Here is a 67494-nt window from a genome sequence, read left to right as displayed (position 1 = left end):
TGGTCCTGCAGGGCACGTGAGTGGACATCTTCAAGCCCTGGGACCCAGGGCAACTCCCCCTCTCCCTGGCAACCTGTCCCCTGCAACACCTCCCAGACGTACTAGCCTCCCCAGCTCACCCTCCGCCCCAGGCCTCCATTTCAGGGGGACACTAGTCTGCCGACATCGGGGCTTTCTTCTTCTCCCGAGAGCCACTGCCTCCGCGTCTGAGCCACTGTGTCAAAAAGCAGGTGGGCAGGTAGATGTCATCCCGTCTACACGTGCTGTCCGCTACTTCTAGCAGCTCCTGGAACCCCCACAGCGTGACCTCCGGCCACAATAAGCCCCAGGCTCAACCTTTCCTCCAGGAGCCCAGCACCGAGCCCTTGGCCCTACCATTGTGCCCACCTCACCACGGACTCGTCAGTCTGTGGCAGCTCCTTTCTCACACCTGTAGGTCCCCCACCTCCTGCTACCCTTGGATCAGCCCTCTCTCTCAGCTCCCCAGGCGGCTCTGCACAGGCGGCAGGGCAACCCTGGAAGTGGCACCAGGATCCAACTCCTGCTTGATGTGCAACAAAGCCTCCATCGCCCCCGAGCCCTTCCCTCAAGGCCTTTCCTCTGTCTCTCAGCTACAAACATCCTGGCCCGCTCACACCTCGTCCCCTCTCCAGGTCGGCCCTTCCTGCTCCACCCAGGACAGTCTTTCAGGACACACTAGCCCACGGTGGCTGTGGGTGACACGCCGTGGCCCCTGCACTTGCTGAAGACGGAGCCATCATTCTCTACAGGCCCGCAGGCCCCTCAGCGGCATGGGGACCCCCGGGCCTTCCCCATCACGTGCCCCCACAATGTGTCCACTGCAGGGCCCCCACCTCCCAAGTCCGACCACAGCCCCCCTCTGGTCGAGGACATTTCGTGCCTGAGACGCCACCTCCCTGGCGTGCCCCTCCCTGTGTTCACACAGCAGCCAAAGAAACCCGTGGACAGCGGTCAGAATAAAGGGCCAGCTCCTTAGTCTCCTTAGTCTGTAGCCAAATCCTCCTCTTGGCCTCTCTTTCCTCACCAGATATAAGAAGCATCGAGGTTCCCTGACGGGGCCCAGTTCACTCTCACAAACAGCAAGTCTCCTTCCCCAAGTGTGAAAGCCCTTTCACACCCCATCCCACCCCCTTTACCAGCATACCGGCCATTGGTCTGGGACACAAAGGCAAAATGAAAGTGACCCCCATCATCCCAGACAGAGGAAATGAAAATGGCCAGAGCCCCGGGACACAGTCGTCCACTAACCTCGGGGCTCCAGAACCGTGGGGTGATGGAAAAGTTTTGGAAATAGATACTGGTGATGGTGATGGTCATACAACATTGTGAATGTAATTAATGCCACCGAATTGTACACTTGAAAATGGTTAAAATGGCAAATTTTATCTTATATATATTTTACCTCAATAAAAGAAATAATAGTAGTAATTATAATCTGAAATCTCCCTAAAAAAATTGTTTTAGGTTCCTCTGCTATCTGAAAATTAAATGTCAATGAAAAAACAAATTTCTATGGGGAAAAAATGGTCAAAAAAGGAATTAGGAGACGCAACAACAGAAGCGAGAGGTTGGAGTGATGTGAGGAAGGGGGTCACGAGCCAAGGAAGGCAGGCGGCCTCCACAGGTGGAAAAGGCGACGAAACAGATTCTCCCCTAGACCCTCAGAAGGAACCCGCGGTGGTAACACCTTGATATTAGCCCATGAAGTTGATTTCACATTCCGGCCTCCAGAATCGTAAGAGTAAATTTGTGTTGTTTTAAGCCACCACTTGGTGGTAATTTGTTACAGCAGTCACAGGAAAATAGTACGTTCCCTGCACAGCTCACATATCCTGAAACGCAGAAAGTCATTCTTCAGAGTCGGGTGGGCACTTGTTCCCTCCGGGGATTTGCAGCCCTGGTGTCACCGGCTTTCCACATAGATTGGCGCTCCTGTCACCAGCACTGAGGCCCAGAAGAATCCCGTTTGCAGACAGGCTAGTGGGGAAGCTGCCTCTCCTCGTATGCACTGACCCTGTGGGTTAGTCCGTGGTCAGGCGCCTGTGCTATGGCCTGGCTGGGCCCCTCCCCACCCAAACCTCAGTCTCTGTGTCCTACCCTGGAGCCCATGGAATCATTTCTGGGTGTGCTAGATACACACCTGTAAAGAAGTCCCCAACCCGCCCCAGGGTTACCATGAGGTACGGAGTAGAGGAGCGGGTGCCATGTGAGCGGAGTGTATCTGTACCAGCGGGTCAGTGTCACAGGCCAGGACCACCAGGCAGCCTCTGAAAGCCGGAAAGCCCATCCCAGTGACCATTGTGCACATGCCTTCAAAGACACCTGGCCGAGCACCAGGGACGCATTTCAGGCAGACGCTGTGCACGCAGGACACGGGGAGAGACTCCTGGTCCAGGCTGAGCCTCCACCAGCACCAGAAGCAGCCGGGTGGGGAGGGAGGCTGCAGGAGGAGCTGGGTGGGCCTCTTCTGAGCCCCAGCTGCAGCGCCCACTTGTGGAGAAGCCCTTTCTGTGCAGGGCGTGTGGGAAGGAAAGGCCTCCAGACAGATCTGACTCTTCAGCAGATCTGACTCCCCCGGTGGGGAGAAGCCATAGGGGCCCTAAGTGTGTGGTGGCTGGGAGCTGACCCGCTCTGGCCAAGGGGACCCGCAGAGCGTCTGCTGGCAGCTCAGGGGACGCTGCCCTGCTTCATGGGCATGGTTAGTTCTCCATGTGGCACCCGTAATGTCCTCGGGACCGCTCCCTCCCTTACCTTGGACTGTTCTGTCGACTGAAATAGAGTCTAGGTGATATTAGTGAGGGAGTTTATTCAGTAATCAGCATGAGGAGTTTGATCCCCGGGAAACAGTTCAGCAGATGCTCTGAGGAACTACTCCAAGGATGTGAGGTTAAGTGCAGCTTATGTCTCTGTCACAAAACAGTGCACGTGCAGGGAAGAGGAAGAGAAAAGAAACTTAAAACTAGATTTTTAAAAAAGCAATAGAAGACATCTGGGCTTTCTTCTAGATTCAACATTGAAGGTGACATAAACAAGAATTCCTTGGTAGGACATCAGACAAGTTCAGAGATGCTGACGTTATCTGTGAGTGGAAGGAGGCAAGGACCAGGACTGTTCATTAGTCCTGCAGTCTCTAAGAAATGCAGCTGGGAAATGTGAGAGTGAGTACCGTTTATCTCTTCCTGTTGCTGATGTCTCCAGCTGGCGTCTTCAGTCGTGAGACGAGGGGTTGCAAGGTCATTTGACACAGGCTGAAGATTTCCTGCAAGGCTGCTTCACACGACAGCAGGGATTTTATTGTACCGACTTAAAGCCTATGCGGTTTGCTTGCTAGATCTGCCTGTTAGACCAGGCAGAGGGGTCCCAAAAATCTGTCCACAGTTCCAGACTGTGTGACGATAAAGGCCAGGTTGATTACATCACCTTTGAGCTAGGAGTGTGACTGGGGAGGAAGGGAACAGAAATGGGTCATTGCCAGCGTGCAGAGGGGTAGGGTTCTCGGTGGTGACAGCAATGCCTGCCTCTGAGGACGCAGCAGGAGGGCAGGGGCAGCACTCTGTCCTGTTGTGGTCTAACAGGCATTGCTGCCTCAAGGCCTCCAGGGCCAGACTGAGGGCTCCATGGAAAGAACCTGTGGCCTGGATTTCGGAGTTACTTGTGTGCCCAGAGCTAACCTGAGGAGGAAGCAGATGATCTGAGGAGTAGGGTGGTCTGAGAGAATGAGGAAGCAGGCCCCTCATCCCAGGCGTGTCTCGGGGTGCCACCAGCTTGAGATGAAGCCACCTTTCTGTGCCTGGCCAGGAAAACCAGGTCCCTGTAGGCAAGCTCACCACTGCAGACCTACAGGAGCAGGTCGGAACGTATGTGAATGGAGAATGATGGGGTATAGGTCAGAGGAAAAGGGGAGACCAGAGCCTAGCAGGCAAGGTCACTGCCCGTGAGACCTATGGGGGCTAAGCTTGTATCTACCATGGCCGAGGCCACTCTCTGAACAAATAAAGTTGCCCTGCAGCCTGCACTCTTCTGAGCTGTCTCCTGGTGGCCGTCACCCTCCAGCAGAAAACCAAGGAGGTTTCTGTTGCCCAGATTGGGTTCCTGGTGACTTTAGCAGATATGGCCTTCATCGCTGTCCAGTCTCAGGCCACTGAGGTCCAGCTGACCCAAACCAGGGGTGGAGAAGGGAAGCAGGAAATTTAACACGGTTGCCGGATCTTCTGTTTGTGTGTGTGTGTGTTTTCTGGAGGAGCTGGAGCTTCAGATTCCTTTGTGGAAACTTCTACTTTTATAATTTCAGCACCTATTTTAAAATATCACGTGGGGCCGGCCCCGTGGCTTAGCGGTTAAGTGCGCACGCTCTGCTACTGGTGGCCGGGGTTCGGATCCCAGGCGCGCACTGATGCACCGCTTCTCTGGCCATGCTGAGGCTGCATCCCACATACAGCAACTAGAAGGATGTGCAGCTATGACGTACAACTATCTACTGGGGCTTTGGGGAAAAAAAAGGGAGGCGGATTGGCAATAGATGTTAGCTCAGAGTCGGTCTTCCTCAGCAAAAAGAGGAGGATTAGCATGGATGTTAGCTCAGGGCTGATCTTCCTCACACACAAAAAAATTCACAGTTTCGGGGCCAAGCCGGTGGCATAGTGGTTAAATTCGTGCACTGCACTTCAGTGGCCCAGGGTTTGCTGGTTTGGATCCCAGGCAGGGACCTACATGACTTGTCAGCCATGCTGTGGCGGTGTCCCACATACAAAATAGAAGACGATTGGCACAGATGTGAGCTCAGGGACAATCTTCCTCAAGCAAAAAGAGGAAGATTGGCAACAAATGTTAGCTCAGGGCCGATAGTACCCCCACACACACAAAAAAAATAAAAAATAAATTTAACAGTTTTGAATGTCAGAAGTCTGACACTTGTTTCAACTGCTCTAAAATCAAGATATAGGCAGTGCTGCATTCCTTCTGGAGACTCTAGGGGAGAATCTGTTCCCTTGCCTTTTGCAGATTCTGAAGGCTGCCGGCATTCCTTGGTTCATGGCTCTTTCCATCTTCAAAGCCAGCAATGGCGACTTGAGTCTTTCTCACATTGCATCGCTCTGGCTCTCTCTCTCTCAATCCCTACTGCTTCCATCTTCCACTTTTAACGACTTTGTGATTACATTGTCCCCTGCCTTGGATTTCTAGAATAATCTCCACATCTCAAGGTCAGCTGATTATCAACCTTAATTCCCTCTACCACGATATTTCCCCCTGGCCATGTAACATAACATATTTACACGTTCTAGAGATTAAGACCTGGACATCTCTGTGTGTGGGGGGGGGGGCATTATTCTGCCTACCACAGCATGTGAGCAGACTTTAAAAAGAAACTAAACGTTGCCTATGTGGCTACTTGCTAAGTCAAAGATGAGTGCATTTTATATTTTGATAGATGTCAGCAACGACTCTGTAGAGGGGTGTCTCCGATTTGTCCTCCCCTGGCAGTGTGTGTGAGAGCCTCAGAACAATGATGAGTATGATAAGAATAATAACAATAATATCGCTCTCATATATTTAGCACCAGGTGCCTGGCCCTGTGCTAAGCACTTTTCGTGTCACCTCTCATTGATACCAGCTCAAGACAATGTTGACATAAGGGAAGCCATACTGTAGAAAAGAAAAACTCTATTGTAACTTTGAATGACCTCTGACAAACTAACCCAGCTGGATATGCACCCTCCAGGAGGTCTAACTGCTCTGTAGATTTTACGACCCTTGCTTGTGCATGTAGCTCCCAGCTGCGATAAGATGATAACTTTGTTTTTTTTTGGGTTCCTTAGGAATGTGATGACCCCCCGAACAGAAAGTCTGTGCTGATAGCCATCATCAGCGAAAACTGAAAGATCTGGTGTGGCACTCCCAGTCTGTAACACCAGAAGGTCAACATTCCTAACCCCCTCCCCAATAACCCAATGGCCTATATAACTGCTGTAAGATTTTGTGCCCCCTTAAGATGGTTCTTTTGGACATGAGTCAGTCATCTTCCCTCTTGCTAGCAAGGCTGTAATAGAAAAGTCCTTTTTCCCCCAACACCTTGCCTCTTGACTATTGGCATGTCTTGTGGCAAGCAGAAGGCCCCACGTTGGGCGGTAAAATCATGAGGAAAATTGTAGTATTTTCCAAATTTTGTCACTGAACTTTGAAATACAGCAGATTCTGAGTGAGCATCAGAATCCCTGAAACCGAGCATGAAGAGGTTAAAAAAATCTTCCCCGGGCTGAGGAAGAGAGCAAAAATTTGGAGATAAGCTTTGCTAACTGCAGCTGTGCATACTCAGCATAATCAAGTGTTGTTTAAAACTAACCAGGTCTTTCTGTCCCTCCTTAGTATATGAGTGAGCTGTCTTTCCCATGAAATCAAGGTCCAGACATCAAGATTCAGCCTCACAAGGCCAAACGCAGGCTGAAGATGAAAACTAACAAGAGAAGTCCAGTCAGTCAAGGGAAAGAAATTCAGTCTTCAAGGCCAAACGCAAGCTGGTGGGAAGGTGCCAACCAGCATGGCCACATGCTCCCCCTCCCTTACCTAAAACCCCAGCCACATGCTCTCCCTCACAACCTGTAAAACCCTTTGTCTCCCATCTTTTGGGGAGAAGGGACAAATTTGAGAGCTCTCGTCTCCCGGCTGATGTCACCCAAAATAAAAACTCTTTCCTTGCCAGAAGCCTGGCATTCCAGTTTTTATTTGGCCCCTCTTGTGTGGCGGGTAAAGAACCCGGGTATGTATCCGGTAACATCCCCAGAAGGACTTGTCAAAACACGGAGTGCTCAGGCTCACCCCAGAGTTTCTGATTGTGTGTGTGTTGGGGGGGGGGTGATGCATGTGTTGGGTGGGGGGTGGTAAGAGGTGCAAGAACTTGCATTTCTAGCAAGTTCTTCAGTGATGCTGATGCTACTGATTGAAGGACCAGAGTTTGGGGACCACCAAATTAGAGAGACATTTAATATTACTAAACAAAGTCTCCAAGGGAGATGTTATTGTCATTTTATATCCTCAGAGAAGAGAAGCGGTTCTCTAGGAGTCCCCTTATGGCTAGTAGCCGGACACCCAAAACACTGCTCACTCGCCTGACATCTCTGAGAGCGGAAATCTGGGAGCGGTCCCTTTAAGAGAAAGCTAAGACACGCCCCTGCCACTCTTGCTCTCGGGTCTCCATTTCCCAGCGCACCTCGCGGTGCCGCGTGGGCGTTGCCATGGAGAACGTAAGGGCGCCTCACGCCCGCCGGATGCAGGGCAGAAACTACATTGGCCAGACGGATCCGGGAGAAGGCGGCAGGCTCTGGGCCAATCACGGCCCAGAATAAGAGCTATTTCCTGAGGCGGGACCTCCGGCGTCGCCACTATGGACGTTCACTTTGCTCTTGGCAGGACTTTCCGTACCGCCCTTGTGGATCCGAGCGCTGTGTCGGGGCCGCTCCCCAGGCGCCTCCTCGGGACCCAGCCGAGGAGACACTGAGGAGGATGGGACCGACCTCCGCGCCTTCGTGCACTCTGTGATCCCCCGCCCTCCGTCCTCGCGGCCCCCGGAGGCGGCGCCCTGGCCCCTGTCCGCGTTTACCGGGTGGAAACAGAGGCTCTGAGTACGCCGGACGGCGGGCGGGTCCCGGCCCCGTGGAGGTGTGGGGGCCGACTGAGGCCGCGGGACCTGCCCGGGTCCGATGGCGGCGGCGCTGAGGGACCTGGTGCGGGTGAGTGGAGGGTGCCCGCGGCCCTCACTCGGACCCCCACCCACACGGTCCCTAGGCTCCCCCCCTCCCCCTTCGCCTCTCTTTCTTTGCTACTGGGGACCCTAGGGTCACTCCACGCCCAAAGTCCTGAGTCCTGGCCAGGGTTCATGTGGAAAGGTTCTCATTTCCGGAGTCCAGTGGGACAGGTGTGGGAAGCTGTTTCAGGCATAGGGCCCAGGATGTGCCGTTGCTCGGAGTGCTGAGGGAACCGCAGGTCTCCCTTATGTCTGGTGGACAGGAGTCAGGCCTGGAATCTGAGGGTGGTGGGAGCCGTGGGAGGTTTGGAGCAGAGGAGAGAGGTGATCTGACTCAGATGTTCACGAGATCCTTCTGGCTGCAGAGTGGAAAACAGACGGGGGTGGGGGCGGTAAGGGTGAGGGAAGAGAAAGGGAGGCCCAGAAGGATGCTGATCAGGTGAGTGGTGGTGGCTTGGTCAGAGTGGTGACTGGAATTGGGAGTAGTTGGATTTTGAGTTAAGCCAGCCAGACTTTATGATGTGGAGGGTGATAGAGAAGTGGAGAAGGCGGGGCTATCCCCAGGGATTTTGGCCTCAGCAACTAGAAGGCGGAAGTGCATCCACTGAGGTGAGGAAGTCGGTGGGTTGAGCAGGTTTCAGGGAAGATCAGGAGGTGGATTTCGACCATGTTGAGACTCCCGAGTGGAGGTGTTGAATGGGCAGCTGACATGCAGGTCCAGTTATGCTGAGGGATTTGCTTGGAGACATCTACCCGGCAGTACCCAGCCTGTGAACCGAGGTGGAGCCCTGGTTCAGATTTAAGAGGGGGCATCTTTAGGTCATGGTGATGGGTGCCTTACCGGTGCAGCTGAGCACTGGGTGGCAGGCCTGGGTACCTGGGCAGGGGTGGTGGGCGTCATAAAGTCAGATGAAGGGAGGAGCAGCTGCGGGGGAAGTTGTGTGTGAGAGAGGAGGGTCCAGAAGGTCCCAGAGATGGAGTCTGAGGCACGTTGAAGATTGAGGTAGGATGACAGTGAGACTGGGGCTGGTGCTTATTCACCCCTTAATGGGCTCACCAGCCTTTCTTGGTCACCCTCTGTGGGGCCTGGCGGTTTCAGTCAGAATGGAGGATTAGCTCAGTGGCTGACAGTCAGCTGGGAGTGTCCCAGGCCTGGGGTGGGAGATGGTGGGGCTGGGCTTTGAATGTGCATTAGGAGGAAAAAAGAATGCTGTAGTTGGAGAGAGGACAGCATGTGGAAAGGCAGAGAGGCCTGAAGGTACCCGAGATCCATGTGTGGTCTGGATGGCTGAGGGTTGAAGGTAGGAATAGGACCAGTTGAAGAAACTATGAAGGAAGGGCTGGGTGCCACCCTTGGCAGTTGGGACTTTTGGAAGTCGGGATCAGGATGGGCTCCTGGTTGACCTTACCAAGTAGCCAGGCTGCCATATGCAGAGCGGCATGTGCCAGCAGATACCCACTGTGTGGGCCACAGGATGGTGGTGGGGTCTGGAGATGTGCATACAAAGACTGATGTGTAGAGGGAGTGTGGATTGATGGACTGGGGTCCTGCTACTGGGGGCCTATGGGAGAAGGGTGAGCCCCAGTCTGGTGTTGCTGGGAGGCAGGATCTGGGGACCCAGGGGAATTGCCTGGCAGGAGAGAGTGGGGCCCTACATACCAGGTCTACAGCTTAGTCTGTCTGCCCACCTGCCTGCTGTTTGAAGGAGGACACAGTGGCACCCATGGCATTGGAGCTTGGGGAGGAGGGTGACTTGGGAGTGTGTTGGGAGGTGGTTTAGGGGTCAGAGACTACTCACTAGAGAGGTGGTGGGATGCGGGGTCATGGGCCTAGGCCTGGATAGGTTCATCTGTGTGGTGTTTTGTTGTTTTTCTGCTGCCTTTGGTCTGGTTGACATAGCTACCCTCATCATGGCAGGGCTGGGGAACCTTTGAGGACGTGGCTGTGTACTTCTCCCAGGAGGAATGGGAGCTCCTTGATGAGGCTCAGAGGCACCTGTACCGTGATGTGATGCTGGAGAACTTGGCCCTTGTGGCCTCGCTGGGTAAGGCCCTCCCACCCTTCCAGCCTCTTGTTCTAGGCTCTGCCCTTACTCTTCTCCCAGGAGCAGCTTGTCTTCCCACAGCTCAGCATGGGCGCAACTTCCTCCCCTGGACTGTCTGCTGTGGCAGAGCTGGGCTGCAGGCACAGCCTGCTCCTCTCCCCAGAGAGCCCCAACACCCGCTTCTGAAGCCTTCTGGGGAGGGGCTCAGGGCCAGGAGTCTCTGTCTGGCTGCCTGAGTCTGTCCACATTGGTGGCACCTCAGTCCCCAGGTTCTGCACCCTTTTTCTATCAGACATTTCCAGGAGCCTGGCTGTGCCATGGACTGCAGACATCGACATGGTCACCACTTGTGGGGACCACTAGGCTGTTCCTGTGGGACGCTCCTCAGAGACTTATTTTGTAACATTGAGTTTTCCTCCCAGTTGCAAAGATGACACAAGCTCCCTTTGGTCTGTCACAGGGTGGGTTGCTCTGAGCTGGGCCAGCCACTTGCCCACCCTGTCTTTCTCCCAGGACTTGCAGCTTCCAAGTCCTGTGTGGTTGCCCACCTGGAACAGGGCAAAGAGCCCTGGGTGCCTGACAGGGTGGGACGTGTCTCCAGCCACTGCAAGAGAGGGTGGGAGGGAGCCTGGCTCCGGTGAGTGGGAGCTGGGGGCAGAGGTGACATTGGGGCTGGGCTCACATTGTACTGGGCACCACCCCCATTGTGGCCAGTAGTGTTTGTTGCTGGGGCCAGTAGCACTTTCCTTCTTCATTCGAGACACTCTACCTTCTTGCCATTTCTACTTTGGCACTGGGCCCCAGATGACAGACCATCCTACCACTCTGATCTCCGTGTCTCCCGCATTCCCCTCCTCTCCTCCCTTTGCAGGGCCGTCCTGCATTAGCCTACAGTGAGTGTATTATGAGATGTGCACACCATATATAGTATCTTCATACAGACTTTGAGCACCAGATGCCCAGTTGCAGCTGGATTTTCCTGGGCTTGTGCACACCACTCTGTCTCCTTTTCCTGTCAGAGACCTCCTGGGACCTGCCTATATTGGGTCCTGCTGAAAGCTGAGGAGTGAGTTGGAGACCCTGCCTCTCCCAGCCTGAACCCCACCCCTGTTCTCACACGTGCTGAGGCCTTGCTTTCTGTGGCCTTCCTGGGCCCAGTCCTGCACCGCTAGCTCTTCCTCACCGTGACTTGATCCTACAAACTCATTCCTCAATGTGTCAGACACACATCTGTGAAGGGGCGGCCCCCTCCCAACAAAGCCTACATACACTTCACGAGCATTTCTCTGCTTTCAGGTTGTTGGTGTGCAGTGGAGGACACCCCTCCTGAGCGGGGTGTTTCTGTAGGAGTGCTCCAGTTCAGGACCCCTAAGCCAGGTCCTCCTTACACCCAGAAGGCCAATACCTGTGACATGTGTGCCCCCATCTTGAAAGATGTATTGCACCTGGCTGAGCACCAGGGAATATACCCCAGGCAGAAACCATACAAGTGTGAGGCATGTGGGAGAGGCTTCTTGCTCAGTGCAGACTCTCACCAGCACCAGAAGAAGCACAGTGGAGAGAAACCCTTCACGTGCAAGGCATGTGGTAAGGCTGTCCTGGACAGCCACAACCTCCAGCACCAGGCTACCCACAGCAAAGGGAAGCCATGCAGGAGCACTGAGCACAAGGAGGCATTCCCACTTAGCCCCAGTCACCAGTTGCAGCAGGGAGTCAGTGCCAGCGACTTCAAGTGCAGCGACTGCGTGCAGGCCTTCCTGAAGGCCTTTGCGCTCCTTGACCACTTAACTCACTCTGAACAGAGACCCTTTAGATGCCTGAAAGGTGGAAATGCCCCCAAAGAGAAATCAACCCTTGTTCATCCCCCAAAAATTCACCCTGGAGAATCATCCCATGTGTGTAAGGAATGTGGGAAGACCTTCAGTGACCTGCTTAAACTGAGGACCCATCAGGAAGGTCACACTGGAAAAACACATCACAGCTGCAGCAACTGTGGGAAAGCGTTCACCCGCAAACACTCACTTGTTCAGCACCAGAGAGTTCACACTGGAGAAAGGCCTTACGAGTGTGGCCAGTGTGGGAAAGCCTTCACTCGCAGCTTCCATGTTGTTCGGCACCAGAAAGTTCACAACACAGAAAGGCCTTACGAATGCAGACAGTGCCGGCGAGTCTTCAGCTGTATCTCCAACTTTGTGGCGCACCAGAAAGTACACACTGGAGAAAGGCCTTATGAGTGCAATGAATGTGGAAAAGCCTTCATTAACAGCTCCCATCTTGTTCGGCACCAAAAAGTTCACAACACAGAAAGGCCTTTTGAGTGCAACAAATGTGGAAAAGCCTTCCAGCAAACCTCCAAACTTATTCTGCATCAAAGGAGTCATACCGGAGAAAGACCTTATAAGTGCAACCAGTGTGGGAAAGCCTTCAGTTGTCCCTCCAACCTTGTTCCACACCAGCGAATTCATACTGGAGAAAAGCCTTATGAGTGCTCTGAATGTGGGAAAGCCTTCAGTCAGAGCTCTGCCCTCATTCAGCACCAGAAGGTTCACACCAGAGAAAGGCCTTATGAGTGCAGTGAATGCGGTAAAGCCTTCAGCTATAGTTCCAACCTTGTTAAGCACCGGAAAGTTCACTCTGGAAAAAGGCCTTATGAGTGCAGCCAGTGTGGGAAAGCCTTCAGTGAAAGCTCTATCCTCAGTCAGCACCAGAGAGTTCACACTGGAGAAAAGCCTTATGCATGTAACAAATGCGGAAAAGCTTTCCGCTACAGCTCAAACCTCTCTAAGCACCAGAAGGGTCACACTGGAAAAGAGCCTTCTTGGTGCAGTGAACGTCAGAACGCCCTCAGCCAGAGCTCCAGCCTCACTCAGCACCTGAAAGGTCATACCAGAGAAAGGCCTTAGGAGTGTGGCAAAGGTGGAAGAGCACTAGCCAGGGCTTTCTCCTTGTTCACCATAAAAGGACTCACTCCTTTTATGAGAGAAAAGGACTCACTCCTTTTATGAGAGAAACCTCTGTGAAAGGAACTTTTACGAGGAAGCTGTCAGCCAAAAATTGAAACTTGCACATCCCAACACCCCTACCAGGAAATAGCCTGTGAGTGCAATACGTGGGAAGCTTTCAGGAGCTACATTGCACTTTCTAACCTGTCCAGGTGCTTTGCCAGATTACATCACTGCCAGATGCCATGTCACCTCTACCAGCTGGCAGGTCGCCACAGCACGTGCCTGTCATCTCAACATACTCAGGGATGGCAGACCTTGTGCTCTCTCATTCCCTGGAGGGAGCCATGAGTGATGGGAGCCCTTTGGGGTGGCCTCATTTTCCACCTCTCCCATGTCCCAGTGGTTGCCCTGACCTAGTTCTCTCCAGGAGGATCTGGAGTCTGAGGACTTCCAGAGGAAGTTTCCCTTCTTTGTGGGCATTGTTGAGTCTACAGATGATGCCTGCAATGGATTTGTCCAGCCTTCAAATCACCCAACCCTGGAATCGCCTGCCTCTATAGAGAGTGATAATAAAGGCCTTATTGGTGGAGCCATCTCTAATCTTGTGACTCCATCTATTGTGTGTGGGGAGAGACTGAGAACAAAATTGAGCTCTAACAGTCCAAAGCGGGGAAGGGCTTTGTGGGAGGCCCGAACATAGACAGTAGAATGGTAAGGAATAGTTTGCAGTCTTGTGTCCCAGATGCAAGGACTACCTGTTGGGCCCAGAGCTTTGGGAATTGGGTATTTGGTGTGGCAATCTCCAGTACTTCCTGGTCATGTCTCATACTCCCCAATGGTGTTGAGGGGCCACTGTCTCCTGGGACCTGCCCATGAGTAAGGCACCTGAGGTCCAGAATCTGTAGGTAGGTGTCACTGGATGTAAGATCTGCAGGGGCCAAGTGGAACCATAAGTGGGTGCAGAAACACTGGGCTTGAGGTCAGGGAATCAGGGAGACTGGCAAATGGAGGAGGTATGGCTCGTGCTGTGCCTGGGCTGCATCACACCACTCACAAGAGCTGACTGCTCAACTCCACATTCAGTGACATCACATGGGTAGCTTCAAAAAAACAATAGCTCTCTGCAAAAAACAAATGAACCTGATACGCAGTGTTTGCCAAATCTGCTGACAGTCACCTTGGCCACAGGAGAGACTCACCTCCTCATCTTGCCCTCTAGAAAAGTGTGACATCCCTTTAGAACGGGCACAATCAGTGGTGTGCTGCTCATTGCCAGAGCAAATAATCTAAAGGTGGTGTGGATTCCTGTAGCCTCCCTGGGCTGTTCACTTCAAGGCCATCACTGCATAGCCAGGGACCCTGGGACTGAGAGAAGGGAGATTCTGTAGTCCAGGATTTTTGTGGCCCAGCCAATATTCCCATGAGCATGGTGGCCATGGCCTTCATCATCTGCTGGTTTCTGCTGCTACTGAGGCAGGGCTTTCCCCAGGTATAGGGGTCAGAGATGGTGAAGCAACATATGGTTGCCCCATTTTCTGGTTTTCCAAGAGGAGTGAGAGATCTACATTTTTATGTGGAGGCTTTTGATTTTATAAATGTTGCAAGCTATTTCCCAAAAATTTCTATACAAAGTTGTGTATGTGTGTGTGTGTGTATATATATATATGTACACACAAACACACACACACACACACACCCAGGAACACATGCAGTCCACATTATACGCAACCTATATATGTGGGCTGCACATGTGTTCCTGGGTCAACACTTGTGAATCTCAGAAAATAAGCAAACCAGGTTGTAGGGAGGCCAGACATGTAGGGTATCTCCAGATGCGAAGGCTTTTGGCCCAGTATTTGCTCCATAGCATGTGGCAGGGGCAGTGGCACTGCAGCCGCCACTCCACTCAGGATGACTCTTCCCCCTAGTCCCCTTAAGCTGACCACACCAGGGTGGCATCCCAGCCAGCTTGTGGTCAGCCAAGTGTGCAGTGAGTCGGTCTCAGCTCTCCCCAGCATCCCAAGACATCAAGGTGACCCCTAAACTCAGGCCATACTTTCTGGGTATAATAATTGTCTTCCACCAACATGGGGGGCTTGGCATCATGGTTAAAGTCCAGGTGAACCTTGAGGCCTCAGAAATCCAAGCAAGGACAGACATGGATCAGCCAGAGCTCAACTCCTTGTACCCATGTGGTCAGCTATGGTTGGACAGCCCTCATAACACTGCCCCCATGCATGGGGGAAGTCTTTACCCGCCTTCTGCTCTCCCCACCAGAGCTCTGTGCACACCACCCAACTTACCAGAACCTTAACATTTTCCTGGTGATGCCAGAACATGCCAAACAAAGGCCTGTTGGTTCTGAGTGTTTGATCTCTCCAGAGTACCAATATATGTGGAGCTGAAGTTCTCCCCAGCGTGAGGTGTCCAGGGACCCTCAGCCTGCACAGGCCCCCCCCTGGGTGTTAGAGTTGCCTGGGGCCATTTAGACTCAGGCCTCAACCAGAGCTCAATCCCCTAATCCTGAGTGGTCAACTATGTGTAGACCTTGTAAAATTAAGTCTTTTGGTGAAGAGACCTTGATTTGGTGAAGTGTCCTTGACTTCATCCTGCTTTCTGGTCTTTCCAACAGGGCTCTGTGTAAGGCAGCCAGGCTGCTGTGTGTGTGGCACACGTCTGTGTCTGTGTAACTGTATGTGTGCATGTGCCAGAATAGCCAAAAGAAAGCCCTCGTGGCTCTGAGTATCTATGAATTGGGGCTACCGACATTCATCTTGACTCTACAGGAAGGTCAGCCTGTGAACCAGCCACAGAGGACGGCAGCATTGATTGACAGCCAGAGGCAGCCCTTCTGGTGTGTGTGTGAGGAAGATCAGCCCGGAGCTAATATCTGATGCCAACCCTTCTCTTTTTTTGCTAAGGAAGACTGGCCCTGAGGTAACATCCCTGCCCATCATCCTCTACTTTATATGGGACGCAGCCACAGCATGGCTTGACAAGTGGTGCGTCGGTGCCCGCCTGGGATCCGAACCTGCGAACCCCGGGCCACCAAAGCAGAGTATGCACACTTAACTGCTGCACCATCAGGCTGGCCCCCAGAGGCAGCCCTTTATTTTTATTTATTTATTTTTTTGTGAGGAAGATCAGCCCTGAGCTAACATCCATGCCAATCCTCCTCTTTTTGCTGAGGAAGACCAGCCCTGAGCTAACATTGCTAATCCTCCTTTTTTTTTTTGAGGAAGATCAGCCCTGAGCTAACATCTGCCAATCCTCCTCTTTTTGCTGAGGAAGACTGGCCCTGGGCTAACATCCATGTTCATCTTCCTCCACTTTATATGGGACGCTGCCACAGCATGGCTTGACAAGCAGTGCGCTGGTGCACGCCCAGGATCCGAACCGGCGACAGCTTGGCTTGACAAACAGTGCGCTGGTGCATGCCCAGGATCCGAACCGGCGAACCCCGGGCTGCCGCAGCAGAGCGTGCGCACTTAACTGCTTGCGCCACCGGGCCGGCCCCCCTCCTCCTTTTCTTTTCCCCCCTTTTCTCGCCAAAGCCCCAATAGATAATTGTACATGATAGTTGCACATCCCTTTAGTTGCTGTATGTGGGACGCCACCCCAGCATGGCCGGACAAGCCGTGCGTTGGTGTGCGCCCAGGATCCGAGCCCGGGGCCGCCAGTCGCGGAGCTCACGCACTTAACCGCTAAGCAACGGGGCCAGCCCCGAGGCAGCCCTTTTGACATCACTTGAGCCCTAGATCCACTTACTGCCTGAAGCCAGATGCCAAGTGGACTTTTGGTTTCAACGTAGCAAAACTGGCCAAGACAATTCAATGGGGAAAAGATAATCTTTTCAACCAATAGTGCTGGAACAACTAGATAGCCATACACAATAACAACAACACACCTCTACCATATGCAACCTCAAGTCACATGGAAAGTTAACTCAAAATTGATCACAGACATAAGTGTAAAACTTATAACCATTAAAATTCTAGAAGAAAGCAGTGACTTTGGATTTGGTGGATTTCTTAAATATAACATAAAAAAACATGACAATAAAAAGATAAATCAATTGGACTTCATCAAAATTTTAAACTTTCACTTTTCAACAGTCACTCTCAAGAAAATGAAAATGCAAGCCCAGGCTGGGAAAACGACCTGCAAAACAAATTATGACAAAAGACTTGAATCTGGAATATATAAAGAACGCCTACATCTTAAAAGACAACCTAATGTTTAAAAGTGGGCGAAGGTGACCTGAACATTCACTTCACATAGATGGCAAATAAGCACGTGGCTTCTATGCAGAATGTGTTCTTTTATTTCGAGCTCACAACACCCCATTGGTGTTCCAGAGACGGTGAGGCAGTTAAGAGCACAAACTCAGGAGCTGCACACTGTACAGTCCTGTCCCACGACCCCAGAAAATTAGTTGTGTGCTCCTGGACACGTTACAAAGTCTCCATGATCCCGTTTCCCTATATTTAACTGATGATTTGTATGGTTGTGGCAGATCTGCAGGTCCTGAGAAACTGCACCCCCTCCCCCAGGGGACTGAGTCATCAAGGCAGAGTCGTGGCTGCCTTGTAGACAGGGCGCAGTCACTCCAGGCGGCCAGTCTCTCCCACTCCCGACTTTCTCACACTCAGTGTTTCCTTACCACCTAATATACCCACCTGGCTCTTAAATGAATACAAGGAGGTGACCCTGCCTAACAGGGTCTGGTGTCCAGAGGGCAAAGAGCTTCCTGTCACTGCTGCTGGGATGTGATGCAAAACACCTCCAGAGCAGGAGAGTAGCAGCCTCTCCTCCTGGATCCACCTCTCCCTTCCCCAGGTGAGCTCTTGTATCCAAGTCACAAGATACAGAACATGGAATCTTTCAGCCTTTCCCAGGAGGGCATGGAGCAGAAATGCAAATTAGGATACACACTGGAAAGGAAGAGGTCAAATTGTCTTTATTTGCAGATGATGTGATCCTGTATGTAGGAAACCCCAAGGAATCCATTTCAAAGAAAATCCATTTTAAGAAACTTACTATAATAAACAAGTACAGCAAGCTGGCAGGATAAAAACCAAAACCCTAGCAAGAAAGAATATGAAAATGAAATTAATGAAATGAAATTAATGATTCCGTTCGGAGTGGCCTAAAGGAGAATAAGATAGGAGTAAATCTAACAAAGGATGTGCAACACTTGTACCCTGAGAACTATCAGACAGTGTGAGGAGACACTGCTGAGAGACATTCCATGTTCATGGATTACAAGACTCAATGTTTAAGATGCCAATGCTCCCTAAATGGATATACGGATTCCATGCAATCCCTATCGAAACCACAGCTGATGTTTTGGGTAGAAACTGACAAGTTGATCCTAAATTCATGTAGATTATGCAAAAGACTTACAGTAGCCAAAACAATTTTGACAAGGAACCAAGTTGGATTTACCTTACCTAATTTCAAAAGTTTCTATGAGGCTGTGGTAATCAAGACAGTGTAGTACTGGCACAAGGACAGACATATAGATCTTGACAGACTTGAGAGTACCAAAGTTCCCTTACTCAATTGATTTTCAACAAAGGTACAATGTGGAAAGATAGTCTTTTCTACAAATAGTCCTGGCAAAATTAGATATCCACATGTGAAAAGATGAATTTAGACCCTTACCTCACACTGTACATAAAAGTTACGACGAAATGGATGACAAGTATAAATATAATAGCTAAAACTATAAAATTTATAGGAGAAAACACAGGAGAAAAATTTTCCCTTTTGGTTAGGCAAAGAATCTTTCAGATAGGGCACCAAAAGATAATACATAAAAGAAAAAACTAATAAATTAGACTTCATCAAAATGTAAAATTTTGTTCTTCAAAAGACACAATTAAGAAACTGAAGATAAGCCACAGAATGAGAGAGATGCTTGTACATATATTATGGATTCTGAATACAGAACATATAAAGAAGTTGTACAACTCAGTAAGAAGAAGCCAACCCAATTAGAAATGAGCAAAAGATATGAACAGACATTTCATCAAAGATGACTAGATGGTTAATAAGCATATGAAAAGATGCCCAACATCATTATTCATTAGGAAAATGTAAATTAAAACCCCATTGAGATTACGGTTTAATGAGTACAGAGTTTCAGTTTAGGATAATGAAAAAGTTTTGGAGATGTATAGGCATGATAGTTGTACAACTGTGTGAATTTACTTAATGCTACCGAACTGTACACTTAAAAATTGTTAAAATGATAAGTTCTATGCATATTTTACCACAATTTTAAAAAATCCATTGAGATACCATTTCACACCCACTAGGATGACAAACAACACCAAGCGCTGATAAGAAGGTGGAGAAATTGGAATAGTTCTACAGTGCTGGTGCTAATATGAATGATACGGCCACTCTGGAAAACAGTTTGGCAGTTTTTCAAGAGTTAAAAATAAACTTATGATATGACTCAGCAATTCCACTCCTAGGAATCGACACAAGAGAAATGAAAATATACGTCTACACAAAGGTTTGTAAGCAAATGTTCCTAGCAGCATTATTCATAATACCCAAGAACTGGAAACAATTCAAAAGTCCACCAACGGGTGGTAGATAAAGAAAATGTGGTATATCCATGTTATGAGAGGTTCAGGGATTCGATCAGAGATGTAAAAAACACTTTCCACTCCAAGCAAATGGACTGAAGGTATACTTTATTATATAGAGGATAGTAAAGGCGATAGTCTGCAAACAGATCCGAATAGGTCAAATAATAAGAGGGAAAAAACACCAGCTTGACTGGAAAGGGAAAACATCCTCAACGGCTGAGATAGCAGCAGATTCGAATAGGTCATATAAGAACAGGGAAAAACATCAGATTGATCGGAAAGGGAAACACCAGATCGACTGAAGGGAAATGACACAATCAACCGGAAAGAGAAACACCAGGTTGACCGAAAAGAGAACACATCAGATCAATTACTTCACAATAAATCAATTACTCACAACATCCATGCCCCACTGCTGGGAGAGTCCTGTCAATCGACACGGCTGGGCAGGAATCACACGTCCTGGGCAAGGCGTCCCTTCCACAGGTGGAACTCGCACCAGGCCTCAGTTTTCAGCAGTTTATATAAGCAGTTACAGAGTTTACAGAGCAAGCATTTTGCATTCCCACGCACAAATGGTTATCAGTGGCATACGTCCCAGCCCAGTAGTTGTGTACATGCATTGTTTACCCTGCTTATCGTCCCAGCCCAGCACAGATGGCCAGTCTGCCCCAGGCTGCGGCACCCAAAGGGCCTTGAAATTTTTACACATTGCAACTCTCTCCATGGGAGAAGGGCCAGTTCCCACCACGCAGAAAGCAGCTTTTATATTTCTTTTTGTGCTGGTGGCTGTAGGTCAATGGAGCGGCCAAACATGGCTGTACTCATGTCAAGACAATCCATACAAGCGAATATTATTCAGCAATAAAATGGAATACTGACACATGATGTAACACGAATGAACATCAAAAACATTATGCTAAGTGATAGAAACTATACACAAAAGGCTACATATTGTATAAGTCCAGTGATGTGAAATATCCAAAAACGGTAAATGTATAGAGATATAAAAGTTAGTGGTTGCCAGGGGCTGGGCGTAGGAGTGGGTTTTGTCTACAAGTGTCCAAAGGAACTTTTTGCAGCAATGGCAATGGAGTGAGATGATAATGGTGGCACAACTCTATAAATTTACTAAAAATCATTAAATTGTACACCTATAATGGGTGTATTTTATAATACATAAATTGTACTTCAATAAAGCTATTTAACAAACAGGACTATGGGCTGTTCTTTCTCATAGTCCAGGAGTTCCTGACCATGTGGTGATTACTAAAAGTATCCAGCCCTCTGGGAGACAACAGGAATGCATAAAACCTTTACATTACGAGTATAGCTGTGGGAGACATACATGGCTACAGGCCTTCAGACCCAGTGTACACCCTCATCCTATGAGGGCCCAACCATCGAGCAGTTTGCCAGGCTCCCCCATGCCCTACTTCCTCACACCCAGTGTCTACTTACCCACTTACAGTACCTACCTGGTCCTTGTTGGAATACGAGGGGGTGATACACTACCAGGGCCTGGCCTCCAGAGGACTTCCTTTCAACACTGCTGGGGGAGACACTCCCCGGAACAGAGACCATCATCTTGCTTCTTCCAGGCCAACCACTGCCTTCCCCAGGCAAACTCTAGGTCAGAAGCTTCAGAACACAGAGGCTTTCATTCTTTCCCAGGGGAGATGGGGTAGAAATGCAAACTGGGTCACAGCTGGACAGAGATGCTCCATGCCTTGCTGCTGTGTCCTCTGTCAGGTGCTCCAGGGGCCCTGATGGCCAGTCTGGGAGCACCTCTGTTCTGTTTTCAATTTACTCCATCTGCTAAACAGGAATCCAGCATCAAAGGTGAATTAATTGGTGAGGTATTCATTACCAAACAGTTCGGAGCAGTCTGAGGTCACAGTACCAGGGCTGGGTGATGACAGGAATGCAGAAAACCTTTATGTCATGCAAACTAGAAGAAGCTCAATGAAGGCAGACTTCACAATGTCCATGAACAACAGGCAACTTACCCAGAAGCCCCCCCAGAAACCACCCCATCAGGCCCCTCGCTCACAGTGGGAGTCATGTCCATGCCAAACTCAGTCACGGGTAAGCAGCACGACGCCACTCCAGTGAGTCCAGGGCCACTCACCATCCCTCCAGGGGAGTGCAAGCAGGGAACAGGGTCTGCTTACGCTGTTGGGGGGTGACCATCAACACAGAAAGGCTTCTTCCACAGGACCCAGCAGTGCGAAAGTTCTCCCCAAGTCCCTCAGCAGGTCACAAAGTACAATGTGGCCCCTACAGGCTTCCCCACATGCAAAGCAGTCATGAAGTGTCTCCCCAGGTGGAGGTTCTTCTATATGAAGTCAGCTTGTGGCTGAAGGCTACTCATATAGGGTCTTTCTTGGGTGTTAACTCTTTTTCACTGAATGAAGTTAAAAAAAAAAGAGGCTGATTATTTAAAATGAAATGTTAAAAAAAAAAAAAGGCAGCTGAAAACTTGACTCCATTCACTGCTCTCAAAAAGCTTTTTTCGAGTGAAGCTTCTGGTGCTGGGCGAGGTGGGAGCTGTGGGCAACAGCTCCCCCACACTGGCTGTACTCCTGGGGGCTTTCTCCAGTGTGTCATTCTACACAGAACAAAGCAGAAACTGCAGTTTTCTGCTCTCCTACTTACTACACTCACAACTTAGTAAATTGCTGCTGCAAAACAGGATTAAATCTGTGAGACGAGGCTTTCCAACATTAGCTGTACTCATTATGCCTTTCTCCAATAGGGCTTGTGTGAAACAGGTTCAATATTTTCCTGAAAGGTTCCACGTAGTTACTGCATTTGTATAAGTGTCCTCTGGTGTGAATTTCTGGGTGCTAATTAGAGAGGAGCTCTGAATGGAGGTGCCCACATTCTCTGCACTTCTGAGTCCTTTATTACTGGGGATGTTTTGGTGCAGGGGGAAATGCAAAATTTTGCTCAAGGCTAGGCCACACTCCCTGCCCTTATAAGGGCTTTCTCTGGGGCGAACATTCTGGTGCTCACAAGGAACAGAGCTCTGGCTAGAGGCTTTCCCATGTTACCACACTAGGAACATTCAAAGATGTGAACACACTCCCACTTTCTCAGGATGAAGACAAAAGTGAAGGTCTTCCCAGGTTCCCAACGTACTTAGGACTTTTTTCCCATTCTGAAGTTTTCTGGTGGTAGAAAAGGGTTGCTTCTCCTTGAACACTCTCCATATGCTATGCGTTTATCAGGTGTCTCTTCAGTGTCAGTTCTCTGCGGGTTCTGCAAAACGTGGAGTTGGCAGGGCCTCAGGGTCTGGTGACAGATAGGTGCTGTATACTGAGGGGAGTCCAGGCCTCAGACTATCAACCCTTTGCCCACCTTCCTCAGAGGGAACAAGCCAGTCTCCTGGAGGAACAGGTTTCAAGAACTATTTAAGGCTACATATCAGCCTAGGACATGTTAAAGGGAGACCAATGGTGAGGACCTGGCCATAAGAGCGGAGAAGGAGAAAGGGTGAGAGGCAGAGAACAGAGAGGGGTCAACCAGGGGATGGGAGTCAGGGGAAAGCAGGATGGAGTCAGAAGGGTCAGAAAGATAAAATAAAGCCATGGCTACTGACTCCAGCACCAGGGCTACAGAAGGCACAGGTCAGGTACCAGGTGACAGACCAGCCCACTGCCACAGGCCCTCCCACTCCTGTCTTGCACTCACCAGGACTGGTGCTCCATGGGCCTCTCTGGTCATGGACTGATTCACGTTGCCCTGTCCGCCAGCCAGGCCTCCTGGCTGTGTTCAAGTTGGGTGACCACACTGGGGGTGGGCGGGATGAAGGCAGTAATTCTTATGATCTGCTACTTGGGCTGTGAAACTTTTGACCCTGGACCGTGGAGGTCAAGGTCCCAAGGCAAAAGGTGTTGGGGTTGTTTGTAGAGCAGTCTGGAAGAGGTAGCAGGACGTGGGCCAGCACCAGGGCCAGCAGCACCGCTCCCAGGGAACACGGCGGCCTGACCCACTGAGGACAGCACCAGCTATTGGGCTCCTCAAAAAAGGAGCCCACTTTTTTCCTGAAAGATATGTGACCTTGTCCTCAAAGTAACTGGGCCCTGCAACACTGGGCTGGGGGGCACATGGATGCGATCTAAGCACTGGGCAAGGGACCTGGGACCCCAGTCTCTACCATGCCAGCCGCTTGCCCTTACATCTTCCTAGCCCTGTCCCCTGACACACCTGCGCCCTCTCACATCTGACAGCATGGGCCCTCCTCCTGGAGGTGCACGCTCCCCAGATCCACTGGTCTTTGGACAGTGATTCTCTTTCTCTGCACCCACCTCCTCCACTACCTTAGTCTGGATGCCCCACGCTCACCTCAGGATCCATTTTAACCACAACTTAAGACACTCCTTCCAAAATCCCATTCTCAGGCCCATCCCTGGTCTAGGCCACCAGTGCACCGCAGGCTGGACATATGGAGGGCAAACCAGAACTCCGCGTGTTCATGAGCGGATGTGTCACCTCCACTCAGAGGTCAGACTCTACACCCACGAAATCCAACTGCTAATCTTCCCCAAAACATCCTCCTCCTGCCAACTCTGATCTCCAGGGGCAGCACCTCATTCTTCCTAAACCCTTGGGACAGTCCATCATCCCCCACTTACATTCACTCCACAGATGTGGCAGGAAATCCCATCAACTCCATCTTGAAAATCTATCCAGAATCTGATCACTTCTCCCACCTTTCTTGCTTCTGTTCTGGACAGGCCACCATCATAACTGCCTGAAGAACATTGCAGCAGCATCCACATGTATCTCCCTGCTTTCAACCCGGCCACAACCCCTCTCCCTCCAGTGTGTTCATTCAGTGTGCTCACTCAGCATCCACTGGGATGCTTTCAGAACTGTAACTCGGATCACCGCCATCCCTCTTCTATTCAAAATGTTGTCTGGCTCCCAGCACATTCAGCCCGTCAACAGAGACAGGACTCTTCTCCTCATGCTCTTCGTTCCCTGCAGTGCAGACATGAGAACTTTCCTTGACGCTCTCAGGTCAGCCTCACCTCCGAGTCTTTGCACGTGCAGATCCCTCTTGCCTGTACTCTCCACATCTTATCATACCGGATTCTGAAATGGAAATCCCACCTGTGAAGGCTCCGCTGTCCTGAACAGCGAGGCCTGGGGCTCAATCGGGGACTTGGACACTGGGGCTAGAGTCCAGCCGGACGGGACCAGGAGACTTCCTCACCCGTGCCTGGTCCATCGGCTCACTGATCACAGTGATGACCCTCAGTCCAGCCACATGCTGGGTCATGACCTCAGAACAAGTGGGTTTTGAGCCTCCATTCCGCTCCGTAAAGCGGACTCAACGCCAAGGGCGAGAATCCGGGGCGGCCAGGGGTACGGACGGGCTTCGGCAGAGGCCTGGGCCGACACCCCCGCGCTGTGAGGGCTCTGGGAGGCGGGACATTCGCTGCGGGCACGGGGCGTATAGAGCACGGAGGCAGGACCTCCTCGACGCTCGTGCCTTCCCCATTCCCGTTTCCGCGGGCCCGAGGAGCCTGCCGGACGCCGACACCAGCCCGCCAACTCCGCCCCTCCGCCTCAGGCAGACAAAAAAAGCCAGACACCAAAGCGACGGTCCGACACCGGAAATCCCGTCCCCCGGCGCTGCCGTTCCGGAAACGCCCCTCCTCCCTAGGCTATCATTGGCCAAAGTCCGCACGCCCCCCTCTCCTGGGCCCTCATTGGCCAGGACAGGACGCACGGCGAGCGACTGTCTGGGTAACGTAGTTCGCGTCGCGTGAGCAGTGACGCGGAGTGCGCCCTTTCTCATCACTTAAACAACGACCAAGCTGCACCGCGACACGCTGAGGAAAAAGCGTCACAGTGGGTGGCGGGCCCTGAGCCAGTGAAGGCTCGGTACGGGCGTTTCCGCGCGGGCCGCCGAGGATGGGGCGGGACTTCCGTCGTCGCCATTGCAGGCTTCATTTTGCGGGGGTGGGGCCGGTCCGCGGACTGTCGCTGGGACTGCGGGAGAAGGGGCGGGGAAGGGCCGGGAGCGTCAACGCACTTCTGCACCCGTGTTCACCCCCGGCCAATGAGCCCTCCTTCCCGAGCCCCGGTTTCCCGGGTGTGGAACAGACGCCGCGAGTCTCTGCACCCCGCCTTCCTCCCACGGTCTTCGGGCGCATGTTTCCCGGTGAAGACTGAGGCCCTGAGTGCGACCTCGGCCCGCGGTCACCCGCTCAGTGGGGCGTGGGGCTCGTAGAAGCACGCGGGGCTCGGCCCTTCGCCGCCTCCCACGGCCCCGCCCCGCCTACAGGTTCCGACGGGGCCGCGGCGTCGCTGATGGATGTGGCGCAAGTGAGTGTGAGTGCCCCCGCCCTCGTGATCCTGGAGCCGCGGTGCAGGGAGTGGTGACGTCCTGGCCTCTTCGCCTACACATGAGTCTCGGCCCTGAGGGTCCCTTTTCCCTCGAATCCTGAATCCAGGCCCGAGGTTGTATGGAGGGGCTCACATTTCTGGAATCCTGTAGGATAAGGTCTGGAAGGGTGTCCCAGGCACAGGGACCAGCGTGTGCAAATTGCTTGGAAGTGAGTATAAGGTGGAAGTGTTCAGGGAACCGCAGGTCTCTGTTTCGTCTGGTGGAAATAGAGAGCAGGGGGACCGGAGTCGGGCATGGAATGGCAGGCTGAGGAGCTGGGCCTCTTTTCTGAGTGTGGTGGGAGTTGTGGAAAGTTTAGAGCAGAGGATGGAGGTGATCTGACTCAACTCTTAACAGGCTGCCTCTGGATGTGAGTGGAGAACAGACTGGGTGGGGTTGAGGGGTTGTGAGGTTGGAGGCAGAAACACCATCATGGAGGTGACTGCAGCAACCCAGTGGCTGGGCCGGAGGGGAGCCTGTGGAGGTGGGAGAAATGGTTGGCTCCTGGATCTGCTTTTTAAGTAGGGTCGCTAGATTTCCTGATGTGGGGCAGTGAGAGATCAGGGTTGACCCTGATAGGTTTTCAGATGTGGATTGGTATGAGGAGTAGTTTACAGAGGAAAAATAAAGAGTTGGGTTTTGGCCTTACTGTATTTGAGATGTCCCAAAGACTGCCAAATTGAGGTGCCAGTGTGCCTCTTAACATGCGGGTATGGATTTATGCCAGGTCCAGGCTGGAGGCATTCAAAGAGTGGAGGCTGTGTGTGGATGCTGTGCAGCTGTGGGTTGGATTCAGCATGGTGATCAAACCTCTGAGCAGAGAGTAGACCTGGGACAAAAAAATGAAGCATGGAAGTAATAGAGGTAGGATGGCAGTGGGGCCTGAGATTAGATTGGTTTACCTCTCTACAGCTCACCAGGTTTTTATGACCATCCTCCTTGGGGCCTGGGGCTTTTGTCATACTATTGGAGGAGCAGGGGCATAAAAGGGTCAGCCCAAGCTAAGAGTCCCCAAGCCGAGGATGGGGCTAGTGGGTCTGGTATTATGTGTTAGGAGGAACAAGGACAGCTATGACTGGTGAGGGGACAGCATGTGAAAGGGCAGAGGTGAAGAGAGCAGGGGTGTTTGAGATCTACTTGTAGTTCTCGGGAGGTGAAGGCTGAAGTGAAGGGCGAGGAGGGGAGGCATTAGCTGGAGGGGTGATGGCTGCCCCTGGCAGTGGGAGTTCTTGGAGATCTTGGGCAGGCTAGGGTGGGTTTGGATCCTGGTTGCCTTTGTCAGGTATGCCATGTGCACAGTGGGATGTGGGGACACTAGGGAGATGCCTGTGGTGTGGACAGGTGATAGTGGGGAGGAGGGTGGAGATATGAGGATGGTGTGGTCCAAAGAGTGATATGTACAAGGTAAGGGAATGTAAACCAGTGGGTCCAAGGCCCTGGTACTAGAGGCTCAAGGAAGAAAGGAGAGCCCAAATTGTCTTGTATTTGGGAGGTGATCTGGGGGACACAGGGAAATTGGCCAGTGGTGTGGCTGCTGCATGCCAGCCCAGAGCTCAGACAGCGTCCATCTGCCCACCTTCCTTTTGTTCCTCCGGGTTGGACTGGCCTCGATACAGGGACCAGTGGAACTACATGGAGAGAAAGATACCAGTGGTGTCAGGGCCTGTTATCTCCTCTGAGGTGGGGGCCTGAGAAGGAGGAGGAGCTGAGGGGATCATGAGAAGAGGAAGTGCCAGTGGTAGATGTGGCAGAACTCTGGGTCATAGGCCAAGGGCCTGGATGTGTCCATTTGACTATTTTGTTTGTTTTTCAGCTCACCTGCTGGCCCCCTGGCTCAGCTGTCCCACCATTTCGGAGTCCAGTGACCTTTGAAGATGTGGCCGTGTACTTCTCTAAGGAGGAGTGGGGGCTCCTTGATGCAGCCCAGAGGCACCTGTACCACAACGTGATGCTGGAGAACTTTGAGCTCGTGACTTCACTTGGTAAGGCCCTTATGGCCTGCTCCAGCATGGTGACCAGCTTCTGCCCTATGCCTTCAGCCCATAGAAAGTTCTGTTCATCCCAAAGCCAGACCATGGAGGCTGCTTGCTTCTCAGGTTTCCTGTTGTAGGTGCTGTGGATGCTGGAACTGGGCTGTGTGCACTACCCCTGTCTCCCCTGAGCAGCCTCAAGAGCAATCCTATAGCTGTTGCCCAGGGGCCTTCTGGGAGCAGAGGCTAGGGATCAGGCATCTCTGGTCTGCCTAATGGATCCGACTGAGCTTGACCAGTTCCTAGCTGGGTGACCCATTGTGGGGCCATGCTTAGGTTCTGTCCCTTCCCGCATGAGACATTTTTTAAAAACAGCTTTATTGAGATATACCATAAAGTTCACCCCTTTATTTTATTTTATTATTTTATTTTATTTTATTTTAATTTTATTTTAAATTTTATTTTAATTTTATTTTATTTTATTTATTTTATTTTTATTTTTATTTTATTTTTTGTGAGGAAGATCAGCCCTGAGCTAATATCCATGCTAATCCTCCTCTTTTTGCTGAGGAAGACCGGCTCTGAGCTAACATCTATTGCCAGTCCTCCTCCTTTTTTCCCCCAAAGCCCCAGTAGATAGTTGTGTGTCATAGTTGCATATCCTTCTAGTTGCTATATGTGGGACGCGGCCTCAGCATGGCCGGAGGAGCGGTGCGTCAGTGCGTGCCCGGGATCCAAACCTGGGCCACTGGTAGCGGAGCGTGCGCACTCAACCGCTAAGCCACGGGGCCGGCGCAAGTTCACCTCTTTGAAGTATACAATTCAGTGGTTTTTAGTATGTTTGAATAGTTGCATAAATATTACCCTAATCTAATTTTAGAACATTTTCATCACCTAAAGAGAAACTTTGTACCCATTACTATCCTCCCTTATCCCTTCCCCCCCAGTCCTAGACAACTGCTAATCTACTTTATGACTATGTAAATTTATTTGCTTATTCTAGACATTAAATATAAATGGAATCACACAATATATGTTTTTCTGTGACTGGCTTTCACTTAGCATGTTTTTGAGGTTCATCCATGTTGTAGCACATATCAGTACTTCATTCCTTTTTATGGCCGAATAACATTCCACTGTATAGCTATACCACAGTTTGCTTATCTATTCATCAGTTGATGGGCATTTAGCTTGTTTCCACTTTTTCACTGTTATGAAAAATGTTGCTGTGAGCATTCATGTTCAAGTTTTTGTGTAGATATGTATTCATTTCTCTTGGGTAGATACATAGGAGTTGCCAAACTGTTTTCCAAATTGGCAGCACCATTTCACATTCCCACTGCAGTCTACCAGTGTTCTAATTTCTCTGCTGCCTCATCAACACTTGTTATTGTCTTTTCTCTTACAGCTGTCCTAGTGGGTGTGAAGTTATAGCTCATTGTGGCTTGGATTTGCATTTCTCTAATGACTAATGATGTTGAGCATCTTTTCACATGCTTATCAGCCATTTGTGTATATATATGTATTTACATATAGGTATATATATATATATGTATATATGTATGTACAAACACACAGTCATGTGCTGTTTAACAACAGGGCTGTGTTCTGAGAAATGCATTGATAGGCAATTTCATCATTTTGCAAATATCATAGAGTGTCCTTAGACAAACCTAGAAGGTGTAGCCTACTACATAGCTAGGCTATGTGGTACTAATCTTGTGGGACCACCGTCATATATGCAGTGGTCGTTGTATGGCACGTGACTGTATCTTTTTTGAGAAATATCTGTTCAAGTCCTTTGCCCCGTCTCTGTGTTCTTGCCTCTGATGAGGCCTCCTTTAGTCTGTGGCTTGGCTGGCCCTCATCCTGTCCAGTGGGCCCTTCACTCTTATTCTGGCTCCTGTGACCTGTCAGCAATCCCTTGGACCCATTCCTGTATGTGTCAGTCACACATTTCTAATGAGTCATGCTTTCCACCAGTGGAACACTCAGTTAACTGGAAATTTCTCTGCTTTCAGGTTGTTGGCATGGAGTGGAAGATGAGGAAGCCCATTCCAAGCCAAATGCTTCTGTAGAAGGGATCTCACAGGTCAGGATCCCCAGTACACAGTATTCCACCCCAAAGGCTGACACCTGTGACTTGTGTGGCCCATTCTTAAAAGACATTTTGCACCTGGACGAACATCAAGGAACACCTCCTGAGGAGACCCCCTGTGCCTGTGGAGCATGTGCACACCTTCACCAGCACCAGAAGGAGCACAGTGGAGAGAAGCCTTTCATATGGGACAAGGGCAGGAACTCGTCTGTGAAGAGCTCTATAGTCTGCCTGTCAGAGAAGCCCTTCACTTGCAGGGAAGGTGGTAAGGAGGTCTCAGGAAGCCATGACCTCATCCAGCACCCAGCCCCTGACAGCAGTGGGAAGCCACGTAGGAGCACAGAGTGCCGGGAGGCCTTTCCCCACAGTTCCGGTCTTGGGCAGCTCCTAGAACTTCATAACACACAGAAGCTCTTCAAGTGCAGTGACTGTAGAAAAGCCTTCCAGAAGAGCTCTGCCCTCTTCAACCACTTGAGCGCTCACTCTGAAGGGATACCAGTTAGATGCCCAACAGTTGGAAATTCCTTAGAGGAGAAATCAACCCTTGTTAATCACCAAAAATGTCATACTGGAGAAACATCTCATGTGTGTAAGGAGTGTGGGAAGCCCTTTAGTCACCCATCTAAACTGAGGAAGCACCAGAAATTTCACAGTGGAGTAAAATATGAGTGCAGCGACTGTGGGAAAACCTTCAGCCACAAACTTACACTTGTTCATCACCAGAGAATTCACACTGGGGAAAGGCCTTACAAGTGCAGTGAATGTGGGAAAGCCTTCAGTAACAGGTCACACCTCACTCGGCATGAGAAAGTTCACACTGGAGAAAGGCCTTTTGAGTGCAGCAAATGTGGAAGAGCCTTCAGTCAAAGCTCCAATTTCCTTCGGCACCAGAAGGTTCACACCCAGGTAAGACCTTATGAATGCAATCAGTGTGGTAAAGCTTTCAGCCGCAGTTCTGCTCTCATTCAGCACTGGAGAGTTCACACTGGAGAAAGACCTTATGAGTGCAGTGAGTGTGGAAGAGCTTTTAACAATAACTCTAACCTTGCTCAGCACCAGAAAGTTCATACTGGAGAACGGCCTTTTGAGTGTAGTGAATGTGGAAGAGACTTCAGCCAAAGTTCCCACCTCCTTCGACATCAGAAAGTTCACAGTGGAGAACGGCCTTTTGAATGCAGTGAATGTGGGAAAGCCTTCAGCAATAGCTCCACTCTAGTTCAGCACCAAAAAGTACATTCTGGGCAAAGGCCTTATGAGTGCAGTGAATGTAGAAAAGCCTTCAGCCGCAGCTCCAGCCTGATTCAGCACTGGAGAATTCACACTGGAGAAAGGCCTTATGAGTGCAGTGAATGTGGGAAAGCCTTTGCTCACAGTTCCAGTCTCATTGAGCACTGGAGAGTTCACACAAGAGAAAGGCCTTATGAGTGCAGTGAATGTGGGAAATTCTTTAGCCAAAACTCCATTCTCATTAAACATCAGAAAGTTCACACTGGAGAAAGGCCTTATGAGTGCAGCGAATGTGGGAAGTTCTTTAGCCGAAAGTCTAGCCTCATTTATCACTGGAGAGTTCACACCGGAGAAAGGCCTTATGAGTGTAGTGAATGCGGGAGAGCCTTCAGCAATAACTCTCACCTGGTTCGTCACCAGAGAGTTCATACACAAGAAAGGCCGTATCAGTGCAGCCAGTGTGGAAAAGCCTTTACTGAAAGGTCCACACTTGTTCGACACCAGATAGTTCACACCAGAGAAAGGACTTATGAATGTGGCCACTGTGGGAAAATCTTCAGCCGCCTCTGCAACCTTGCTCAGCATAAAAGGATTCATACCTGAATGGAGCCTTATGGAAGTGGCCTTTGTGAGAAAAATCTTAAGTCAAATTTCATGCAGCAGAATACTCACAGAGAAATTACCTACAGGTACCATTACTATGGGAAAGCCTTCAGAAGCTGCTCTGCCTTTTCTGAGCAGTCCAGGAAGCTGGGCAGAGCTGTTTCCCCCCTGGAGCATAAACCTCTTTCCAGCGTGCGTGGAACCAAATATTTGCAGCAGTCAACTACATATGCATGGAGAAAACAGCTCCCTGTGCCTCCCTTCCCCTTTCCTGGAGGGAATCTGGATTGTCCTGGGCCCATTGGAATGGCTTCATTCCCATTGCCTCTGAGAGGGTTAGGGAATGAGCTGACCCCACGCTGGTCGAGGAGCCTTGAGGGATGGCCAGTTTGGGCTTCTCAAGAAGATACCTGTTCCTCATGGATGGCATCAAGTCTGCATGTAATCCCAGTGATGTGTCCAGTGAGCCCACAAATCACCCTCCCCTGGGATCATCTACCTTGGTCTGCTCTATACTGTGTGATAAGAAAGACTTTATTGGTCAAGTCACCTTTAATTTTGGGGGTTGTGTTGGGGTTTGTTGAGAAAAGAAATGGGTAGTGTGGGGGATGGCTGGTAGGGGACACCCAACAGCATCTGCTCAGAGTATGGTGGGAATGCAGAAAGTTGCTCTGTCCTATTGTGGCCTACTTTGCGTTGCTGTCTGAAGGGCTCGTGGAGTGAACATGGTTGTCTGTTTCAGAGTTACCTGAGCACAGAGCTCACCCTGAGGAGGGAGTATGTTAGTCTGCAACACTAGAATGTTGGATTGGGTGGCAGGTCCCTAGTTCCCAGGGAGAAGTCTGGGTTTTTCCATCTGTCTGAGGAGAAGCCTCAGATAGAGGCTTCTGGTTCCTGATAGAGATATGACCCTGGGAGACCAGCAGAGGCCCAGTGGGTACTCTCTGTGGATGGAGAAACACGGTGTGGGGTAATAGGGGGTTGGGGAGACTGGTAAACTATGGGCCCATGCCATCCTGGTCAGAGGAGCAGGCACAGTTCTCCATCAGCTGTGGCTGTGCAGGGAAAGGCAGTTACACTAATCTGAGACCCCTAACACTAATCTGAGACCCATAGGGGCCATGCAGGAGCATCATTAGTACAGAAACACTGGGTGGGGCCAAGCCCCATGGCTTAGTGGTTAAGTGCACGCACTTCGCTACTGGTGGCCTGGGTTCGGATCCTGGGCGCGCACCAACGCATCGCTTGTCTGGCCATGCTGAGGCAGCGTCCCACATACAGCAACTAGAGGCATGTGCAACTATGACGTACAACTATACTGTGGCTTTGGGGAGTAAAGGGGAAAAAAAAAGAGGAGGGTTGGCAATAGATGTTAGCTCAGGGCCGGTCTTCCTCAGCAAAAAGAGGAGGATTGGCATGGATGTTAGCTCAGGGCTGATCTTCCTCACAAAAAAAAAAAAAGAAACACTGGGTGGTGTTGAGAAGACTTATAAACTAGAGACGACTTAGCTGTTCTAAAGATGGATCAAAAACTCCTCCAGTGCCTCTGGCCAAGTGGGATAAGAGTGTGCGGAACTCAGGACCCGCAGACCTGTGTATCACCCACAACTGAAATCCAAATGTTTTAACCTCCCTGGGCCGTTCACCTCATGGCTGTCACTGCTCAGGTAGGAACCCCAACACTGAGGGGAGACAGAGCTCATGGTATGGGGAGTGGTTTATGTGAGTACCCAGGCTTTCTAGAGAATCACACAGCTATGGCTATCATTACTCTACTTCTGGCTGCCACCAAGCAGGTCTGTCCCTAAGGGGTGGGGAGACAACATAGTGGAGTTAATAGCGGTTTCCTAGACCTCCTGGCTTTCCAAGAAGAGCCAAATATTTGGATTTTTATGTGGCTTTTGATTTTATAAATGTTGGATCCTTTTCCAAAAACATACCAGTACAAAAGCAGTTTACTGAAACCTATAAGTAGGCTATATATGTTCCCCTGGGCCCTTCCATGAGTCCTGGAGGGAGAAAGACCAGGAGTCCTCTGACACAGGAGGCTTTGGCCTACAGCATCCATCCATACTGCATGGTGGGTCAGAAGCCACTGCTACTGTCACCTCTTCCCAGGGTGATTCTCCCCGAAGCCCCTGAGGGGACAAGGAATGATAACCACATTAGCGGCAGAACCCAAGGCAGGCTTGCCGTCAGCAGAGTTTACGTCAGGACTGCTCAAGTACTCCCCAGCACTGTGAGTGTTTGGTGGATCCTCCACCCTGCTCAGGCCTCTCCTGGATGTAATAATTGTCTTCCACCAACATGGAAGCTCACGTTGGATCAGAGTTATAAGCCAGCTGAGCTACATGGGATTCAGGCCTCCAAGCAAATTGGGGTAGGACAGACACTGGTCATCAGAGCTCAATCCTTTATTTCCTGTATGGATAGCTATGGTTAGATCTCATAAGATGGCCCCCAGTTCATGGGTAAAGAGTCTTCTGTGGTTGCTCTGAACCAGCCTTCTGGTCTCCCATTGTGGCTCAGTACCCAGCAGCCGATCTGTTGGGAAAGAGAGATGTTTGTCAGTGATGTCAGAACACTCCAGGCAAAGGCCTGATGGCTCTGACTGTTGAGCTGCCCAGGATACCAGTATGTGGGACTCAGTAGTTCCGTTGATGTCAGCCCACTCTCAATCCAACAGGCAGGTGCCTTCGGGCCTTCGATGTAGTTGATAGACTGATACTGTGCACTCAGCCCTAGCCAGTGGAAACTCTTCTCCTCTGGCTCCATCCAGCAGTTCCCTGCCCTTGGGCCTTTGCCTGTGCCCTCTCCCATGAGGGACACCCTCCACTGTCTTCTCAATCTCTCCCAACTTTGCCTCTCCCACTGAGCTGCATTATCCCTTCTCCATGTTGGTGTCAGCTTCTCTCTTCTCTTTGATGCCTGAACCTTCGGTCTGACACCAGCCCTTTGCTACCCTTATGTTTTCCCACATGATTGCACCCACAGATGCAAATGTTTCAAATCTCAAGGGTTTATTTGTTTTTCTGAAAGAAACAGAAATGGCTCACGGCATCGTTGACCTTGGAGACTAGTGCTAAACAAGGTGTTCTTACAATTTTAAAGGTTGTATGACTTAGCTTGGGCTGCTACAACAAAATACCATAGACTGGGTGCCTTACCAGCACTAGAACATCAATAATCACCACTTCCTTTCAACATTCCACTGGAGGTTCTAGTCAGTGCAATAAGGAAAGAAAAAGAAAAGGCATCTGGATTAAAATGTGTGCCTTTCCGTACATAGGGCACAATTGTGTTCTCACACACCCCCCAAAATGAACACAACCCCCAAGATTACAAGTGGCTTAAAAAAAAAAAAAGACCTGACCTGTGTTATTTAATTTAGAGCAGTGTAAGGTACCACGTTTCAGGGATGAGTGATGTGAAGGCTGTACAAATCCAGGATAGGTATATGTACAGTCAACAATGTCCATAAAAAAAGAGAAATCTTTGATGGAAGCCCCCAGGCCATCCCTGGTTAGAAATGGGCCCCAGGGGGAGAAGGGTCAGGTCCTGAGGGAAATGGGAAACCATGGGGCTGGATCTCCAGTCTCCTTTGGGAAGGACCCTTTGCTGCATGGAGAGGAGAAGGGGAAGGTTCCCTGAGCATGCTGAGTTCCAGCTGAAGGGGGACAGAAAATCCAGCTGCTCTTCCAGGTCTCACAGTCCACTCCACCCAGTTCAAACTGTGGGGAAATAGAGATATTAAAATTAGTCATCAGTGCTGGTGGAGGGATAGATCAATAGAACAAAACAGAGAACCTAGAAATGGACCCACACATACAGGCCCAAAGGATTTTTGACAAAGGTGCAAAAGCATTTAAATGGAGGAAGAATAACTTTTTAAACAAATGGTGCTGGAACAAATGGATAACCACAGGCAAAAAATAACTTAAATTTCACACCTTACACAAAAATGAAAAGGAATCACAGATTTAAATATAAAACAGAAAACTAAACTTTTTAGAAGAAGCAGGAGAAAATTTGGGGGACTTAGGACCAAGTGAAGAGTTCTTAGACTTGACTAGAAAAGCACAATTCATAAAAAGAAAAATTGGATCACATCAAAATCATTTTAAAATGAGAAAATTATAGAAGCAGCTTAGTGGCTGCTAGGGGTTAGGGTTGGGGAATTGGCTATAAAAGTGTAGCCTGAGGGAGGCCTCCGTGGTGTCTGAACAGTTCTATATCTTGATTGAGGTGATAAGTTCCATGAAGCTACACGTGATAAAATTGCACAGCACTACACACACGTGCATGCACGTATAACGTGAAATCTGAATATGCTCTGTGGATTGTAAAAAAGTAGAATCATTAAATGTTAGATTAAAAAAAAAAAGTCAGGACTACACGAAAGAAGCAGCCTTGATGACTTCCCTTCACTAAAAGGTAAACGCCAAGTGCAGTGGTCACCTAAGCCCCCAGGAGACAGACACGAGGACAGACCAGGTGTCCTGAAATGCAGAGAATCGAGAGGGGCCTCAATGGACACACCAAGGATGCCCCTTCGTAGCCCTCGTCACCAGTCCAGTTGTGTGGTTTCCTGAGGGACGTCTGTCTCCTCATGTCTTAGTCCATTGCGGCTGCTATAACAACACACCATAGTCTGAGGCCTTAGAAACAACAGAAATTTATTTCTTGCGGTATTAGAGGCTGGGAAGTCCAAGATCAAGGTGCCAGCAGATTTGGTGTCTGGTGAGGATCCGCTTCCTAGTTAACAGGCCTCTTCTCGCTGTGTCCTCATGGCAGAAGGAGGGAGGGAGTTCTTGGGGGTCTCTTATAAGGGCACTAATCCCATTCATGAGGGGTCCATGCTCACGACCTAATCACCTCCAAGTACTATGACAATGGGGATAAGTTTTACCCACTGTATTTTGGGGGGACACAAACATTCAGTCTGCATCCCCCCCTAGAATGTCAGTCCCATGCAGGAGGCCCCTATGTGTTCTGTCCCTGCTGGGCGAGTTCAGTCTCCAGCACGCAGTAGCAGTTCACAAGGCAGGGGATATATAGGAACTTGCTGAGTGCAGGAAGAGGGATTTTCTGCTCTTTCCCTTTGGTGTCCTCTCTGCCTCCGCAGTCAGCTGTGATGACAGGGCTGTGATCTGGGCCCAGCACAGTCCTGCAGAGCAGCCAAATATTCACTCAACATTCCCTGGGGTCTACTGTGTGCCAGGCCCTTGCCCGAGCTCTGGGGTAGACACATTTCATCTCAATCCGATGTGCAATGCAGAGATTTAACGTGCAAACAGACCAAAGAACAGGGCCACTGCAGAGTGGCTGGAGCTCTGCAGGAAGTGAGACAGGGACAGGAAGCGACGACCTACTTCAGACTGATGGTTGGGAAGACCTCTCCGAGGAGGTGACTCCAGGAGAGCATTCTGGCCACGGGGAACTGAGTGCAGACGCCCTGGGCAGGAGTGAGCTGGAGCAACTGAGAGCAATGAGGACACCGTGGCCCGTGTTGGGGAGAAGCAGGGCGCGGGGTTGGGAACTGGGTCACGCCGGCACTGTAAGCTGAGGGGGAGCGTGGCTTCTTCTCAGCCCATTGGGACCACGAGTTGGACGTGCTGCTCCGAGATGCCTGGGCCGAGTGTGGTGACGCTGTGGTGGAGGCCGACTTCCCTGTCCAGGTGCAGCGCTGCCGGGGGCGTCCCGGGGCAGGGAGGGTGATTCCGGGTAAGAAGGCGGAGTGGACACATGAGGAACCTTCATGTTGGTGGGATCTGAGCCTTGAGAGGAAGACTGACGCAGCTTTGACCCTTCCATGGTGTGGCGGAAAAGTCTGCTGGACCCCGGGAAGCCCTGCCCTGGGCCGTCCTGGAGAGCGGGCATTGATATGTAGGGATCACTGCAGGGGAGCTGTACTGTCTGCGTAGGGCTTAGGGTGCTGAATGATTAAATTCCAGAGCATGGCTTTGAAATGAAAGTCACCAATATTAAGAAAAAGACGTTATGAACTGAATGTTTGTCTTCCCCAAATTCATGTAATGAAGCTCTAGCCCACTCTGTGACGGTGTCAGGAGGTGGGGTCTTGGGGAGGTGACTGGGTTTAGATGAGGGTGGAGCCTCCATGTGGCGAAGAGATACCAGAGCTTCATCTCTCCCTGCCATGTGAGGACACAGCAAAAGATGGCCATCTACAAGCCAGGAAGAGAGCTCTCATCCAGGAACTAAATTGGCCTGCACCTGGATCCTGGACTTCCCAGTCTCTAGAACTGTGAGAAATAAATTTCTGCTGTTTAAGCCACCCAGTCTATGGTATTTTGTTATAGCAGCCCAAACGGACTGAGACACTCACCAAGAGATGAGAAAAGCACTCCCTCACAGGCATCTGCAGAACAAGATGGTACCTGGCCCCCTGAACAAGTTCATAGAGTCTTAGAAGACAAGGTTTCAAACTCAGAAAATTCAGAGTTTCAATCCTGCTCTCCTGCTTAATTAATATGGAGACGTGCACGTTTGTCATAACTGTCACTATTTTGTTTAATAAATTGACACCTGCCCTGCTGACATGGGGAGGAAGCACGTCACACACCACAGTGAAAGCATACGCACTTTGCCTCTGTAGATGAATTTTAAAAAGCTAGAATCAGGGGCTGGCCCAGTGGCTTAGTGGTGAAGTGCGCGCACTTCACTACTGGCGGCCCGGGTTCGCGTCCCGGGCGCACACCGATGCACCGCTTCTCCGGCCATGCTGAGGTCGCGTCCCACATACAGCAACTAGAAGGATGTGCAACTATGACATACACCTATCTACTGGGGCCTCGGGGAAGAAAAAAAAAAAAAGGATTGGCAATAGATGTTAGCTCAGAGCCAGTCTTCCTCAGCAAAGAGAGGAGGATTAGCACAGATGTTAGCTCAGGGCTGATCTCCCCCACACACTCACCCACACCCACACCCACACACACACAGCTAGAATCATGCTGTCTGGCACAAGTTCCCAAGATCAGTGAAGACTTGAGCCCTTGCTTGCATGTTGCTAAGCCTTTAATGAACACAAATGTATCCCTTGATTGCTGACATGCAGATGTAGCCACGAGGACAAACTTAGGGTGGCAGAGGGTTGGAGTCGGCCTGCCATCAAGGCATGGAGGACAGAGAAAGAGGAAGGGATGAGGGGACTCATGAAGAGGAAACATCTTGGCTTCACTGTTGAAGGGGTGTTACTGGGAGAGGCAGCGAGGATGGGGAGGCATCCCTGATAGGCTGAGGCACCAGAATATGCCCAGGGGCTGGGAACCTCAGGGGATTCCAGAGGGGAGCTGCCACTGCCGGGGTGGAGTCTGCAATAGGGGCTGCTGGCGTTGCTGCCAGGCAAGGTTTGGGCTAAAGTGAGCGGGTGAGCGAGCCCCACCCAGAACGGTACCCGGGGCAGGTCAGAGTCAGAGCCACCGGGCTTTGTTCCCGATGTCCCAGCGTCACTAGGGAAACGTCACCCCCACACCCCCCTCAAAAGGCTGGCTGCTGCATGCGGAGCCCTGGTGGGAGACCAGCAGGCCAGTGCAGGGCAAGTGCAGGATCCTTCACCTCATGCTGGGCGCCATCTTCTGAGCTCTAACCAAGACCACCCACACAGGGCACAAGGATCGAGCTCTAACGACCAATGTCACCCTACCCCTATTTGGTTGGAGATCTGAGCCCTGCCTGGCTCAGCTGGACACGGACCCCCATGCTGGAGGCAGATAATTATCACACCCAGGGAGGAGGGCCTGAGCAGGCCCAGTAGGGGGCTGTATACCTACAGTGTTGGGGAGAAACTGAGCAGACTGGCTGAAAACTGCCCTGACTGCAAGCCTGCCTGGGGCTCCAGCCGTGTGGTCATCACCCCACCATCGGGGGGGGGGGGGTGAGAAGAATCGCCCCAGTTAGAGAAGGCAGCAGTGGGCTCCAACCCCACACGGGGTACTGGCTGAGCCCTGCGGCCCAAAGCCCCTCAAGTCCAGGGTCACTGGTGCTCTCCTGAAACAGGCCTCCCCGCTAACAGTCTCTTCTTGCAGGAAGCACAATTTCTGGACCAGCGACACAGCTACAACCAACATACAAGTTTTGCTGAACTAACATTTTATTACCTTTTGGGAAAATAGTTTCCAAATTTTTTAAATCAAAAGGCCCCACAAACCAGATATGGATCCATATGTTGATTCAACTTCTCTCCTTCGAGCCCTGGGACAGCGGCAACAGAAACCACAAAGGCCACCGTGTGCAGACGCACCAGGCATGCTGGCTGGGTCACTAAAGCCACATCCCAGGACTAAGGGACCTTTCTCCCCAGTCCCAGGGTGACGGCCATGCCCAGGAAGGTGATGAGACTCCAGAAAACCTGTAGGTTATCTGCTGACAGTGACCTCGGCCACAGGGAACCCTGCAGTCCTCGCCCCGTGGAACCACGGGCGCAGGAACACTTGTGGAGGCCTCTACAGATGCAGCTCACACCCTCCAGTTTACCAGACGCCCACCGCCCCCCGCCCATCACTCCACTCAGTGTTTCTGTGCCCACTTACTCTTTCCAACAGGCCCTGCAGGTCTTAGGGTCAGTCTAGAACTTACCTCCACACTCTAGATTTCAGAGAACATGGCTTCCGAGCTGATTGTGGAAACAGCTTCTTCTGACCAATGCTGCAGGTTATGGAACATTCTCTGGGAACAAGGGACCTAGCTCTGCTGTCCTTACACACACGGGGGATCTTATGCCAATGACCCCATTCTCCACGAGCTCTGGAGCCACAAATAAACGTGAGCTCCAGGCTACAAGAGTCACCCACAGAGTCCTTCAGTCTTTGCCCGGGGCCTCAGACACCAGCGCACATTAGGCAATCTTGACCAGAGCTGCTCTCTGCCGTCCCGCTGTCCCCACTGAGGCAGACAGCAGTCAGGAACCCCACAGATGCCATCCCCTCCGTTTATGAGCCCAATTCTACTCTCAATCCCTCCACAAACAGGGATCGGAACCCCCGATAATAAATAAAGGCTTCATGCTTAAACAGTGAGGCCTTTATTACCACACATTCCAGAGCAGGGAGCCAGTGCTGGGGCTGGATAAACCCATGACAGGTACCACATGCAGTATCAACAGCCATGACAATGGTTACTCTTCCCTGGGAGCCCCCAGTAGACACTGCTCAGCCACTCTTGGCCAGAATTCGGTCACATCCACACCTCAACCAGTTGGAGGAGGGAATAAGGCCCATTATGCGCCCTATCACTCATGATGCTCTCCCATACAGAGTGGGGAGCACAGAGGTCTGCAGTCACTGAGCATGCTGCAGGGACTGATACACACCACCGGCACCTACCAGTGGTAGAAGTGGGATGGCTCTGTCACAGAAACTGGCAATGACTTAACAGTGCCAATAGCCTGGGCAGGTCAGAGTGCAACGCAGCTCCCAAAAGCTTCCCACGTACCTGGCACCACCCCATTCTCCTAATCTCCTTTCTGGAGTGAGACCTTTCACGTTGAACAAGGGGTCAGCCCTGGTTAAAGGCTCTCCCACGTCCCTGTCCTCCTATGGCCTTTCTCCAGTGTGGACCTTCTTGTGCTGAAGGAGAGTGGAACTGTGCTTGAAGGCCTTCCCACATTCTGTACATTCATAGGACCTCTCTTCCGTGTGGAACTGCTGGTGCCGATTGCGGTAGGACCTAGTCGTGAAGGCTTTCCCACACAGGCTGCACTCGTAGGGCCGTTCTCCGGTGTGCACTTTCCAGTGCTGATAGAGGCCAGAGCGGGTCACATACGTTTTCCCACACTGCTTGCACTCATAGGGCCGTTCTCCGGTGTGAACTCTCTGGTGAAGGATAAAGCTATGGTGGTATTTAAAGAACTTCCCACATTGCCTGCACTCATAGGGCCTTTCTCCAACGTGAACTTTCCGGTGCCGAATGAGGGTGGACAGAACGCTGAAGGCTTTGCCACATTCACTGCACTCATAAGGCCTTTCTCCAGTGTGGATTCTCCGGTGCAGAACAAGTGCGTCTTTGCGGTTGAAGGTTTTCCCACACTCACCACACTTGAAAGGTTTTATGCCCGTGTGAACCTTCTGATGCTTCTTCAGCTTAGATGGGTAACTGAAGGCCTTTCCGCACGCATTACACACATGGGATGATTCTCCGGTGTGAATTTTTTGGTGATTCACAAGGGTTGATTTCTCCTTGGGGACATTTCCACCTTTTGGGCATCTAAAGGGTCTCTCTTCAGAGTGAGTTAAGTGGTCGAGGAGCATGAAGGCCTTCAGGAAGGCCTGCCCACAGTCGCTGCACTTGAAGGGCTTCTGTGCAGTGTGGACACCCTGCTGCGGCTGGTGATTGGAGCTGGGCGGGAAGGCCTCCTTGTGCTCGGTGCTCCCGCGTGGCTTCCCCTTGCTGTGGGTGGCCTGGTGTAGGAGGAGGCCTAAGGTGGCCGGGACAGCCTTCCTAGACACCCCACACAGAAAGGGCTTCTCAGACAGGCGGACTCTGTAGCTCTCCACCTGCTCAGGAGGGGCTTCCTCATCCTCCAGTGTACACGGACAACCTGAAACAGAGAAGTCAGTTACTTAGAGCCAGATTAGAGGGCGGAGGCACCTTCAGCACCAATGCATGCCAGACACACCCAGAAAGGAGTCCATAGAATTACCAGGAGGCTACTGGGAGAGGTCTGGGTGAGCAAGGGCTAGCCAAGAACAGGGCTCTGGCAGACCACAGAACAGGGAGGACCTCAGCAGGGACGAAGACACAAAGATGGGAGCAATGCAGGGAGGAGAGTTGGGGTCTCTGAGCCACTCCAATGCAATGGGTTTCCAGCAGGGCTCAGCTACTGGTGACAGCAAATATTGTGAAGAGGATATGTCTACTCGAAGAAAAGGACAATGAAACAGAGTAGCCAGTGTTCAGGGATTATTTAAGGACAGGTACACATCTCAAGTCACACAGAGTACGTCACTAGTCGACAGCTCTGCGCTGGCACAGAGAAGGGGAAATCACAATACACAGAGGCCAGAGAGGTGGGTCATCCACGGTTCGAGAGTAACAGTAGAGATGGCAAGACCACACGGTGTGTCCAGAAGGGAGAAGAAAGGTGGGGATAAATGCAGTCCTGGCCTTGGCACCACAACACCAGTACACACAGACACCCAGCACGTGGGAGCCTGTCACTCAACAAGGCACCCCCAGCCCACTCACCAGGACCAGGACCCCTCCTGGCCTCTGCTCTGCTGACCAGAGTCACGTCCACCATGTTGGGCACCCAGGGCTCTTCCTCATCCTCCAGCTGGGCAACCACACAGGACCTTGAAGGTGCAAATCCTAGGAGAAGAAAGGAGGCTGACCCACCCTGCCACACACCATAGGAGCTCATGTCATCATGACCATCAGGAAGGAAACGGAGCGTTAGAAAAGGAACCTCCTCTGTACATTTAAAAATTGGTTAAGAGGGTAGATCGTGCTCTGTTTTTTACCACAATTTTTTTAAAAAGAACCTCCTGTGAAGCAAAACTGACATAACTGGAGAAAGACTTAGACAAACGACAGTTGGAGACTTCCGTTTCTAACTTTTAGTGATGGACAGAACCATTAGGCAGAAAACAGACAAAGACAACAATCAACCAGACCTAACAGACATCTGTACAACATGCCACCTAGCAACAGCAGAATACAGGTTCTCACACGCACACAGAACATTCTCCACCACAGACCATTTGCTAGGACATAAAACAAGCCTCAATAGATTTCAGAGGATTGAAATCATATAGAGTACGTTCTCTGACCACAAAGAAATTAAAATAGAAATCGACAACAGAAAGAAATTTAAGAAACTTACAAATTTATAGAATTTAAATAAAACACTAAGTAACCACAAGGAAAATTACAAAGCACTTTGAGACGAAGGAAAATGAAAACACAACACACCAAAAGTTATGAGAAAAACTAGCACTTAGAAAATTTATAAATACCTCTGTGCAGTTCTACTCACAATGCTTCTGACACCAAATGTGGGGGCGGGGGGTTTCCACACCATTTCTCTAACTCTGACACCAACAGGGTGTCCCAGGATTCAATTCAGTTCTAACACTAACTCTCCAGAATTAGTGCTTGACCTGACAGGATAAGGGCACAGTCTCACAAGACTGCCCCCATTTCAGATATCAATTGGAAATCGCAGGCATGCCGCACTTCTGACCAACTAGCTATAAATCATGGATTCCCACAATTATTGATCCTTCCTCAGGTTCAATAATTTGCTAGAAGGGCTCACAGAAACTAGGAAAAGAGTTTACTTACTATTACCGGTTTATTATAAAGGATACAACTCAGGAACAGAGGCAGTGGAAGAGATGCAAAAGGCAAGGTACCTGGGGTGGGGTGGGGTGGGGTGAGGAGGTGGGGTCTGAGGAGTCCACGCCCTCCAGTGGCACCACTCTCCCAGCACCTGCATGGGTTCACCACCCCACAAGTGCTCCAAACTCCGTCGTTTAGGAGTTTTCATTACATAGGCATGATTAATTAAATCACTGACAATTGGTGATTGACTCAATTTCCAGCCCCTCTCCTCTCCCTGGAGGTCAGGGTGGGGGGTTGGAGGATGGGGGGTAGGGTGGCTGAAAATCCAACCTTCCAATGATGCCTTGGTCTTTCTGGTGACCAGCCCCCATCCTGAAGCTCTCTAGGGGTCCCCTGCCACCAGTCATCACATTCACACACAAAAGACACTCTTATCACTCCAGAGATTCCAAGGATGTTAGAAGCTGTGCACCAGGAACTGGGAACAAAAACAAAACATATATTTCTTACTATGGCACGTGAAAGTAATGAAAGAAACCTCAACTAAATTAGAGAAGGGAAGGCCTGTAGGGGGAGCTCTCATGCCCCATCATCTGTGGTCAATTACTGCAAACAGGAAGAGATCAGCTTGCATCTCTGACAGGAAGGCTGTTTTCTATTTTACTACTCAGCAGGAGGAGGGAAGATTTCTCTCCCCTTGCAGCCCAGCCAATGACAGACTGTGCCAACCCAACCAATGGGAAGCCTCTAAACTTTGGACTCCCAATTTCCACCAGCGGACTTTTTGTTTATTACAACCCCTCCCAACTCCCCCTTTTCTCTATAAAAGGAAGCTCCCCTCCTCTTTTCTTGGATTTGCCCACAGTTTGCCATAGCCTGTATATCCTGAATAGGAATTCTTTTGGTTGTTCCCAAATAAAGTCATTCTGCAGGTAAAACAACTGTCCAATTTACATTGTTTAGTTGACAATCACAACACCCACATTAAAAAAGATCTCAGGGCCGGCCCCGTGGCTTAGCGGTTAAGTGCGCGCACTCTGCTACTGGCGGCCCGAGTTCGGATCCCAGGCACGCACCAAAGCACCACTTGTCAGGCCATGCTGTGGCAGTGTCCCGTATAAAGTGGAGGAAGATGGGCACGGATGTTAGCCCAGGGCCAGTCTTCCTCAGCAAAAAAAGAGGAGGATTAGCATGGATGTTAGCTCAGGGCTGATCTTCCTCACCAAAAAAAGAAAAAAAAGAAGAGATCAATGAAATGGAGATTAGAAAAATAGAATCAATGAAACCAAAATTTGGTTCTGTGAAAAGATCAAGAAAATTAACAAACCATTACCTAGACTGACAAGAAAAAATAGAGAGAAGACTCAATTTATTACAAACAGGAATGAAAAAAGAGAACATCACTTAACAACCTTACAAAAACAGAAAGGATTGTAGGGAAATACTAAGAACAACTGTATGCCCATAAATTAGATAACTTAAATAAAATGGACAAATTCCTAAAAAAAAAAACCCACCAAAACTGACTCAAGAAGAAACAGAAAGTCTGAATTGATTAAAAGAAAAAAAAAAAACTGAGTGACGTCAGCATCATGGCAGAGTAAGCTTCTCCCACTGAACTCTCCCCTTCTAAGACACAACAAAAATGACATTCATATTCCAACAGAAGCTATTCACACAACACAGGGGACGGAAGAGGCACCCAAGCAGCCGTACACCCAAGGACTGAGCTTCTGGAATCTCCAGAGTAAGTGGAAGGAGGTAAGAGGAGCTCCCTTCCTTCCCCAAGGACTGCGACTCAGAGACTGAGACCACGCGACTCTCAGAGGAGGGGGAGGGGCAGCTTGCGGCGTGAAAAACAGCGCTCTCCAAGACCCCTCACAGCCTGAGGGGATCCCCTTACAGAGGGAGCGGAACTGTAGTGAGGGTAGTTTCAAAAAGCTAGCCCCTCAGGAGAGCAGAGAGAGCAGCAAGGCGAGAAACCTCTGAGATCAGGGAGGCAAGAGTAAGCGCCCCTTCGCCACCTGGCCTGCCCAACTGATGCTTCAGCACAGAGGCGCTTCAGCTCAGCCCTGTCCCCAGAGGCAGTGGCCCCCAGGCACCCGGCGTGACCAGCAGTGGGGTGAGCCTGCACCCCAGCACCAGAGGCAGCAGCAGCTTAGGCCCCACCACGCCACAGCCCCAGCTGCTCCAGCTGTCCCAAGCCATGGCTCCAGCTTCCCCAGCTCCACCGTGCCACAGGCCCAGCTCTACCGTGCCACAGGCACCACAGGGACCATTCAAAAATATGTTAAATCTCCAGACCAAAAGGAAAATGACAAGCACCCAGAAGTCAATCCGGCAATCACAGAAATGTATAACCTTAATGACAGAGAATTCGAAATAGCCATCATAAAGAAGCTTAATGAAATACAAGAAAACACAGACAGACAATTCAATGAAATCAGGAGTTTCTTCACAAAAGAGATGAAACTATAACAAAAACCAATCAGAAATCGTAGAGGTGAAAAACACAGTAGAGGAGATAAAGACAAATCTGGAAGCCTTAAGCACCAGAGCTGACAATATGGAGGAAAAAGTTAGCAATATCGAGGACAGCAATGCAGAAGTGATTCAGATGGAGGAGGAAAGAGAACTAAGACTAAAAAGAAATGAAGAAACTCTCCGAGAAATATCCGACTCAATTAGGAAATCCAACATAAGGATTATAGGTATTCCAGAGGGAGAAGAGAGGGAAAAAGGAGAAGAGAACTTGTTCAAAGAAATAATATCTGAGAACTTCCCAAACCTGGGGAAGGAGCTGGAAATACCAGTGAATGAAATCAATAGATCTCCTAAATACATCAACACAAAAAGACCCTCTCCAAGGCATATAGTAGTAAAGCTGGCAAAAGTCAACGACAAAGAAAAAATATTAAGGGCACCTAGACAAAAAAAAATAACATACAAAGGATTTTCTATCAGGCTCTCAGCCGCTTTCTCGACAGAAACTTTACAGGCCAGGAGAGAACGAAACGATATATTCAAAATGCTAAAGGACAAAAACTTCCAGCCAAGAATACTCTATCCAGCAAAAATATCCTTCAGATATGATGGAGAAATAATAACTATCCCAGATAAACAAAAGCTAAGGGAGTTCATTGCCACAAGATGCCCACTACAAGAAGTGCTCAAGAAGGCCCAAATCTCTGAGGAAAAAAAGAGAAAAGGGATTCAAAGTTTTGAACGAGGAGGAAAACAAGTCGACAAAACCAGAAAAATTGCAGTCCTCTATCAAAATAGATTAGCAAACACTTGATTGTAAAACCAAAGATCAAGGGAAGGTAAGAACCAAGCATAAATATAACCTCATCATGTTAAACACGAACTCACAACACAAGAAGGAATAAGATGTGACAACAATAACATAGAAGGGGAAGAGGAAAGGGATCGAATCGACTTAGTCTAAGGGAATAAGAGGCCATCAAAAAATGGACTATCACATCCACGAGATTTTTTATACAAACCTCATGGTAACCACTAACCAAATAATCAGAACAGAATCACACACGATAAAGAAAGAGAAAACTGGGGCCGGCCCGGTGGCGCAAGCAGTTAAGTGCGCGCGCTCCGCTGCGGCAGCCCGGGGTTTGCTGGTTCGGATCCCGGGCGCGCACCGACGCACTGCTTGGTAAGCCATGCTGTGGCGGCGTCCCATATAAAGTGGAGGAAGATGGGCACTGATGTTAGCCCAGGGCCGTCTTCCTCAGCAAAAAAAGAGAGGAGGATTGGCGGATGTTAGCTCAGGGCTGATCTCCTCACAAAAAAAAAAAAAAAGAAAGAAAGAGAAAACTAAGAGAACCCCCATACAGAACTACCAAACTGCACTCCAAAGTGCAGTCCAAAATACGTGGGACGAGAAACAAAAGAAATGCAAAAGAACCATAAAAAGAGTCATAAAATAACAACAACAAGCCCCCATATATCAATAATTACTCTAAATGTAAATGGACTGAACTCTCCAATCAAAAGACACAGAGGGGTGGGATGGATTAAAAAACAATACCCAACAATATGCTGCCTCCAGGAAACACGTCTCAGCTCTAAAGACAAATACAGGCTCAGAGTGAAAAGATGGAAGACAATACTCCAAGCTAATGACAAACAAAAGAAAGCAGGTGTTGCCATACTTATATCAGACAAAGTTGACTTCAAGATAAAACAAGTAATGAGAGACAAAGAGGGGCATTATATAATGATAAAAGGGACACTCCACCAAGAAGACATATCACTTTTAAATATATATGCACTCAATACAAGAGCACCAAGGTACATAAAGCAACTATTAACAAACCTAAAAGGAGATATTAACAACAACACAATAATAGTATGGGATCTTAACACCCCACTCTCATCAATGGACAGATCATCCAGACAGAAAATAAATAAGGAAATAATGGACCTAAATGAAAAACAAGATGAGATGGACTTAAAAGACATATACAGAGCACTCCCCCTAAACACAGCAGATTACACATTCTTCTCAAGCATGCATGGAACATTCTCAAGAATAGACCATATATTGGGAAACAAGGCACGCTTATATAAGTTTAAGAAGACTGAAATCATAACAAGCATCTTTTCAGACCATAATGCCATGAAGTTAGAAACCAACTACAAGGAAATAACCAAGAAAGTGACAAAGCTGTGGAGACTCAACAACATGCTACTAAACCACCAATGGATCATTGATGAAATTAAAGGAGAAACCAAAGGATATCTGGAGACAAATGAAAATGAAAATACACCGTACTAACTCATATGGGATGCAGCAAAAGCAGTCCTGAGAGAGAAACTCATAGCAATACAGGCCCACCTCAACAAACAAGAAAAAGCCCAAATAAGCAACCTCAAACTACACCTAACAGAACTAGAAAAAGAGGAACAAACAAAGCCTAAAGTCAGCAGGAGGGAAACAATAAAAAATCAGAGCAAAAATAAATGAAGTTGAAATTCAGAAAACAGTAGAAAGGATCAATGAAACAAAGAGCTGGTTCTTTGAGAAGATAAACAAAATTGACAAACCCTTAGCCAGACTCACCAATAAAAAAAGAGAGAAGGCTCAAATAAATAAAATTAGAAATGAAAAAGCAGAAATTACAACAGACACCACAGAAAAACAAAAGATTATAACAGACTACCATGAAAAACTATATTCCAACAAATTGGACAATCTAGAAGAAATGGATAAATTCCTAGACTCATACAAGCTCTCAAAACTGAATCAAGAAGAAATAGAGAACCTGAAGAGACCAATCACAAGTAAAGAAATTGAAACAGTAATCAAAAACCTCCCAAAACATAAAAGTCCAGGACCAGATGGCTTCTCTGGAGAATTTTACCAAACATTCAAAGAAGACTTAATACCTATCCTTCTCAAACTATTCCAAAAAATAGAGGAAGATGGAACACTTCCCAACACATTCTACAAGGCCAACATCACCCGGATACCAAAACCAGGCAAAGACAATACTAAGAACGAAACCTACAGACCAATATCCCTGATGAACATAGATGCAAAAATTCTCAACAAAATATTGGCAAACTGAATACAGCAATACATTAAAAAGATCATACACCATGATCAAGTGGGATTTATACCAGGGACACAGGGATGGTTCAACATCCGCAAATCAATCAATGTGACACACCACATTAACAAAAAGAGGAATAAAAACCATATGATCATCTCAATAGATGCAGAGAAGGCTTTTGACAAGATCTAACATCCATTTATGATAAAAACTCTCAACAAAATGGGTATAGAAGGAAAGTACCTTAACATAATAAAGACCATATACGATAAACTCACAGTCAACATCATACTCAATGGGGAAAAACTGAAAGCCATCCCTCTAAAAACAGGGACAAGACAAGGGTGCCCACTCTTGCCACTCTTATTCAACACAGTACTGGAGGTTCTGGCCAGAGCAATTAGGCAAGAAAAAGGAATAAAAGTAATCTAAATAGGCAACAAAGAAGTGAAACTCTCGCTGTTTGCAGATGACATGACCATATATAGAGAACCCTAAAGAATCCATTGGAAAACTATTAGAAATAATCAACAACTACACCCAAGAGTCAGGGTACAAAATCAACTTACAGAAATCAGTTGCATTTCTGTATACCAACGATAAACTAACAGAAAGAGAACTCAAGAAGACAATCCCATTTACAATTGCAACAAAAAGAATAAAATATCTAGGAGTAAATTTAATCAAGGAAGCGAAGGACCTATACAATGAAAACTATAAAACATTATTGAGCAAAATCAATGATGACATAAAGAAATGGAAAAACATTCCATGCTCGTGGATTGGAAGAATAAACATTGTTAAAATGTCCATACTGGGCCGGCCCTGTGGCTTGGCGGTTAAGTGCTCGCACTCCGCTGCTGGCGGCCCGGGTTCGGATCCCGGACGCGCACCAACGGACACTTCTCTGGCCATGCTGAGGCCGCGTCCCGCATACAGCAACTACAAGGATGTACAGCTATGACATACAACTATCTACTGGGGCTTTGGGGGGAAAAAATAAATAAATAAAATCTTCAAAAAAAAAAAAAAAAATGTCCATACTACCTAAAGCAATCTACAGATTCAATGCAATCCCAATCAGAATCCCAAGGACATTCTTCACAGAAATAGAACAAAGAATACTAACATTCATATGGGGCAACAAAAGACACCATATAGCTAAAGCAATCCCGAAAAAGAAGAACAAGGCTGGAGGCATCACAATCCCTGACTTCAAAACATACTACCAAGCAACACTAATTAAAACAGCATGGTACTGGTACAAAAACAGACACACAGATCAATGGAACAGAATTGAAAGTCCAGAAATAAAACCTCATATCTATGGGCAGCTAATCTTTCACAAAGGAGCTAAGGACATACAACGGAGAAAGGAAAGTCTCTTCAATAAATGGTGCTCGGAAAACTAGACAGCCACTTGCAAAAGAATGAAAGTTGACCATCTTCTTTTGCCATACACAAAAATTAACTCAAAAAGGATCAAAGACCTGAAGGTGAGACCTCAAACTATAAAACTCCTGGAGGAAAATATAGGTAGTACACTACTCGCCATCAGCCATAAAGGGATCTTCTTGAATTCCATGTCTACTTAGACAAGGGAAACAAAAGAAAAAATAAACAAGTGGGACTTCATCAGATTAAAGAGCCTCTACAAGGCAAATGAAACCAGGATCAAAATGAATAGGGAACCCACCAGCTGGGAAAATATATTTGCAAACCATATATCTGACAAGGGATTAATCTCCATAATATGTAAGGAACTCACACAACTGAATAACAAGAAAACAACCCAATCAAAAAATGGGCAGAGGAAATGAACAGACACTTGTCCAAAGAAGATATACAGATGGTCAATAGGCACATGAAAAGATGCTCAACATCACTAGTCATCAGGGAAATGCAAATCAAAACCACACTAAGATATCACCTTACACCTGTTAGGATGGCTATAATCACCAAGACAAAAAACAACAAATGCTGGAGACGCTGTGGAGAAATGGGAACCCTAATCCACTGCTGGTGGGAATGCAAAGTAGTGCAGCCTCTATGGAAAACAGCATGGAGATTCCTCAAAAAATTAAAAATATAAATACCTTATGATCCAGCTATCCCACTACTGGGTATCTACTCAACGTACCTGAAATCAACAATCCAAAGAGGCTTATGCACCCCTATGTTCACTGCAGCATTATTCACTACAACCAAGACATGGAAGCAACCCAAGTGTCCCTCGACTGATGAATGGATAAAGAAGATGTGGTATATATATACCATGGAATACTACTCAGCCACAAAGAAAGACAAAATCGTCCCATTTGCAACAACATGGATGGACCTGGAGGGTATTATGTTAAGTGAAATAAGCCAGAAAGAGAAAGACAAACAGGGCATGATTTCACTCATATGTGGAAGATAAACCAACACACGCACAGATAGAACTGTTCAGTGGTTATCAGGGGCTAGGGGGCTGGGAAGTGGGCACAAGGGGTGGAGGGATGCACTTATATGGTGACTGATAAACAATAATGTACAATAAAAATTTGACAATAAGAAAAAATAAATAAATAAAATAAAATAAAATAAACTTCCCCTATAGGAAAAAAAAAAAGGCCTAGGCCCAGATGGTTTCAATGGTGAATATTAATGTTGAAACAAGAATTAACACCAGTACTTCACAAACTCTTCCATAAAACAGAAGAGAAGGGAACATTTCCCAAGTCATCCATTGAAGCCAAAATTACCCTCATACTCAATCCAAACGAAGACATTAGAAGAAAAAGAAAACTACACCGCTGATAACTCTTATGAACATACATGCAAAACTCCACAAAATACTAGCAAACCAAATCCAGAAATACATAGAAAGGATTACGAGTCATGACAGAGTGGAATTTATCCTAGTAATGCAAGGCTGAACAAATGAGAATCAATTACTGTAACACACCATGTTAACAGGATAGGGGACAAAAATCAAATGATCATTTCAACAGACATGGGAAAGCATTAGACAAAACCTAACAAGCTTTCACGATAAATGCACTCAACAAACTAGGAAGAGAAGGGAAATTCTTCACCTGAAAAGAGCATCTGCAAAAAACCTATGGCTAGCATCTTACTTACTAGCGAAAGACTGAATGCTTTCCCATAAGATTGTGAACAAGACAAGGATGTCTACTCTTGCCACTTCTATTCAATAAAGTATCAGAGGTTCTAGCCAGGTCAGTTAGGCAAAGGAAGAAGTAAAAATATCGGGGCCAGCCAGGTGGTGTAGTGGTTAAATTCGTGTGCTCCACTTCAGCAGCCTGGGGTTCACAGGTTCAGATCCTGGGCATGGACCTACACACCACTCATCAAGCCATGCTGTGGAAGTGTCCCACATAGAAAAAATTGAGGAGGATTGGCACAGATGTTGGCTCAGGGACAATCTTCCTCAAGCAAAAAGAGGAAGATTGGCAACACGTTTGCTCAGGGCCAATCTGCCTCACCAAAAAAATAAATAAATAAATAAATAAAACATAATAATAAAAAAAAAGAAATAAAAATATCTCTGTTTGCAATGACATGACATTACATATACAGAAAATACCAAGGAATTCACTAAGAAAACTATTAGAACTATTATAATAAATGAGTTTAGCAAGGTTGCAGGATACAAAATCAGTACATAAATATCAATTATATTTCTATACACTAGCAATGAACAATCTAAAATGAAATTAAATAAACAATTCTACTTAAAATAGCATCCAAAAGAATAAAATACTTAGGAATAAATTTAGCCTTCTACACTGAAAACTACAAAACACTGTTGAAAAAATTAAAGAAGAGCTAAATAAATAGAAAGACATCCCATGTTCATGGATGAAAGATATTAAGATGGCAATACTCCCCAAACTGATCTCCTGATTCGAATTCATGGCTCAAGCCCAGCCTAGGGAGGGCCCTCTAAAATTTCTTCTGGAGGAAGAAGGCAAAACCCAGAGCACAGAGGGCCCATGGCTTCCGCAGAGTCAGAGACCAAAGAGAGGCAGCGCTGGGTGGGAGTCTCTGGGTAAACTGTAAACATCTGAACCCCAAGCCCTCCCTCAGGAGGCCGTGGGGCAACAGGTGTTGAGGCTGCTATCAGGGTGGCTCAGAGAGGTAGGGGAAGAGCACACAGCCCAGTGCCAGCACTCACAGCACTCACCACAGGGAACCTGGGAAGGAAGCAGCCTCTGTGGTGGGGCTTTAGGGTGGGCAGAACTTCCCATGTGGAAAACGCAGGGGGAGAGTGTGAGAGACTTACCCAGCGAGCCAATGAGCGCAAAATTCTCCAGCATCACATCACGGTACAGGTTCCTCTGGGTCAAATTAAGGAGCCCCCACTCCTCCAGGGAGAAACACACAGCCACATCCTCAAAGGTCACTGTGCCCTGTAACGATGGATTCAGTCTTCCAGTCAATAGTGGGCAGAAAAGCCAACCAAAATATGGGCAGAGGAACACATCCGGGCCATTGACCTGTGTCCCAGGGTCCTGCCACATCTCTCGCTGACATCATCTTTCCCATTGAGCCCCACTGCCATCCGTACCCCACACATACCCTCATACCTGCCTCCTCCTAAGACCCCTACCTCAGAGGATGACCAGGGCCCCCAGTACCACTGGCGCCTCGCTCCTCATGTACTATTGGACTCTCCGTCCAACCCACAGCAACAACAGTTTGGTGACCAGAAAGATGCCATCTACATACCTGGCCAGGCACACAGGCCCCACCCTATCTCCTTCCCGCCAATTCCCTCTGTGTCCCAAAGATCACCTGTCAGAGGCAACCAAACCTATGCTCACCTTTTTCTCTTAGGCCCACATACCCGGCCCAGGGTCCTGCATCTGCCCTAGGGCCAGCCAGGCACAGGACTCTGGACCACAGACGTGACAACTCCACACCCCCAGCACAACCTCACCGTTCACCCCACTGGCGACTCCCCGGACTCCCCCCATGCCATTCCGCACTTGGTGTCTCCAGAGTGCCCCAGAGAGCAACCACATGCCATCGGACCCAGTCCTGCCCACACCTCCCACGGCCCACCGCCACGGGCGCCCCCGGCCCCGCCCTGAAGACCTCCCACCCGGACCTGTGCCCAGCGGCAGCGCTGGCCGCCCGGCACCGCACAGTCTCCCATCTCTGCCCCTGCACAGGCCGCCCCTGCACCGGCCGCCGCCGTCCTCACTGCTCGCGGGCCCCTTCAGAGCCCGGGCACCCTCCGCTCACCTGCGCCTCCGCAGCCATCGGACCTGCGGGGGCGGGGGGGGGGGCGGGGGCCGCGGCGGGCGCTGACCCGGACCGGCGCGGAGCTTCGGGGACTCGGCCGATGTCCGCACCCGCCACCCCGCAGACGCCTCCGCCGACCGCGGAACCCTCAAGCCTCCGTACACAACGTGCCCACGCGCTAGGGAGCTGCCTCCGGGAGGCCCGGACTCTCGCCCGCTCCGCAGTGGGCGACACCGGGTCTCAGGAAGAGGGCGTCGCTCTCGGGGTCATGGCGCGGTCCCCAGCCCTTCTCCGCCCGTGCGGGCTCCAGGAAGGCCGCCTCGCCGCGCGGCTCCGAGGTGCTCACCCACCACCGGCGGCCGAGCGAGCGCGGCGACGGCAACGCCGGAAGTCCCGCCCCTGCTGCGGCGGCGTCGGCGGGCACCCGGTCCTGCGCCTTCGTTGACTCAGCGCCGCGCAGCGCTGTGACCTCATTTCCCAGCTCTCCTCGCGGGGCCGCTTGCTTGTTGCCCAGGCGACAGGGGAGCGCGCGAACTACATTTCCCATAAGTGATCTCGCAGTGCGTCCGTACAGATGAAGCCAATGACGGCCCAGGAGGTGTGCTTCCGGGCGAGTCGCTCCGGTGGGGGAGGGACTTTCGGCGTCGGACTCCGACTGTTGCTTTGGAACCTCACTTGGTGGAAAGCAGGTGTTGCTGCGCCGTGGGCGGCGTCCAGAAGGCTCCCCCGGCCCGCGGGAACGCGAGCGGGGACGGCACGAGAGTGGGATGTCCTACTACGCTCCGTCCGCGCCATGACCGCGGGTCTCCGGCCGTAGAGAGCCGGCGTGTGCGGCCTCACAGCGGGGGTGTCCGCCGGGGCCTCCGCGGCTGCCCAGGAGTGGCCGCCTTTGGCTTTTGCCCGCGTTACGGAGCGGGAGACGGAGGCTGAGAAAAGCTTCCCCGGCCCGAGTTCCCGGAGCGGCCCGGGGCCTCGGCAGGAGGCGGCGGCGTCGGGGAAGAGGAGCAGTCGGGTTTAGGCGGGTGGAGTCTGCGCTGCTCCGCGGTGAAGGCTTGTGTGGGCGCCGGATCACGAGGGGCTGCGGCGCCGGGACGGGTCGGCTTCCGAATGTTCAGGGGCCGGTGGGCTCGTGGCCCACCCCGGTCGGGCCATGGTCCCCTCAGATACGGGGTCCGGTGGAGGAGGGTGAGCGCGTGGCTGGCGGTGTCAGGGGGTAGGGTGTTGGGCACATCGGAGTGGGAGGCTGGCAGGAGAACCTGGCTCCTAGGCGCCTTGCTTTCTGTTCAGACGCACTCATTTTGGATGTCGTGGCCCTGTGTCTCCTAGGAAGGACGGAGCGCTTGAAGTTCCAGAGGAGCGTCCGCCCAGGGTGGTGCTGGAGAAGTTTGCACTCGCGGCTTCGCTGTGTCAGGCCGCAGACTTCCTCACTCCCCAAACCAGAGCTGTTTTCTCTGCTCTTTCCATGTCTGAACTTCTTGGAAGTTGCTGTTGGTCTTGGCGCTGAGGCCCAGGCCGTGCTACCTCCTCTCCCAGGCTGCTTTGTAAGCAACCAGGGAACTCTACCCAGGGGCTATGAGTGGCCGCGATCCGGAGTCAGAAGTCTCTAAGTCTTCGCAGCAGGTCTTGTCCAGCTCAGTCACTTTCTGTAAGAAGCCAAGCACTTCGTGCTCTGACATGGCCATTGTTTGTGGGACCACTGGGCTCTGTCTTGGAGACCTTCCCTGGACATTCAGGTTGTGAAGTTTAGTGTTCTCTGTACAGATTATCCTCACTGGCTAGGGTCTGTTAGGGGGTGGGTTGGCTTCTTCTAGGCTGGATTCTTACAAACCTGGTCAGCCCCCATAGCTCTGGGGCCTTCCACATTTCCTGTGCTTACCCAGCTGGAATTGGTGAAGAGACCAGCCCTGGTGGCTGCCCAGGGATGGGCTGTTCTCATAGCTGGTGCCTGGCCCATGCCCTTTCAGGTCTTGGTGCCTCCCTCACCACCTACTGGTTTTTCCCCCTCTTGACAGCACCCTGACTCCAGTCCCCTGGCTGTGCCCCCACTCTGTCCCCAGCTGTGTGGTGTTCACCTCCCCTTAACCTGTCCTGAGTTGATCAGATATCGTCAGATAGTCCTTGCAATCCTGTTCCTCAGTGACACCTGCGTGTTCTCTCCAAGGAGGCAGGCACAGGTGCGAGCTCCCCAGCACGTGGTACATGCCTGTCACTGGTAGCCATGGCAGTCATCAGGTGGATTGTCCTGCCCTAGGCTGGTCTCACCATGCTAGTTACAGTCATGCATCGATTAACAACCAGGACACATTCTGAGAAATTCATCGTTAGGCGATTTCACCGGTGTGTGAACATCACAGAGTGTACTTACACAAACTTAGATGGTATAGCCTGCTACACACCTAGGCTGTATGGTACCAGTCCAATGAGACCACTGTCATATATGTGATCCATCACTGACTGGAACATTGTTATGTGGTGCCTGACTGTATTCCCTACGATTGTCATGTTTACACCCCATGAGGTCACCAGATTGGAGTGCAGTCAAGAGCACTGACTGATGGACGGGGTAGACTGGAAACCATGGATGGCATGAGAGGTCCTGAAGAGGCTCAGCCATGGAGATTGCCTGGAAGGGTGGGAGTATCCCTGGGGTTAGGCTGTTCTCGTGCCTCGAGCCTGAGCTGTACCTCTGGTGTCCAAGTGCCACGGCCACCACCCTTGTGACTTTTCTATCTTCCTCACCTCCCTGCTGGACAGCCCACCCTCTCACCTACTTCCCCTGAGTCCTGTACCCTGCCTGTCCTCCACGTCTCACTTCCCCTTGTCCCCTTTTTGTCTGGTTCTAAGACATTGGCTACCATTACCATGTCCTGGGCTGATACATATCCTTAAATAGTTCTAGAAAGCCCATTCCTCTGTGGGAGGCTTGTTCCCTCCATGGGTGTGGGCAGGCATGGATGCTCCAGGGCCTGAGGCCCACAGAGGCCCAGTGCTTACTCTGGGTCACAGCTGGTAGGAGTCAGCACTGCACTTTGATCCCAGGTGGGCTCACACTGAAGGCGCCCCCCTCCACCACTCACCTTTCCTGGGCTGGCTTTCACAGCTTGTGATGGTTTCATTTGTGCTACTTCCTGAGGTCACCTTCGGGGACCTCAGTAGTTTCACTTTTCAGATTTTAGGTTTAGTGCCTCTTTAGGGGCTACAAGGTCAGGTAATGAGATGATGGAGTCTTACTGGGGAGGGTACAGGGTGACCCTAAACTGCAGGACGTCTCCCTGGGGCTGGCTGCCTGATGGATGACAAGAGGAGGGTGAATTGGAGTTGCTGCAGGAGGTGGACACCTGAAACTGCGAATCACAGCGCAGTACGGGAGGCTGTAGGCACTTAGGAGACACTTCCTGCTGGCCAGTTGTGAAGGGCTGTGGAGTGACCAGAGGGAGAGTGTCCCCACAGCCATAGAAGGCCTGAGTGGTGATGCTGAGCTTCCAGTGCCAGCGTCAAATGGTGATATTCCCGCCAACCATGGGCTGAGATTATAATTTCCGAATTTTGTAGATAAGGAAACGGACACAGAGAGGTGAGGCATTGTACTCACAGTCACATGGGAACCCCGGTACAAACTCAGGTCAGCCTGACCCCCTGAGCTCTGACCCCTCTGCCTCTGTGTTACATTTGCATCTAGCAGGGCATGGTGATTATATTTGATGCAAGTTTGAAGTATGTGGATTTGAAAATATGAGATACAGAATTCCTAACATCACATTTATGCATTAATTTGGAACAGTGTAAACCCCTCTCTCTGCATAGTCCAGAGGGAATTATTCTTGCCTCCCTCCAGCTGTGAATGGGTGGCATGTTGAATGTATCCCTGGGCAAGAGACTTGCCTGTATTTTACACTGTGCTCCCTTGTCAAAGTACAAACAGTCCATGTAAGTCTCCCTGCCGGGTTGAGGGGTCAGTGTGCTTTATAGGTTGACAGATGAGGCCAGTGACCCTGCAGGGAGGTGTCTGTGACCTACTACACCCCCCAACCCCATCAGTGTCTATGAGGGTCTTGTGGCAACAATAATCCCAGTCAGAGCCCTCGTGGCCCCTCAGGAACTGTGTGCCTGGCTCTGTTGTAAGCAGAGGAGCGTGTAAGTGTATGTTTACCTTACACTAGCCATCCTCATAGATGTGGACTGGCATTTCATGGTGCCTTTATTTGCAGTTACCCATTCACTTGGACATTTACGATCAAGGAATTTTTAAAATATTTTTTATCTTGAAATAGTTTGAAAGAAGTTGCAAAATACTACAAAGGTTTCCCATGTACCCTTCATCCAGCTTCCCTCAATGATAACATTGTACATAACCGTAGTACATTGTCAAAACGAGGAAAATAGTGTTAGTACAATACTTTAACCTCAACTACAGACCTTTATTCAGATTATGCCAGTTACACATGCACTGTTTAGGTAGTTCTGTGAAATGTTATCAGGTGTGTAGATTCATGTTAGCACCACCACAGTCAGACACAGAGCTGTGTCATCTCCACAAAGGAACTCTTTATGCTGCCCCTTAATAGTCAAACCCTCTTGCAACTCTGACCATTGATTTGTCCTCCATCACTCTAATTGTGTCACTCCAAGAATGTCACATAAATGAAATAGTATGAGCTGGCTCTACTTGGGGCTTTCGTCACTCAGCATAATGCACTTGAGATCCATCCAAGTTGCTGTGTGTAGCAATAGCTTGTTCCTTTTTATTGCTAAGTAGTATTCCATTGTATGGATGTACCACAGTTTGTTTATCCACTCACCTATTGAAGGACATTTGGGTTATTTACTCTTTTTTTGGCTATTACAAATAAAGCTGCTACAAGCATTTGTATTCAGAGTGTTCTGTGAAGGCAAGTTTTCATATGGGGGTCCGGGGATAAATGCCCAGGAGTGCAGTTGCAGAGTTGTGCAGTAATTGTATGTTTAACATGTTAAACTGCCAAATTGTTTTCCAGAGTAGCTGTACCACTTTACATTCCCACCAGCAATAGCTGTTGAACATCTTTTCATGTACATATTTGCTATCCATATATCCTCTTTAGTGAAATGTCTGCTCAAGTTTTCCCCATTTTCTAACTGAAATTTTCTTAGCTTTACTAATGTATAACTTATATACAACAAAATGCACTTATTTCAAGCACAAAATTTGATGAGGCTGGACAAATAAATACACCCACGTATTGGATTCAAGTTACTCGCTGGAGTCATTTCCGTAGCCCAGTACAGCTTTGTCCCACCTGCCTCCATTGTGCTGTTATTGGCAAATATGTTTTGTTATAGGCCAAACAGTATAATTTTATACAGTCATGGACTTCATGACATTTTGCTCAACAATGGACTTCATATACGATGGAGGTCACATAAGATTAGTACCATAGAGCATCGGTGTGTAGTAGGCTACACCATCTAGGTTTGTGTCAGTACACTCGATGATGTTCACACAACGATGAAATTGCCTAACGACACATTTCTCAGAACGCGTCCCCATCATTAAGTGACAGATGACTGTATATGGCTTTATACAATTGCTTTTAAAATAAGAAAAGAAATATGCGTTTATATTTCTTTTCATACTTACATAATTACCAGTGCTGTTTTTTCATGTGGATTCAAATCATTGTCTGAGGTCACACTTTCAGCCTGAAGAACCTCCTCTGGTGCCTCTCGGGTTGGTAGACATTGGACAAGGAGACAACCCCAAGCCTCAGCTCATCAGGAGCAGGGACGAGAGAGCAGAAACCTCCAAGTCACCAGGACACAAGCCTGAGTTAGGGCTCTGTCCACTACTTAACAAGCACACGAAGTTTTCTGTTTATCAAAGAATGTTTATTAGGAGTGTATTTGCTGTATTATAAACGTAATCCATGTTCAGTGCCAACATTTTTCAGTGGAAATACCCTAATTATTTGCAGTAGTGACCTATTGTTAGACAACTTTCCCTCAAAACGGTGCAGCTCCTAAGTTCACTGTGTGAATCCTTGAGGCTGTTGTGGGAGAACTGTGTCCTAAATTTGAACAGACACTCTACACACTGGCCAGCTGTACTCTGAGTAGCCCAGTATGAACTCACATGATTGTGCCAATGAATGTTTCTAGTCTGGCTCATTTTTTAATTTCTGACATTTATTTACCAATATTACTCTAGTTTTTATTAATATACCTTATTTTTAGAGCAGTTTTAGGTTTATGGGGAATTGACCAGATTCCCATATTCCCCGTCTCTCCCTGCAATTTCCCCTACTGTTAACATCATTAGTGTGATATACTTGTTATGATTGGTGAACCCATATTGATACTTTATTATTAACTAAAGTCCATAGTTTACATCAGAGCTCACCCTTCACGTTGTACATTATATGAGTTTTGACAAATGCATAATGTCACGCGTCAATCATTACAGTGTCATGCAGAGTAGTTTTGCTGCACGAAAAATCCCCTGAGCTCCATCTGTTCATCCCTCCCTCCCCCTGAGTCCCTGGCAACCATTGACTATTTTACTGTCTTGATAGTTTTGCCTTTCCAAGAATGTCATTAAATTGGAATCATACAGTATGTACCTTTTCAGACTGACTTTTTCATTTAGCAATATGCATTTAAGATTTCTCTATGCCTTTTTGTGGCTTGATAGCTGAGTTCTTTTTGTTGCTGAATAATATTGTTGTATGGATGTACCACAGTTTCTTTATCCATTTACCTATTGGAGGACATGTGAGTTGATTCCAGTTCTGAGCAATTATTTTCATACTTACATAATTACCAGTGCTATTTTTTCAGGTGGATTCAAATCATTGTCTGAGGTCACACTTTCAGCCTGAAGAACCTCCTCTGATGCCTCTCGGGTTGGTAGACATTGGAAAAGGAGACAACCCCAAGCCCCAGCTCATCAGGAGCAGGGACGAGAGAGCAGAAACAAACAATTATGTTTGTGTGGACATAAGTTTCAACATATTTGGGTAAATACCTAGGAGTGTGGTTGCTGGATCATATGGTAGGACCATATTTAACTTTGTCAGAAACTACCAAACTGTCTTCCAAAGTGGCTGTACCATTTTGCATTCCCACCAGCAATGAATTAGAGTTCTGGTTCCTCCTGTTGTATTTTGGATTTTAGCTATTCTAATAGGTATGCAGTTGGGGCCGGCCCAGTGGCGCAAGCAGTTAGGTGCACGCGCTCTGCTGCAGTGGCCTGGGGTTCGCCGGTTCAGGTCCCGGGCGCGCACCAACGCACTGCTTGGCAAGCCATGCTGTGGCAGCATCCCATATAAAGTGGAGGAAGATGGGCACGGATGTTATCCCAGGGCCAGTCTTCCTCAGCAAAAAAAGAGGAGAATTGGCAGATGTTAGCACAGGGTTGATTTCACAAAAATAATAATAATAAAATAAAAAATAAATAATAGATATGCAGTGATATTGTTGTTTTAATTTACAATTCCCTAATGGCATACAATGTTGAATCTATTTCCACATGCTTATTTGTCATCTGTGTATGATCTTTGGTGAAGTATCTGTCCAGATCTTTTGCCTTTTAAAAAATTAGGTTGATTTTGGGGCTGGCCCCATGACCTAGTGGTTAAGTTCGGTGCGCTCCACTTCAGCAGCCCAGGTTTGGTTCCCGGACATGGACCTACACAACTCATCAGCGGCCGTGCTGTGGCAGTAACCCACATACAAAATAGAGGAAGATTGGCAACAGATGTTAGTTCAGGGTGACTCTTCCTCAGCAAAAAAAAAAAAAACTGGATTGATTTGTTATTATTGGGCTTGAAGAGGGTTTTTTTGTATATTTTGGATAGAAGTGCTTTATCAGATTTGTGTTTTGCAAATATTTTCTCCTAGTCTGTGGCTTGTCTTTTCATTCTTTCGTGGTGTCTTTCACAGAGCAGAACTTCAGATTTTAGCACAACTTAATTTTTTATTTCATGGATTGTGCTTTCTGTGTTGTATCCAAGTCATCCCACTGCCAAAGTCAAAGTCACCTAGGTTTTCTCCCATGTTATCTTCTAGAAGTTTTATAGTTTTGTGCTTCACATTTAGGTCTAGGATCTACTTTGAGCTCTGGGTCTAACATGTAGCCCTGACATCTTGGCCAATCTGGCCTACAGAACTCTTCATTCTTTCCAAGATCTTGGACAGCAATATCTAGGAGCCCAAACCTGAATGTAGAACTGCTGCCTACCATCCTGCTGTCCCTCTGAAGCAACCTCAAGACTCCCCATAAAAAGCCTTCACTCCCCCTCAGGCCAGCAGGGCCCAACTCTGTTGTCAGCCCATACCAGACAATGAACAGAAACCTCAGGGTTAAAGGCGACTTAAACCATTTGTCATCCACAATCTAGGGCAGTGTGGAGCAGGCAGTTCCTGGGCTGGAAGAATGGGATGCTGGATAGATCTCATTCAGGCATCGTGTGTGGGGTCAACGATGTCTATGAAGAAGGGAGACCTTCTCTGAAAGCCCTGAGCAGACCCCAGCTCAGGTCCTCTTGGCCGAGGGTGGGTCATGTCCATGCCTAAACCTATCAGTGAGGAGGCAATGAGTCCCCTAACAGGCTCAGAACACTCATGATTCCCTCTGAGAAATGAGAGAGGGAGCATTGAGGTCCACTTTCCCTGAGCACGTTAGGTGACTGATGCTTGCTGTGGCGGCTGAGAAAGGTTATATGGCTTCCACCACAGGCACTGGGCCAGGGCTGGTCAGAAAGCGCAATGTAGCTCTTGAAAAATTTCCACATACCCTGCACTCACAGGGAATCTCCCCAATAGGACTGGGGGGACATACAAGCATGGTAGGCAGAGTTCTAAGATGGCCCCCAAGATTTTCCCATCCTAATCCATGAGACTGAATATGATGGATTTTACTCCCATGATTAGGTTATGTTATGTGGCACAGTTGATTGTAAGAAGGGGGGATTATCCAGGTGGGCCTGATCTAATCACATGGGCCCTTCAAAAGCAGAAGATTTTCTCCAGTTGTCAGCAGGAGAGGAAGTCAGAGATTCAAAGCATAGAAAGGATTTGATGCACTGTTGCTGGCTTGAAGATGGAAGGGCCCACATGTCAAGAAAAGTAGGTGGCACATAGGAGCTGAGAGTGTTTCTCAGCTGGCAACCACCAAGAAAAGAGAGACCTCAGTCCTACAACAGCAAGGAAGTGAATTCTGCCAACAAGAACGAGCTTGAGGGGCCAGCCCAGTGCCGTAGTGGTTAAGTGCACATGCTCCGCTTCGGTGGCCCAGGGTTTGCAGGTTCGGATCCTGGGCACTCACGCACCACTTGTCAAGCCATGCTGTGGCAGTGTCCCACGTAAAGTAGAGGAAGGTGGGCACAGATGTTAGCCCAGGGCCAATCTTCCTTGGCAAAAAGAGGAGGATTGGCATCAGAAGTTAACTCAGGGCTGATCTTCCTCACACACACACACACACATACACACACAAAAATGAGCTTGAAAGTGGATTGTTCCCCCAGAACCTCCAGATGAGAACTCATTGCAGCCAGCACCTTCCTCTTAGGAGGAGCAGAGAACTTAGCCATGTTGCACCGCAATTCTGACCTCAGACCTGTGTGCTAATAAATGGGTGATTTGGTAATTGTGGTAATTTGTTACACAGCAATAGAAAATACCACAAGGTTGAACTTCTGGCAGATGGCTCCCTCACAAAGTCTGGGTCCTCAGCCTTCTCTCTGGTGTGAGGTTGAACATGGTGACAGCCATAGCTAAAGGCTTTCCCATTTTCATGGTATTCCTAAGGCCTTTCTTCTGTGTGAACTTTCTGGTATGGGATAAGGTTGGAGCTGCAACTGAAGGCTTTCCCACATTGGCTGCACTAAAGATGATTTTCTATGGCATGAAACCTTGAATGTAGAACAAGTTTGGTGCTTCAGTGGGGAGGTTTTCCACATTAACTGCACTCACAAGTCTTTCCCGGGCTGTGAACTTTCTGGTGCTGAATGAGGTTGGAGCTATGTCTGAAGGCTTTCCTACAATTTCTGGTGTTAAATAAGTTTAGAGATGCAGCTAGAAGCTCTCAGACGTGCTGCGCATATGGGGCCTTTCTGTGTTGAGGACTTGCTGGTACCAAACAAGGGTGGACATCTCAATGAAGTGTCACTGGCGGCACTCTTATGGCCTTTCTCTCACGTGAACCTTCTGGTGCCAACTGAGACAAGAGATTCTGCTGTAGGCTTTCCCACATTTGACACATTCGTAAGGCCTTGCTCCAGTGTGAGCTCTCTAGTGCCAAATGAGGTTGGAGTTTTGGCTAAAGAATTTCCCACATTCAGTGCACTTACAGGGCCTTCCCCAGCGTGAACTTTCCAGTGCCGAATAAGCATAGATGCAAGGCTGAAGGCTTTCCCACATTCGCTGCACCTGTAATGGTTGCAGTGTGACCTTTCTGCTGTGTGTTCAATTTAGAAGGGTGACTGAAGGCCTTCCCACACTCCTCACACACATGGGACGTTTCTCCAATGTGAATTTTTCTCTGAGTAATAAGAGTTGACTTCTCCCTGAAGGCATTTCCACTTGCTGGGCATCTACAGGATCTCAATTCAGTGTGAAATCTCAGGTGGTTGAGGAGGGCAGAGGTCTTTGGGAAAGATTTCCCACAGTTGCTGCACCTGAAGGGCTTCTGTCCGGTGTGGACTCCTGCGTGCTGCCTGAGACTGGAGCTGTGAGGTAAGGTCTCCCTGGTCTCCTCTGTGGCTTCCCCACACTGTGAGTGGCCTGTTGCTGGAAGAGGCCCAAGCTGGCCTGGAAGTCTGGGCCACACTCCCCGCACATGAAGGGCTCTGCTGATGGGGGGACCCTGCAGCTCCTCGCCTGCTCCAGACGGTCCTCCTCATCCTCCCTGCCACACAGATAACCAGAAAGCAGAGAAATGTCAGTGAACTGAGTGTTGGGTTGGAGGATGAGGCACCTTCATCACCAGTGCATGTCAACACACTCAGGAGAAGTCCATGGGATTGTGGAAGGTTCTGGATAGAGGGCCCAGCCAGATGATAGAAAGTGAGAGACCTTAACAGAGACGAGGACACAAAGATGGGGGGCAGCAGAGGGAGCAGAGTCAGGGTCTCCAAGTCACTCCTCTGCAAAGGCTTTCAGCAGGGCCCTGGCTGCTGGTGACAGCAAGCACTGTGAAGAGGTGGGTGTCCAGTCCCATGAAAAAACAATTGCAATGGAGTAGCTGGTGCTCAAGTGTGACTGTGTCCTGGGCAGAGACAGTCAGTGTTGGACTGCTCTGCAGAGGCACCATGCTGCCTTCACTTTCCTGTCTCTCAGCTCCAGAGTCACTCATTTGCCGGCTTTGTGAAAATGGAACTGGACTCTTTAAATACTTTCCCTTTGCCAGCTGGCATGAATGTTAAGCTTTGTCAGTAGAGGGCGCTGAGGAAAGAAACTGCAGGATGAACAGGGTCTCGCCCCGCTTGCTGGTGCTCCCGTGGCGGTCTGCTGCAGTCTGTGCGACTTCCCCAGTGCTCACAGCTTCTCCAGCGCCCAGCCCCTGGACTCATCACTCCTACCCCTCGTGATGTCAAGAATTCTTTATACTAATCGTGCCCTGTGCTCTTCAAAGCACCATGTGGTTTCTCTCTGCTGACTGGCCTGAAACTGATACTGGGAATGGTCCCAGGAGATAGCCTGCAAAGATGGAATCGTTATGTTTTGCTTTTGGCTTCGTTATGTTTTTGGGCCTGAGCACAATGCAGAGCTCCTTGCCATAAGGAAATAGGATGACAGTAAGCCAGGGCATGCAGTGGTATCTATTAAACAAACTATCACCCCTGGGTGATTGTGATAAAGTGCCAACTGATGCACGCGCCTTGGGAGCCCGTGTGGCTCCTGCACGTGACTTTTGTGGCAGTAATGACAACTGCAGACTGCAGTGTGGACAATGTCCTGAGTCCCAGGAGCGCTTACATAAGGAACACAGTACATGCAGGTTCTGAAGCTCTCAGCTCAAGCCCGTCTGAGAAACAGAGCTTCCATGACAGCCCTAAAAGAAGCGAACTTCTTGTAGCTGCAGGGCTGATGTTGCTGAAAATCAAAAACAAAATTCAGTTGTGCAGTTTAAATCACAGTCTTGCCAAGTTTCTCGTGTGAAAATTAGGGCATTGATTGATAGAGAATGGGACAATGAAACTCGGAGTGAGAGCATCTGCTTAGACTCAGACAAAAATGACAACCTTGAATCCCCAAGTCACTCTGAGCCTCCCTCACCAGAAGGAGGTTGCTCTCCGCTATCTGAGGAGACCAGCCTTCCTCCGCTTAAAAGCCCCTCATAAGCTCACTGGACGCAGATGCCCATTCTCCACAAGACCCACTGCTGTAGACTCATAAGTAGATCAAATCTCAGCACACTCCGTGGGGAGAGTTCCATATTACGATTCAGGAGGAAATGGCTCACACACTAGGCAATTTCAAGACTTTGCTGATATATGCATATATCAGCAGAAACCTGGGGAACATGGATGGGAGTAGATTCAAAGGTCAGGGAGAGTGAATTTAACAAATTGGGCTGAATTCATTGGTGCACTTACCACAATTTCCAGATTTGATGTTTTAGCTTGAGCAGCCGGAGGTGGTTTAACAACTTAACTGAAACCTAGACTCAATTGTGAAGTTAGTGAGATTGAGATGCCCACACTTCCCAGGCATGACATGGAAGAAGGAATCCAGAG

General features: G+C 49.3%; 3 protein-coding genes across 12 annotated transcripts; 2 read left to right on the top strand and 1 right to left on the bottom strand.

The window, feature by feature from the left end:
* The first annotated feature begins 7400 nt into the window (after positions 1 to 7400).
* Positions 7401 to 12783, top strand: LOC131397554 (zinc finger protein OZF-like). 2 transcript variants are annotated; one of them, XM_058530650.1, is made up of 3 exons: positions 7401 to 7637; positions 9678 to 9804; positions 11101 to 12783. In XM_058530650.1, the coding sequence occupies exons 2-3, from the start codon at positions 9771 to 9773 to the stop codon at positions 12705 to 12707; spliced, it is 1641 nt and encodes a 546-aa protein (XP_058386633.1). In that variant the 5' UTR covers positions 7401 to 7637; positions 9678 to 9770; the 3' UTR covers positions 12708 to 12783. The 2 variants fall into 2 exon arrangements, with proteins under 2 accessions (XP_058386633.1, XP_058386632.1); XM_058530649.1 differs by having other exon boundaries at positions 7401 to 7745.
* Positions 12784 to 25481: 12698 nt separating this feature from the next.
* On the top strand, positions 25482 to 32522 carry LOC131397547 (zinc finger protein 132-like). 4 transcript variants are annotated; one of them, XM_058530632.1, is made up of 3 exons: positions 25482 to 25696; positions 27571 to 27739; positions 29749 to 32522. In XM_058530632.1, exons 1-3 carry the CDS (start codon positions 25682 to 25684, stop codon positions 31653 to 31655), a joined length of 2091 nt encoding a protein of 696 aa, XP_058386615.1. In that variant the 5' UTR covers positions 25482 to 25681; the 3' UTR covers positions 31656 to 32522. The 4 variants fall into 4 exon arrangements, with proteins under 4 accessions (XP_058386615.1, XP_058386614.1, XP_058386613.1 ...); XM_058530631.1 differs by having other exon boundaries at positions 25482 to 25702; XM_058530630.1 differs by lacking the exon at positions 25482 to 25696 and adding an exon at positions 25712 to 25926.
* A 6076-nt stretch (positions 32523 to 38598) lies between these two features.
* ZNF584 (zinc finger protein 584) lies at positions 38599 to 55140 on the bottom strand. Of its 6 annotated transcripts, none has more exons than XM_058530664.1 (5): positions 53817 to 53880; positions 44286 to 44433; positions 43628 to 43771; positions 42858 to 42980; positions 38599 to 42210 (listed from the first exon to the last, which is right to left on the bottom strand). In XM_058530664.1, the coding sequence occupies exons 4-5, from the start codon at positions 42910 to 42912 to the stop codon at positions 41207 to 41209; spliced, it is 1059 nt and encodes a 352-aa protein (XP_058386647.1). In that variant the 5' UTR covers positions 42913 to 42980; positions 43628 to 43771; positions 44286 to 44433; positions 53817 to 53880; the 3' UTR covers positions 38599 to 41206. The 6 variants fall into 6 exon arrangements, with proteins under 6 accessions (XP_058386647.1, XP_058386645.1, XP_058386643.1 ...); XM_058530662.1 differs by having other exon boundaries at positions 43648 to 43771; XM_058530660.1 differs by lacking the exons at positions 43628 to 43771; positions 44286 to 44433 and adding an exon at positions 54782 to 55139 and having other exon boundaries at positions 53817 to 53943.
* Positions 55141 to 67494: the final 12354 nt, after the last annotated feature.

Source organism: Diceros bicornis, chromosome 34 (genome assembly GCF_020826845.1).
Source record: "Diceros bicornis minor isolate mBicDic1 chromosome 34, mDicBic1.mat.cur, whole genome shotgun sequence".
In the NCBI taxonomy this organism is placed as follows: Eukaryota; Metazoa; Chordata; class Mammalia; order Perissodactyla; family Rhinocerotidae; genus Diceros; species Diceros bicornis.
The sequence above is the reverse complement of the archived record's forward strand: the minus strand, read 5'-3'. Positions and strand labels throughout refer to the sequence as shown.

Excerpts from the sequence above, each read along its gene's own strand:
- LOC131397554 (XM_058530649.1), top strand. The coding sequence starts at position 7,716 with ATGGCGGCGGCGCTGAGGGACCTGGTGCGG. Across the intron at positions 7,746-9,677 it reads CGCTGAGGGACCTGGTGCGG|GGCTGGGGAACCTTTGAGGA; the intron begins GTGAGTGGAGGG and ends TCATCATGGCAG. Across the intron at positions 9,805-11,100 it reads GGCCCTTGTGGCCTCGCTGG|GTTGTTGGTGTGCAGTGGAG; the intron begins GTAAGGCCCTCC and ends CTCTGCTTTCAG.
- LOC131397547 (XM_058530630.1), top strand. The coding sequence starts at position 25,837 with ATGGAGGGGCTCACATTTCTGGAATCCTGTAGGATAAGGTCTGGAAGG. Across the intron at positions 25,927-27,570 it reads CGTGTGCAAATTGCTTGGAA|CTCACCTGCTGGCCCCCTGG; the intron begins GTGAGTATAAGG and ends TTTGTTTTTCAG. Across the intron at positions 27,740-29,748 it reads TGAGCTCGTGACTTCACTTG|GTTGTTGGCATGGAGTGGAA; the intron begins GTAAGGCCCTTA and ends CTCTGCTTTCAG.
- ZNF584 (XM_058530660.1), bottom strand. Across the intron at positions 42,981-53,816 it reads TGCGCTCATTGGCTCGCTGG|GATTTGCACCTTCAAGGTCC; the intron begins GTAAGTCTCTCA and ends TTCTTCTCCTAG. Across the intron at positions 42,211-42,857 it reads CAGGAGGGGTCCTGGTCCTG|GTTGTCCGTGTACACTGGAG; the intron begins GTGAGTGGGCTG and ends TCTCTGTTTCAG.